The sequence below is a fragment of the Serinus canaria genome, chromosome 9, assembly GCF_022539315.1.
Source record: "Serinus canaria isolate serCan28SL12 chromosome 9, serCan2020, whole genome shotgun sequence".
NCBI classification, from domain to species: Eukaryota; Metazoa; Chordata; class Aves; order Passeriformes; family Fringillidae; genus Serinus; species Serinus canaria.
The window spans coordinates 14578569-14634116 of record NC_066323.1 but is presented as its reverse complement, the minus strand read 5'-3'; the positions used below and the strand labels follow the sequence as shown (position 1 = coordinate 14634116).

The 55548-nt window shown below is 39.3% G+C and overlaps 1 protein-coding gene across 4 annotated transcripts; it reads left to right on the top strand.

Annotated features, from left to right (window-relative positions):
* The first annotated feature begins 13899 nt into the window (after positions 1-13899).
* ZBTB38 (zinc finger and BTB domain containing 38) lies at positions 13900-52950 on the top strand. Of its 4 annotated transcripts, XM_018913013.3 has the most exons (6): positions 13900-13979; positions 26981-27116; positions 27956-28021; positions 28691-28917; positions 33077-33186; positions 47127-52950. In XM_018913013.3, the coding sequence occupies exon 6, from the start codon at positions 47127-47129 to the stop codon at positions 50700-50702; it is 3576 nt and encodes a 1191-aa protein (XP_018768558.2). In that variant the 5' UTR covers positions 13900-13979; positions 26981-27116; positions 27956-28021; positions 28691-28917; positions 33077-33186; the 3' UTR covers positions 50703-52950. The 4 variants fall into 4 exon arrangements, with proteins under 4 accessions (XP_018768558.2, XP_009087440.2, XP_030082818.1 ...); XM_009089192.4 differs by lacking the exons at positions 13900-13979; positions 26981-27116 and having other exon boundaries at positions 27884-28021; XM_030226957.2 differs by lacking the exons at positions 13900-13979; positions 26981-27116; positions 27956-28021; positions 28691-28917; positions 33077-33186 and adding exons at positions 40613-40706; positions 41414-41720.
* Positions 52951-55548: the final 2598 nt, after the last annotated feature.

The following is a 55548-nucleotide window of genomic DNA, read 5'->3' as shown; positions in this document are numbered from 1 at the left end:
AAATTCAAACATTGTATTAAGGCCTGGTTTGTGTTTCCTTGTTAAGTTTTTGTTCTTGAACCATAGAGGGCTTCCTTTGAAATCGATATGAACACAAACCAAACAGTTGTTGCCTTGTGCTTAATTTGTCCATGTCACAGTATATAAAGAAATATTTACTTTTCAAGGTCCCTTAAACTCCCAGTGCTAGATTATTGCTTTGACAGTTGACATATTAACCCCTCCTAGCCTTTCTTCTTTCTGCAGTGGGTTTTAAATGAAAGTAACATTTCAGCTTTTGGTTATGTGCCATCCATGGCTGTCCTTCAGGTAATGAGCATCCTGTGCCCACTGTTCCAAATGACCTTACAAACACATCAGAAACTTGGTCCTGCTCAGTACTCTGAGCTAGACCAAGTGTCTCATGTTTCTGTGAGCTGGGGCAGTTCCCACATGTTCTGTGGGCACACAAACACCAGCTCACAAACTGCAAACCAGCAGGACCACAAGTCCAGAGGACTGAAAGGGACAGATACTTGTGTGGATATCATGGACTGGATCATCAGGTTATTTAGGTGAAATGGAAACATTCACACTCTGAACAGTTGATGTCAAATTGTCTCTGGAGAGGTGAGACTTCTCTGAACTTCTGAGATAGAGGGTGACCTGTTGGGTGGAAGAAATCATGCTCTGATTTCAAAGGAAGCAGTGAAAACAATGCAGTACCTGTAGGAATATTCCACATCCAATACAGAATGGAAAGTACAGTATAGGTAACTTTGTTTTGTTATCAAATTAGTAACTATTACAATTTCTGTAACTTTTGCTATTTATTTCAGATGTTTTAATAATTATGTTAACATGGATGTCTAAAGAAATCAACTTGGTGTAGTATTTGTTCCAGAAAGTAACCTAGCAGCAATGAAATTTTAGATTTGAGGTCTTCAGTACGTTAGGAGTTACTTCATATTTGATAATATAATGAACTAAATTTCTCGGCGTTGTTTTTCCCCAAAACTTGACATCATTGCTTTAAATGGTGCAGAATGAAAGTGCAGAATCTGCCCAGCAACAAGAGCTGCTCTCTCTCCCTCTAGCGGAGGATAATGAAATAATTTTCTTTCCATTTTTCCGTATGTAAACGGCAAATAATGCTGTCAGAACTTGAAAGCTTTTCTGAACAAAAATATACAATAATTTGTTTTTCATTTATAACATAAATATTATATGAATAGCATTTTAATATATGTTTTCATAATAATACTTTTCTGCAAGTGCACTATTTTTAAAATTATTCTATGGATTGTAAAATATTTATGTATGTAAATATTTACATACATTTAGGCACTTTTTAAAACAACAATAAAGCAGTAAAGATTATAAATAGCTTAATCTCAGAAGTACAATACAGCATGCTTACGTTGAACAGGAGCAGCTTGCTTGTTGGCATTTGCCAGATTGATCCTCACTTTAAAAAACATGTACCTAAATTATAAACTTTTTATTTCAATCCAAATGTTTTCAGCATTTGTGGTGTTCACCTTAAAAGACAAAGGAGAGTGCCACAATACTTGGATGCGATGTGTATCCTCTTTTTCATAATTAGATGCTACAATCTACTGCTTTGTTTCAGTCTCCTAATAAACAAATTTTTAAAGAACAGCATAAACATCTTCCAAGTATTTAGTATTCATTGCAAGTACAAACTTCTTACACAAGTAAAGATTTACAGGACTAAATCCATAATTAGGATTCTAGAAAATACTTCTTATGTATTACTGATTAAATAAGATGTGCCTCTAATTATTCTGCTAATAATTTCCAAAGTATACTAAGACCATTGTTTCTTGGCTAGATTCCTGTTGCTGTTTTCAGGGGAAAGTTTGATTTCTAACTCTGCTGCTGAGCTTCTTTTTAGTGTATTTTTCTATTTTGTGGTTTTGTTATCTCACTTTCTCAATTAGTACTTTTCTTTCCCTTCATTGTTGCCATATAAAACTTCACACAGGTAGGTGGGGGAGCTGTCAGCTCAAGGAATCTGAAAGGTGATGCACATGTAGGTAACTTCAGAGTCTTCGTCTTTCAGGGAGAGGCACTTTCTCACCTGCAAGTCCCTGTCTTGCACTGTGTGTCACTGGGAGCATTCCAGTTCCATTTCATTTGAGTTTGTATATTTGTTGTTCCTACCAAGTCACCAAGGGGTAAAAAGCTACTTGACAAGAAATGTTGGATGACAGTTCTGTCTGGGTTGCCACCATCTCACTCAAATACCAGCAGAAAGTAGATCTGATAGAGAAGAGGGAGAGCTTTTCTTTTCTTGTATGGGGGAGTGACTCCAAGACTTGTGGTGTAATGAGTCACTCGAGTTGTAATTGCTTTAAGTAGCACAGAAACTTAGAGAGAGGGGGATGGAACGGTGTGCAGAGAGATGACACAGGAGAGACGGCAGAGATGTCAGTATGGACTCCTATCCATAACTCTCCTCCAGCATGAGAGGAGCCACAGGGATGTAGGGGACCTCTTCTGCTTTTGTGGCTGCTGCAGCAGCTCTGCACTTCCATCCAGATAGAAATGGGCCGACGAAAATGCATTCCAGACTCTGGAATCTGACAAACTAGCATCGGCTCAGTTTGTGTTGTTTTACGGAGAGTGACGAAGAACAAAAAGCAGAGGAGCAAAGTATGAAAGGGACATTTGTTCAGTCATTCTCTTTATTATCAAATGGAGAGAGAGAAGTAGGAGATTGCTGGACAGGATAACATCATAATGTCCTCCCACACACCAATCTGTAGATGTTGTTTTCCCAAATGCTTATTGCTTTCCTTTCAGTGCTACAAGAATGCAATAAGCATTGTTATTTGAGGGAGAGCGAGGGTGTGGGCTCCCAGGCATTCATTCGAGCCAGCTGTTCTCTTCGCCCTGGTTTCAAAATGGACTCCAGCTCCAGTGGCTGGTGCTGCCCGTGTCCCAGGCAGATTTTGGAGGTGCTGGTCCTGCTGTTGTGGCGGCTGCAACACAAAAAACAAACTAGTAAATGTTCTTTAATTTAAATCAGCTGGTCATCTGCGGAGTTGCTTTAATAGGAAATGCAAATATTATTTTAATACAACTTTATTATATGTTAAGGAAGGAAATGATTGTTAACCTCTACAAACATCATTTTAGAAGCACTTTTTGTTTGTATTCTGAAATGTTAACATGCTCCTGACACTGGGATGATGATGATTTCTGCCAACCAGGCACACTGTCCTTTAGGTTAAATATTGCAGACCCTCTTCTCAAGGTTTTATTAAACAATTGAAGGTTTATTTAGCTTACACTATTACTGGCTTGACTTTTCTGCCACTTTGTATCTTTTAATGTATTTCTTAACAGAACTGTATTGCGGCTCTAATGAGGAACAACAATTAGTTTTAATAAGGCTTCCTGCAAGGGGTAGTGATCACAACGTTTTAGTGTCCCTAATAATAATAATAATGTTCCAGGGCCTCCGGCAGGCCCTTTCCCCGCCACCCCGGTGTGAGGCCGGTGTTCCCAGCGGGGCCTCTGTGAGGCCGCTGTGGGGCCGCGTTCCCGGCCATCCCGGTGTGAGGCCGGTGTTCCCGGCCATCCCGGTGTGAGGCCGGTGTTCCCAGCGGGGCCTCTATGGGGCCGCGTTCCCCGCCATCCCGGTGTGAGGCCGGGGCTCCCAGTGGGGCCGCTGTGGGGCCGCGTTCCCGGCCATCCCGGTGTGAGGCCGGTGTTCCCAGCGGTGCCGCTGTGTGGCCGCGTTCCCCGCCATCCCGCGCTGCGGCCGGGGCTCCCTCAGGGCGCGGGGCCAGCGGGGCCGCTATAGCGGGCCTGCCACGCCAGAGGGCGCCGCGGCGCAGCAGCCGGGCCGCCTCAGGCGGGGCTGCTCCGGGAGTGCCGCGTCCCGGGAGCGCCCGGGCCGTGCGGGAACTGCAACAGGGAACGGCCTCGGCCGCAGCTCGTCCCGGCCAGGAGCAGCAGCTCCGCAGGGTACGCCAGGTGCTGATGTGACGGGACACACCGGGCAGGCCCTCCTGGCGGTGCGGGGCGGGGCGGGAATGACGCCGGTACACACCCGCGCAGTGGCAGCAGGTCCCGCTGGGGTCAGACACCTTTTGGGTTCTGAAAGTTTAATTATTTGGCAAGTATACACTGGAGTTTTTAAATATTTATTTTATATACTTAACTAAGATCCATCTGGAAATATTGCTACGTCAGATGTAGCAAATTAGATTAAAAATATTTTTAAATCCTATATTAAGTTCTCTCATGCTATTGCCAATTTATTGACGTCTTGATGGGCTATTTAAGTACGCCCACTATAATGGGGGCTTATTGCTCAACACATATCCTTGAAATTTTATAAAACTTTGCTGCACTAAATAGCAGCTGTTAATGCTTTCTGAGTATCTTTAATATGCAAGATTCACAGTACTTTGCAAATCACTAAAAACATGACATTGTTTCACAAACAATGCCACGTTCGTCTCCGAGGAGCCAAGAAACACTGGGAGCAGACTGCTGAGAAGACAGGAAATAATGAGCTCGTCCTCTGACCCCATTTTGATGCCTCTTTGACCCAAAAAGCAAGTAGTGCTTGATAGGCAGGCAAGGCTGGTAATCGGGGCCTCTAAGGAGGTTAGAAATTGCATGCAGGAAACCTTAGAATCTCTGTTTTCACATCAGGCTCAGAAAGCTATCCATGATTTCAATATTTACTGAAATACACCTGACATCTGTTAGAAAGGAGGGATCCTAGCTGTCAGCTGCACTATTCTGAGACTAGAGAATACAGTACAGCAAGTACATATAAAGTCTGACCTCTGTGTCAAATTACCCTGATCTTTCTCCCTGCAGTTCTTCTGGAGAGATGGGGAAGATTCTGAGTCTCACCACTGACCTTATCCTCACCTTTTAAGAAAAATTGTTGTGGACTAATTAGGAACACTACTAAAGGATGAGGTCTTAATTTTCTGGAGTTACAGCCTTACAGAACCAAATCTAATCTTACTCTGCCAATAGCCAATTGCAAATCGTGATTACTTTTTGCAGGGTTAGCATCAAGGCCCTTGGCCTGATTCTGCCAGAGCTCCAGGCAGTTTTAGATAACTGCTCTTACAATATCATTTGTCAGACCAAGGTTTTGGTTTACACAAGATCAGAAGGAAAAACAGTTACCAAATGCATTGCCAAGCAACGGTTCCAGTGGGAGCACACAGGGAAATAAAACTGTTACTAAATCTTTCAAATGTTACATTATTTTAAGTCATTTCACCCTCAGTGTTCTTCACAAATTACTAAAGTTAATTTATAAACAGAAGGAAAAATCATTGTACCCAGTAGTAAAAAATCGTTTTTGAAAATCTTTAATTATAGTAAGTAATTAAATAAATTGGAAAGAAGCCTGTATTCTGTAAGTGTGCACGCTTAGCATGAAAAGTGCCAGGGTGCATATATAAAGTCTCATGAAAGAGAGAGGTTTCAGTATTGCCCATTGCCCAGAACCAAGGTCATACCAAGTTAACACAGGACACTGATCCTGGTGTTAGACAAGTATGTGCTGAGGCTGTGAGCAGGGCTTTTCACAGCACAGTGCATTTGGGACGTGCAGTAATTTGGGACATCTGGGGCCAAAACCATACAGGCCATTTTTCTAGGGCTTTTTTTTCTTGTGTTTAGAGAGCTAGATTTTGCATTTAAAGTTGCTGCCTATTTTAATTTTCTTGGTTTTTAATACTTGGGTTTTTTTAGAGGTCTTATGCCCATTTGCTTTGTTCTTTCTGAACTTCTGGCCTCTTTCAGATGTTTCAAATTTGGCACTGAAGAACTGAGATGCTAATGACTTCTGATGCGGTGTGTTCTATTGTTAAATGTACCTTGATTTGTGTGTTTCTTAGTGTAGTTAATAATTTTGCTTACAGGTAGCTGGAGTGGCCTGCAGCTGTTCCCCTGAAATCTGTGGGAGTCTTTTAGCTTTGACGCCAGCATGAGCTGGCTCTAACCTAGAGGCCATGCAGCTGGCTTTTACCATACTTAGCTGGGTATGAAATCATTGTATTAGTCAGAACAATGAGGAGGCAGCAGCAAAGCTGAAATTGAAGCTTCGGGGATCTGACTCATTCCGTTTCTGGTGCAAAGAGGTGCAAATTGCACTTCCTGAATTTGCTGCACACCTACCAAACCCCAGTTACAGCACACCCCAAATGGGCCGTGCTGTGAAAGCCCTGCTCACTGCCTCAGCACAGAGCCATCACCTAATTTGCTGTTGGCTGCTGCTGTTTGTAGGATGTTAGCTGAAAGTTATCCTTGTGTTGCTGCAACTCTCCTTACCACTTCTGCAGTCTTAGCTCACTGTCTCCCAGAGAGCCTGGCTTGTTGTAACGGTACCCTGAGAATCTTCAGTTGGACAACAACGTGACAGAGCAGGGCCCTCATCCTCTCTGCTGGTCAGAAGCAGCATATTGTCTACTTGTTTTTTTTCCTGAGAACTAGCAATAACATAGCTTCTCAGATGTGTTCTATCTATCTCTAGGCATTCCATGGAACTAGAATAATTTTATTACCCTAGTTCATAAAATTATATCAAGAAAAAAAAAAAAACCACCCTAAAGCCTGCAAGCCCACTGTGGTCTTGCTGAAAGCATACTGCAGCCCCTTTTAAGTCACAAGCCCTGTCTGAGAATTGTCAACAAAATGCAGTGGGTTGTAGCTATGTCAGTCTGATTCAGCAGGCACTTGTGCATGGAGACAGCCACAAGGTACACTCAGCATGAAGAACCAGCCAAAGGAAATTCTGCCTGCTGATCTCTGGTGGTTGGAGCAAAGGAGGAGTTTTCAGGGACAAGTCAGAGAAGATGGGAGACATGTTTTTCCCTCTGCCTGTGTCATTATACAAAATGTACTGGTGCAGATACCCCTGGTTGCTGCTGTTTTCTACCCAGGATACCAGCTTGCAGATACGTATTTAGGACTATTATTGACAGCTAGTTTGGGGGAAAGGCTGTCACCATTCTGAGGGTTGGAGGGTTTTTAGTTGTTTCACCCACGTTTTCCAGGCCACTTATGTTTTGTTTCCACAGTTAAAATTCACTATATAAGTGAATTAGTAAATTAATTTACATTAGAGATTCTCAAAAGTGATGAAGAGGGTCCCAGGAATGATTTTTCATTAAAGGTGAGTTTGTTTTTCAGTTACATAGTTATTTACATAGATTTATTTCTACAGCACGTAAAAGATGCTCTCTTGACCCTCCCTGGCCTGGAAGACCATAGGACTCCATAAAAACAGCAGTGATTCAATCTCAGATGCAGAATTGATCAATAAGTAGTGAGAATGGGTAGTGCTGATGTAAAAGGAAGGATGTTCTCTCAATCACACCCTTCATCTTGCTCATCTATACTTACCTTACCAGTATTGGTCTTGTAAGAATCAATCTATTTCCCATGGGCTATTACATTCCCTATTTCTCATATTGCTTCTAATATTCCATTATTAAAGCATTTTAAAATATTTTATTTCTCAAATATTTTTAGGCATTTCTTTAAAAATTTGTAAACAATTTTGAAGTCTTGCTTTGAGCTGTTTAAGTTGGCTGAAGGGACAGCTGAAGTGCCATACACACAATTAAATAGTTTATGTAGTTCATGCCATAAGAAAAACATCAAAAGATCTTACTTTTTTTTCTTATTCTACCTGAATGGAAGAAGGATTTTTGTAATGCTTTCAGAGAGGAATGCCAGAAAACATGTTGAGAACTCAAAGAATATTGACAGTGATAAAAATATCATCCCCAATGACAACAACAATAAAAAGCCAATGACTGTATATGTTCCCTTTTCTGTGAATCAGAGCAGCTAAATTGTGCACAGTATGTCTTAGGCTATTAACAGGTATTCTCTTTACCAAAGCTAATTAATTAGGAGAATTACATTCTAAGTAAGGGGAGCTGAGATTTGTTACTTTTTCTGTTTCTGTAAAATTTTAGGCCACAGTAAATCTATGGTAGCTGTGAGGTTATTGTATTTGTTACAATATTTATATCTCTTGCTATTACTTTTTGAGTCTTTGATGGCATAAAAAACTGTGTCTCTAGAAGGACTCACATTCTAAGTATGTAATGACATTGTAGACATTTTGGTTTCCAAGTAACTTCTCTATTTTTACTTCTCTTTAATTTCTCTTGCTTCTTCTTTTACAATGAGCAATGTTTTAGCAACACAGAGAAGGAAGCATGCAAAAAGTACTCCAATTTAAACAGAGACAAAATACAAGGTAAGTTAACTTTCTTTGACGATACAGTCAAGTTACATCATATTCCTTTAATTATCAGGGTTTGATAGGCATGAGTGTACTGCTGAAATTGATGTTTTAACTGTTTTTAAAATTTATCTTTTCCAAATAGAAGTCTGGGTATTCCCTACATGAAACTCTTATCAGTAAAGGGATGAATTTAAGATGACAGTTTGTGTTACACTCAAAGAATAAAACTATACCCAGTAGCTAAACATCAAAAGAGTGGGGATACACCAGATTATTCTTCTCAGTAATAAGAAAAACTGTTTCTGGAAAATATACTTATCCATGGGCAGTGCCTGAAATAATGAAACTGATATATTGAGGGTTTATTATTTTGTTTAAATGCTAAAATGAAATAATTTTACTTCCATGTAGTGTAAATAAAAACTCCAAATTAAGTCTGTGATGCTTTTAAAATTAAGCTTTAGCTCCATGTAGAATCATTGCTGATGTTCAAACAGGCTTCACTTCCTATCAAACTCAGTGTTAACATTCTTTAAGCTTTTGTAATATTGGAAAATCTGCAAGATGAAGACTTCCATGTGTTGTGGGTAAAGACTTGAGTGAACAGGCCCCGTGACTCTGTTACAAGAACTGTAAAAGTTCATTAATTGAGATTTTACCACATGCTTTGTAGATTGATCTCAATCAGCATACAGATTTAAACTGCAGAAGAGACCCTTTAACCACTGTTATCTTTTGCCCATACATAGGAATCGACCAACTGATAGATGAATGACTAAGCAAAGCTTTCCTTATTTATGCACATATAAAATTGACTTTCTAGAGCCCCTGACAACCACAGGACTCAGTGGTTTCCTTCTACAATGTCTATTCCGAGAATTCTAACAAAAACAATAGTTTTCTGCTTATTTAATGCATGCTTTCAATGATCATCTTGCACAATAAATGGAAGACTGAGTGCCTACCATGCATATACATATACATATATATATATATATATAAAAAGTGGCTGAAGTAGCTAAATGTGCCATTTGCTAAACAGATTACAGTAGGAGACCAGAAGGCTGATTCATGACAATGCAGTGCACTTTAAAAATAGCTCCAGACACCAGTATTGACACTACTGAACTGCTCAGTGACTGCACTGTACAAACAGAAGCTGGCCTGTGTGCAACAGTTTTAAGCTTTGGAGCTGTAACTTTAAAGTGATGTGTTAGTGCTAACAAGTTGACAGGAAGTGGTGATTCAGCCCCTTGGAGGGAAGCTGCAGTCACTGGCCCCTTTTGTTTAAACAAAAGAAAAATACTAATATTTCTCTTTTTATGTAAATCTTGTACACATGCAATATCTGTCCCTGTCAATGCAATATCTGTCCTTGACACTTTCATCAAAACAAACTTCATCTGCTCTGTATTTTTCCACCGACTCTTTGCAGCCCATGCAGTAATTTTAAATGCTTATTTCTTCTCTATGTGCCCAAAGGCCACACATGTCTATGGAGATTCTATGTCACCTTCCTGAACCATGCAGAGTCAGTAAGAGTTACTGACTCTCCCCCATCCATATGCTGTTTGTATTCAGAAGTATTCTGGAAGAAGATGACTGTAGGTAACTATGGAAAATCTGCTCTTGGGTTTTGTTAAGACAGAAATTATATGTAGTACCTATGTTGTAGCTTGCTGTTACCCAACAGCCCAGCACAGGCTGGTTTTCATTGTAAAAAAAATGAGGTCACCAGGCTCTCTAAAGCAGCCTGGAAACTTTGTCAGGAGGAATCCAATGGCTAACAGCTGAGTGACAGCTGGCCATGAGCAAAGTGAAAGCTTCCACCAAGGCTGTTATATGACTTTTGAAAAAAGGACTTACACTCTGAAATTACCCAACTGCTTTGGAAGTGCTTACACTGCAGTATTTGTGTACATAAGTACTTTCTTAATTGATGGTCACACAGACAAACCTGAGACTCTATAGATTATTTACAGCACCCTCCTTGCCTCTGAAATACCTTCTTTGGTTTTGGGGGTTTTTTTTAGGTGCTTGTCTCTGTTCTCAAGTATTATATTCAGTCTTCTCAGTAATATGTACTTTAGTTAAATGCAGGGAGCATCTAAGGATGCCTGAAATCAAATAAATTTAAAAGTTACCTCAAGTAAACCCAGCATTTAAGACTGCATTTAAAAGATTCTGCATTTGTATAAAAATAAGAAAATGTTAGATGCTGGGGAGGCATTGAAATATCAGAAATACATGTTTCTGGGACAGCTAAACTTCAGTGGAGAACTGATACTCACAATAGAATAGTTCCAGAGGTTTTGTGCATGTAATATTTATACTTAGATTTTTTTATATGTGAGGTTTTTTAAGTTTATTAGTGACAACTGGCAAAGTAAATTTGTCTTTAAATGAAAAATCATATCCTGCTGACTAAAATTTTACCTCACATACTGTTCAGAACTGACATCTGTTTGGATATTTGAAAGCAAACATTCAGCACAGATTCTGTCATACTAAGTGTCAGATAGATACAATCAGGAATGTACCTTGTTTTTCTAGTAAATGTAATACTTGTGAAAGATTCTAGAGTAGTTTTGTAGGCTGAAATATTTTATACATTAGGGTTATTGTATTCCAAGTTTATTTCTCTGCACTACCTGTCTTGCCAGTTGAGGGACCATCAGAAGGGCTCAGCAAACAGCTTAAACTCTTATTTGTTTGCTCTTGCTTTGCCCCATGAAGTAGTATAAAATGAATTGAGAACTGGTAACATGGCAGATGTCATGGCAGTGATAATCAGTGGCACAGGGTCTAGTTGGAGGCCTGGCACTAGTGGTGTCCCCCAAAGTTCAATGCAGGGCCCCAGTATTGTTTAACTTATTGACAGTATTTTTTAGTTATTCATCAATGACTTGGATAGATGCCTCCTCAGCAAGTTCACTGATGACACAAAGCTGGGAGGAATGGCCAATACTTCAGAGTGTTGTGCAGCCATTCAGAAGAACCTTGACAGGTTGGAGATGAAGAGGTAGGCAGAGAAGGACCATCTGAGGTTCAGCAAGGGCAAATGCAGGATTCTGCACCTGGGGAAGAATCCCCTAGCACTGAGATAGGTGGGGATTGACCTGCTGGAAAGTGGCTCTGCATTGAAGGACTTGGGGGTCCTGGTGAACAACAAACTGTCCATGAGCTAGCAGTGAGCCCTTGTGGCCAAGATGACAGTAAGATTCTGGGGTGCACTAGGAAGAGCATTGCTAGCAAGTCAAGGGAAGTGATCCTGCCCCTTGACTCAGCCCTGGTGAGGCTGTGTCCAGTGCTGTGTCCAGTTCTGAGCTCCTCAGAGGGGACCTCACCCATGTACACAAGTCTCTGCAGGGAGGGCTCAGAGGAAGGACCAGGCTCTGCTCGGTGGTGCTGAGCAACAGAACAAGAGGCAACGGGCAGAAACTGATACCCAGGAAGTTCCACGTGAACATGAGGAAGAACTTTACTGTGCAGGAGCCCATGCACTGGAATAGATTGCCCAGAGAGGGTGTGGAGTCTCCCTCACTGGAGATATTCCAGAACTGTCCAGATGCAATTCTGTGCCATGTGCTCAGGGATGAACCTGCCAGAGCAGGGAAGTGGGACCAGATGGCCTGCTGTTGTGCCTTCCAACTGTATCCATTCTGAGACTCTGTGAATCAATTTACCTATCAAAATGCTTTGCAAACAATCCTTATTATAAGGATACTTTTCATTTCCTTACTCTCTATATTTTCCTGCCCACTAAATGGCTATCAAAAGGAGAAAGTTAAGGACATGCTTTAGAGGTTCTAGTATGATATTCTTTCAGCCATGAAAACCAATATATTACATGATACAGCAAAATCAGCTATTTGTGTGCAGGAAAGCTTGTCTTACTGTAAATATCTGCTAATCATGCTTATGGTTATGGGAAGAAATAGCATCAAGCTAACTGCACAAATTATGTTACCTTTGGGTTTTTCTTTTTTTTTACAGGACCTGGGAGCTGCCATTAAAGATCATGAACATATTTAGTAATTCATCTGAGGGGAAATGCTCAGTATCAGTGCATATAGAAAATGTACAAAAAACCATTTCTTTAAACAGATGATTACATTGTTATTATTTCACTTAGGCTGCTAATACCAGAGATAGTTTGAGAATGCTTTCACATGAAGAAATAAGTGCAGTATTTTCTCCAGTGCCATCACCTGCTCTGTTGTTCCCTCCTCCGTGACCTTAGTGCAATCTGTTAAACAGTATAAGTGCTTAATATGATAACTCCACAATTTGTAAAAGGGACAATGTTTGGAACACAAGGAGAAAGCAGCAGGAGACCTCTTACTTTGATGGCACTTCACTGGTATCTTGCTGCATACACTGATCTCTGCAGTATTTACCACTGGTGTGCTCAGTGAAACACCAAGTCATCATTTGTGCTTGGATTGTAACAAAGCTTAAAGGTATTTGCCTATTACTTACAGAAGGCAGAAAAGAAACACCTCAAGGTATACTCAAAACAGAACTTCATGGCCAACTCTGCCTGGAGCTACTTTTGTCAGAGCAGCTGGAATTGTTTTAATTGTAGTTCCTATAATCATCATTGTAATTGACTACTGCCTCTTCTGCAGAGAAGAAAAACATGATGGCCATTCAAATATCTAAAATAAAAAGCCCAGAAAAACTATCATTATTCATGGACTGCAATTGAGTTTGCACCTTCTGCTAACAGCTGTTGGAAGACACCATGAAAGCACTATTTTACAGCCCTTCTTACTTTGTTATTTGCACTATGTTTTAACCCTGTGGTTTATGGTCAGTAAAAGAAAGAGCTGCAAACCAAGCTATTCAAGAGGCAAAAACTTGGTGCAATTACTCACCACATGGCAAACATTAATGACACAGCAGCTATTTAGTTTGCTGAGTTAGGTGAGTGATCTTATTTGTAAAATTCTAACTTTCCACTTTCTAAGAAATTATGATCATCATGACTGTAAAACAAAGAAGAAAGCCTTGGATACTCCTGCACAAAGTGTTTTTATGACACTGACTGGAACTTAAGGGAAGTTGAACTGCTTCATTCCTTTAACAATTTTCATATTCTTGTTATTATGACCCTACTACTATGAAGCTGACTATGGAACAAGATCAAGCAGAAGACAGGTACGACTTGGCATATGAAAATGCTGCAGGTTTGCCAAATGAAATCTAAAACAGGATTTATTTTAAAAGAAATGAAAACCTACTTGCACTGGCAGTGAAAATTATGATTACAAAGAATATGATGAAATCTACCTGAAGGTAACTATTATTAGATAGGCAAGTAACAGCAGTAAAGTAAGTTCCACTTAACAGTCTTTCCAAATGCAAAATCAACTTGCAGAATCAAGTTTCAGAATAGTTTTTAATCTGAAAAGATGTACACTATTTTTTCTTTACTCATTACATTTCGACCAATGAAGTTTTATTACGATTTTAGTGAACTACCTTTTTTTGGTAAATTCGTCCCTTTTACTGTTGAATTCTGAAATACTTCAAAAAATAGGAGCACAAATTCTTTTGGTTTATGTACTTAAAGCATTAAGTTCTTGATCTAACAATGTTGATACATTGTTCTTGTAGGACCACTAAAATTGCTGTACTTGAGGAAAGAACATGCATATTTACACATCTGGCTTCCTTACATTCACTGTATCCTCTGGAAAGTCTAGAGGTTGCCTTTTGAAGTAAGGTAAGGCTAATTAAATCCTTGGGAATTTATTTTGAGAGAGGCTACCTAGATATAGAAATATGAAAAGCTAGAATAATTTTTAATTGAAACTTTTTCCAGCATTGTCAACTCCAGGAGATCATTCATAAGTACATGCACCAGAAAATGAATTGTCAGCTTTTAAATGATTATAAAACTAAAGGAAAGCAAATCTGGTGTTCACTTGCCTTTTAATGTTTAACTTTACAGGGTACGTTTGCCTTTAGCTTTGATATAGATCTGTGAAGCTAGAAGTTATTTTTAAATAAATGCTAATACACTTCCTATTAATAGGATCCCCAAATCCTATCCCATAATGCTGCGATTACGAAAAAAATTACATTGTACTTCAGGGTAAATTTCAGTAACTGCCGCCTTACTGTACCATTCACTACATATTGACATGGCAACTTGTGACATTTAAATTTGAAAGCAGTGACCTTGTCTATGTGGTCTTACTTTTGGAGATCTGACAAGCAGATGAAAAAGGAGTTAAAACCTGCTTATTTAGCAGTGGGTTTAGATGAGCCAATGAGATCCCTCTTTGTAACCTGAAGTACAAAAAAAAAAGAGGAAGTTTGAGCCCAACCACTTGCCAATTTCTTCTGTGGTCAGGCAGCAGATAAGCGGTTTTCAGCTTGGTCTTTATTTTAGCTTATTATCGTTGTCATAAGTACAGCACAGTTTGCACTGTGAGAGACTGAAAACTAAAGTCAGCTGATAACGAGTTCCACTTTGGAATGAGCCCTGAATTTTAGGTATGATGGGGGAAAAAGTTTCCCGCGTTGCAGTATAGCAGAGAGAATGGTATGCAGGTAATGGCTTCAGAAACAGAAGCAGCCTGAGCTCAGTGTGTGTGCTGAGCCCTGCTGCTGCCTGCAGCCGCCCAGCCCTGCCAATGCCGCCCTGCGCAGCCACTGCGGGGCCGGGGACTAGGCTGCTCGGCCAGGCCTTCCCGCCCGGCCCGGGGCCGCCTTGCTCGAGGGCTTGTTTAAACCGAGAGCTCAGTGAAGAAAACGTCACAGGATGTCAAAACAACACAGGATGTCTGATCTGTACAGTCACAACTCCTGAACAAGTCTTTTTGAAATGCATATATTTCAACATCACTGAATTGCTATGTAAAAAGATGAAAACAAGCTATATAATGTCATTTCTCCACATTAGCATTGGAACCTAAAAATTACTCCTGACAAATACTAGAAAATAAACCAACTTGGAATTATTAATATTTTTTCACCATAAGTAATTTGAAATCTTGCTGCTTTTCTTATTTTACCCTGTTATTCCCAGTGTTGAATCAGAGCAGGAGTGACTAGAAGAGTCCTGCTGCATGGAGGTGGGGGAAAAGTCCAAGCTGACAGGTGGAAAAAAGTACTGTCTGTGTGAAGACTGGAGTAACATGGCCTGTTCTGAGTATCACTTAACTGCATTGCAAGTCCAGGACCAGATTTAGAATAATCGCAAACTGAAACCTGAATAGTTTCTGTACAGAATTCTGGTAACACAAGCTGAGTGATCGATGTGGTCTCTCTTCTGAGTGTCTTGTTCACAAGCACTTGTCCTGGCAAAAAGCCCTAGGTCCTGGATATCAGGAAGCAGCTCACAGTTTTTCCTTTCTGTGGCTTCTTTGGGGTTACAGCCCCAGGAGCAGATGGTCTTAAGTTCCGTCACTATTGCAGATTTAGGGTGGCTGTTATAACAACAGTAATTTTGGTATCTTTTAAAGGCAGAGTTTGCAGTTAAAGTAAATTCCAGTTGATAAACCTTTAGATAGTACCAGATTTTTGCAATTTAATCATAGTAAGATGATTGTAGACCACAAGCTAAGGCAATCACAGATTTTCTCAAACAAATATGCTCAGCATGTTATATTTACCAAGACACTAAACATTCCAGGATCATAAAATTCTTTTCTCCAATAGAGCTCTTCCTTATAAAAGTAAGAGGTAATGTCAGTAGAATCTTTGTCAGGTAGGCAAAAGCTAATGAGGGATGTAGCTAATTTCTGACTTTCTCCTTATCCCATATAAGAGCTCTAAAAAGCTCTCTTAAGCTACTTCTGCTTTGTTGTGTTTTTATGCTTTAATTGCATAATGCAAAATACACTATTTTGTTTCTGCTCTTCCTCTGCATTTGTAAAATGGACATTGGTCTATTTTATAGTGGCAGAGAACCTCAGAGAGCAGCAGCAGCCAACCTGCTCACCCACAGTGAGTAACCACAGGCTAAAAACAGCTGAGAACTGCATGCTGTGTAGAAAAAAACCACACAGAAACCAATTGTCCTTGTGGTGGTCCTTCTCCCTTCAGTGGATTATGATGGCTAATTTGTCTACTCTCCACTGTTAATGGAGAGGATATTTTCTGATGATTTATACAGAGGATTTCAGAGGTGACAGCTGTTGGTGGTTATCATTTCAGGGAATGTAGACAGAAACACATTGGAGTGTATCTTCAAGGTTGCCTTCTCTGGTGGTGCATCCTCCCCCACTCCCTGGGCTACAGTATCATCTCAGAAACACCCCTTAAGCCTCGGCCTTGATGAGCAGTACCTGGACTAAGCTCTTCTTGAGCTTGTCAGAAACTGTCAGCTCCTGTTTTTCAAAGAATAGCATTTGAAAATTAGTTTTCAAGCCTGAATTACAACTTGAGTGACCAGCATTTTTATTATCAAACTTTTGAAGAAAGTCACTGACCCTAATTGTGGCCAGGATGGAAAATTACTATGACTAAAGCCAACTCTTCTGCAGCCCTATAAACAGTTGTCCTAAGTGTGACCCTTTGAGCTGTCCTGGACCACAGCAGGCTGTGCCCAGCCTCCCCCCCTGAGTGGGACACACTTGGAGCGAACTTCACACTTGAGGTGAACTCTCAAGTTGGCTGTACCTGGGGTACCTCTGCCAAACACTGCCAGTGTAGCAATGGACCAGTAATTTGTGACACCTTCATGAAGGATGCTCTACAGTCCTGCAGAGCTTTTCAGCCCTTTCAGGAAGGTCTCTCAGGCCATGTAGTTATGCCCACATGTAAAGACAGGTTGGGATATTTGACACATGTGGGTTGAAAGCAGTGATTGGGCCTAAATAGAGATTATACAGCAATTTAATAGGGTAGCAGATAAAGTCTTTTCCACAGGAGCTACATCTGCCAGCAGTAACTGCAATCATGTGTTTAGTTTTCCAAATTTTAATTCTTATCTGGAGAAAGCATGCTTTTACATGTATTTTTACCTTTTAGTGTTCGTACTCAGAAGTAAAGCTGGCATCAAGTATCATGAAAATTCTCTCAGTGTCTTCAACTCAAAAGGCAATAGGTTTAGATGATACATTCTGTGTATTTGCAAGCACAGTGAGTGGTCAGGTCTCTGACAGTGAAGCACTGTGCTTTTCAGTGCATTTTTCATTGATAACAAAATTCCTGGAAATCGAGTTATGGCCTTGCTTATGTCTGCTCGGCCTGGCTGCATAGACCTAGAGCCCGGGACCATACTGACTTCATGGAATTTGCAGTGATGCAACAGTTTGAAATTCAGCTTGAGAAAAAAATGAAATACATTCTCCACTGAGTAAAGAGAAGTTGGACTTCCAACTTCTCTTTATTACTTCTCTTTATTATTACTTTCCAAAACAGATTCCCTTGCAGTTAGATGTTTCCAACAGAACTGGTTTGCACATTGCTGGAAAAAGATTTTGTGATCATGTTTTTTTGGTATTGTTCTGTTTCGTCAGTGTGGTTCAGAACACAAAGGCTATTGTTTAAAAAAACCATGAATGTTAATTTGCATTCCATTGCTGGGTTATTACACAGAGTGTGGAAAGAAAAAACAAGCTCTGATTTAAAAAAAAAAAAAAAGGACATTGTTTCCTTTTCCCTTTCTTCTTCCTTGTGACTGGTTCTCCTTTATTTTAATGTTTCTGGGCCAGACTATGCTCTTAGAGACACTAACTGTCTTCTAGTATTTGTAGGCAAATATAAGTATATCCACAACTGTGTCTACAGAATACAGTATTTCAGCTGGGAAGGACCCACAACAACCATCTAGTCCAGCTGCATATAGATCACCAAGTAGAGCTATATAAATTTAAAAATTCTGTAATGATGTTTGTGAGCAGTGACACTTGCAATACACTTGCTCTTATATTAGAAGATAATTGCAATCTGAAAATTCATATCTGTACTATTCCAGAAGACTCTGAGTGTAGTTTCAAAAGTGGCAGAGACCCCAGTTGGACCATACTGCCACATCTACCACTGTCTATTGATTCTCAGCCCTGAGCCACACGTTCCAGCCAACTCCACAGCACCAGTTCTGGTGTTCACACAGAAGTGGGGAAATAACCTTACCAGGAGGACTGGTTTTCTCCTGAGCTGCTCTGACTCCACATGCAGCCTCACAAGCACTAAGCTAGAATGAGGAGGGTGGGAAAAACAGGACACAAGGAAGAGGAACGAGTAGAACTGTCAGGACCCTGATGACACTAATAAGCCTTTATTGGCCTCCCCCACAGCCCTACCCATGGGCCCAAAGGTTCTGTTTACATTCAATACCTATTTCTACCACAGCCATGCCTGTGCCTGTATCTATGCCTGTTGATCTGGGCATTGTGGACTGTCAGACCTATGGACTGACTTCCCAGCCTGACCTTGGCTCTCTCCTCTTACTGTTGTCCTGACTGGGGATCACAAGGCTGGACCACTCCTGGCTTGACCTCAGCTCTGCTCTGGCATCACAGACCTGCCTGTCAGTCACAGGGCTGTGTCTGACCCTCACTTGCAGACTGACTTCTCAGCCTGACCTTGGACCTGCCTCATGGTCATGAACTTGCTTGATGACGTGTTTTGACCCTGGCTACCACCCCTAGCCTGCCCTGCTCCCTTACTTCAGGACAGGAGGAGGGTGTTTGGTGAGCCAGCTGCTCTGCTTGCTGCCATCTATCTCCCTGTCCCTGGGGAGCAGCCAGCCTTGAGAAGGACCAGGCACTGGGAGCAGTGTGGTCTCTGCCTGGCTCCTCTCAGTTTAAACAAATTACAAAGCTGTGTTAGGAGGTGGCAGGCACAGAAGGTGGTGCCAGCTCTTCCAGGAGCTACTTCCCACAAGAGGCAGTCACGCCACTTCCCCAGACACAGGTATTTGTCCCTACCCCCTTTCCCTGGGCCAGCACAAGTGTTTGCACAGCAAGGCACTGAACCAGGACAAACAAAAGTGATAAAGTTGGTTCTTGAAGGAATGGATTTAACCCTTTACCTGGATCAAGAACAAACACCTTATGGTGAGAAGAGTGATGCAGATTCAGCCTCAAGTGTTTGTGGAAACCTGGAAGATCACCAAGATTAGGGATTTTACTGTGATTCCACCAGGTCTGGGATCCCAGGAATTTGTGTGACTGGCCTGGGTTGAAGTGAGCAATTGTGTATCTTCCTTTCTGTCACTACCCAAACTAGCTCAGGTATTAAGGTGCTGCTGCAATTACATCCTGCAACTGACAATGTAGATGGATCTGTGGTTGTTTAGACCTTTCTTATATAAGCAAAAAAAGCAACAAAAATATTTATCTAGACCCTGAGGTCCTGGGCTCAGGGTTTACTTTCAGTTCATATTGAACAAGGAGAGGATCAGAAGTGTTCTGTGCCTGACTCTGCCTGTTCAGTTGTGTGAGGCTGAGCCCCTTTAGTCCTGATTGGCTGTTTTAGGCTCTTCTACTGCTCAGCATTTTGACTCTTCTTTCCAAATGTCACCTTCTGTCAGAATCAGAATGGAAGTTATGTCATGACTAGTATATCTGAACCAGCAGTGTTCAGAAGATGTTAATTTATGGAATCCTCAAGGCACTAAGTGAAGTCTCCTGGATAAAGCTCCCACCATTGACCATACTGCTGGCAGGGAAGCTTGTGGTTAGCTGGAAATGGAGACTGCAGGTGATGCTGCAGTTGATTTGTTTATATCTGTAGTGTTCCGCTCCTATGTTACACTAATTTAATTTTTATGAAATGAGAAAGAAGGGAAACCTTTAATATAAACTGATAGAGCCAGAACTGCCCAGCAAATAAAAGACATTCAGCATAAGCAGGTAAGAAACCTTTAAGAAGATTAATGAAAAGAGAAAATGGTAATCACCAATAATTTCTTCAGTATCATGTAGAGGAAAATACCTTTCATTAATTACTAGTTACTCCCTGCTGGATATTCATAAGAGAACATTTTCTTTCTTCTGCTATTAACAATGACAAGTCTGTTAAGGACTTAATTAAAATAATTTTTTGGAGACTAACAAGACACATTTGCATAAAGGTTGTGATATTCTAGAAACTGGTAATGTTTGAAAATGTATCAAATATCATGGAAATTAGGAATCATTGAAAAGGCAGTCTAAAAGTAGTAAACCAAGCAGACACATGAAACAAACTACCAGTGTTAAATAAGTAGCAAATGATGAATGGTACAAAGGGTGGAAGAAAGGCAAAGGATTATTTTTGTCTGAAATAGAGTCTCTGATGCTTGGCAAAGATGCAACTTTGTTGTAGCTCTTATTGTGAGATACATTAAATCAGACTAAGATTAAGTGACAGATTAAGTATTTTCCAGGACAGTCAATAAGAAGAGGAAGCCAAAACAGCTTTTAAAAGTTTGGTTGTTGTTGTTTGGTTTTTTTCTTCCCAAGAGCTGAAAATATTGGAGGAAACTGGAATGGTACTTGAAGAGATATTTTAACTGTTTTGTCCTCCTTTCTATATCCAGCATGATATTTTAAAGAAAGTGGATACAGTCATGCTGTCCTCTTCTTTGAAGTCATAATTGATGTGAATAACATGGATGACTGCTTCAGGTTTTGTGACCATTATTTAAAATATTCTCCTACTTTTAGATATGTATCTGAGTAAACCAATATAACCAGTAAGAAATTCTTGGTGTTTATGAATGATCTTGCAAAGGTCCAGTGAGAGTTTCAAAGTAAATGAACAAGTGAAAGAAATTTACCTGCTGCATATCCTCAGCAACACTACTGCCTTGCTGGTGAGCACTTCCTCAGAGCAATTACATCCTGGTTTTGGGAGTGCTTTATAGTGTTTGTGTCTGACATCCCACTTGGATTAGTCTGTCAACAGTTCTTGGATGGGATAACCCCTTTGTGCACGTGGTGCTGGGTTCTATTCCTGAGTGAATCACTTAACCTCTCTGTCTTTTTCTCTTTCCATCCATAAAATTAGCATAATAATGCTAATTTATCACAGGCTATAGTTAGGTTCAATTAATGTTTGTAATGATCTCTGAGATTGTTGGATAAAACATGCTGTAAAAATGTATTATTATTGCTAATAGAGCCTTTTGTACTTCAGCACTCTAACAAAGCACTACCATTGCTCACCAGCTCCTAAAATTTCATTGAAACTCTGAAGGACTTAATGGGATACAGCTTTCTGTTAGTGTGTCCATTTATCTTCCTGACTTATTCAAACCATCAGAACAGTTTCAGTTCTGCAAATGGAAGAGCTGTGGAATTTGTGCACAGAGAAATTATATAATTTATTTTGTAAGTGATCCAGGACTGAAAGCTTTTTAAGCAGGCCCTCATTTACACTGACCTCAGTTCTGGCTGAACTAGTTCAGACTGCAGAGAGCTGTGATTTGTAGAACAACTTTTTTTAAAATGAGGTACCTGTCTGGTCAGGACAATAAATAGTCATAGCTGTGAAAATGATGGCAGTGGAAGAGAGTGGCAGTAGACAAATCTCATTCTGCTGTAGGAGGAAATCATCTGGGGTTCATTGTTACTGCTCTTGGGTCTTGGTTACACGTGCCAGGTTAAAAGGTGGAAGACAAAGGCCTAGAACTCCCCTCCCATTTGTCATGAGCAGAGAAAGAACTGAAGGAACAGCTTCACAACTGAACTAATTGGGAGAAATGGTGTGAGATATGCTGGCCTCAAAGAGCAGCCCACATTTAGCAGCATATTGGACAGCTTCAGCATGTGAGCCTGAAATGAATTTGTTGGTTGAATTGGTTCTACATTTGTAAGATTGTTTGGAGCTGTGAGGCAGTCACCTCTACACATGGGTTTTAAGCAGTGAGATTACTCTGTCCTGTTATGTGACATTTTATCAAATGTGGGACTTCAAGTATTTTCTCTTCTGCTGACATATGTCAGCTTCCTACCCCGGCTTGTTCTAGTACCTGCATTATTCACAAGCGATTTCTTACTATTTTTGATGATTTGAAAATGTAAAATGCCTGAATAGATTTTATGTTGGCTACTTTGAGAAACTTCCTTTTTTTCCAACCTAATTTTTATTGCCCTTCTTGTCTACTATCTGGTATTACCAAGGATGACTCAGATAAAATGACTGTAATCTCTTTGCAGGATTTTATGTGACTCAGTGAAGCCTCTTTCCATATCAAATCTCTGAGTCTGTTACTTTCTGAATGAAAAGTTTGCTCCTTGCAACTGGAATAAATAGGTGATGTGAACATGGATGAGCTGATCAACACAAGCAAGTTGTGCTGTTTTGTACAGAGAAAAATAAAAGTGGTAATGACTTAGTAAATTTGGTAAAAATACAATACCTACGTTCACTAATCATGTGAATTAGCCAGGAGTGATAAGAGACCGAAATTTGAAACCTTTGTCAGTGTCTGGCAGCAGTTTAGAAAGCAAGTGGGGCCCTAGATGGAGAGACCATGCTCATCAGTAATTAAAGCACTATTCAGAGACAAAACCACTCGTTATTGCTAATTACTTTGAGTGTCACATTATACAGAAATACAACCTATAAAGATGAGTGCAAATATCTGTAAAGGTATCATTTTCTTGAGATTCCATGGATGGGTCTACATTCTCTTTGCCATTTGTTTACAGCAAATTTCAGGTGTTTTATCCTTAAAAAAATTATGGTTTATAGAGTACTAGACTCTAAGTGGCTCCTAGAAGAATTTCACAAAAAAGCATCCAGCATCTCAGTGTATCTTAATGCACGACTTGTCTGGGATCCTTCAGTGTAGGAAAGCCTATGCTTTTTCCTAATGCATATTCATAACACATCGATACAATGGAGTATCTGAATACATTTCATAATATTCAGATATTTGCTATTTTTCTAGATTCTCAGTACTTGCCTTTTATAAAAGGAATTGCCTTTAAATGCTGCTTTTTTAATTCAGCTGGAAAAGTCCCCATCTAACAGGAACAGCAAGAGTCTAAACTTGCATCTTAGATCACTTAGATGTTATTTTTGAGAGCCTGTTCATATTAGTGTGACAATTAAAAGTGAAGTTGTGTACATCATTCATACGAATAACAAAGAACAACAGTTTTCTGTCCCAGCAAATCATGGAAGACTTCGTAGCCAGACAGAGACACAGAAGGAATTGTGGGAAAGTCTGGGAAAACTGTCAGCATTCAATTGAGTCCGTATCCTTGGGGCAATTTAAGCTAGATGTGTACACAAAAGAAAGTCCAGGGCATGTTGGCCAGATCAGGCATAAATGGTCTTACTTTGGCAAGGCAAACTCTGGAGCTTTTACCATCAGTCCTTTTTTTCCTCCCCCACCTTGTTTTCTACATCCCAACAACAACTAGTGAAGGTTTCAGTACTGAAGAAGGCAGCTTCTTCATGTAGAATGTAGCAGTAGGAGTTTGAATAGAAGGCATTTGAGCAGCAGGTTAATTACTATACCCAGTGTCTGGGTATATGGATGCTTTCCTGAGTGTGTTAGGTCTGAGAATTTTAGTTCATGATAAAGGGTGTGGTTTTTTGTTTTGCAAAATAACTGAATTTCAAACTGAGTGCTCATTAATAATGTGCTTTATGCAATGGCGCTAGTGGAATGAAGAGACAAACATAATTAATGCAGCTAAATTCAGAGGCAGAAGGAGTCGTCCCAAGAGCAGGTTTACTCATAGGCTGTAGCCAGTTCTGGAATGCTCTTTTAGAAACACCCACCCTGGATTCCCAGCTGTGCTTCATGTCCCCTTGTCATTGCTTCATGTCCCCTTGTCATTGCTTTGCAGGGATGATATGACCAAACAGTTGACTACAGTTTCTTGAGGGTTGGAGCTGATTCTGTCCCTTGATTGCTGTGTGCTGCTCATTTATTTGACAAACAATTTTAAAAACAAAAGAAACAAACCCATAAATACTAAGGTGGGAAAGAAGCCAAGTGTATGTATGTTTGTTCATTCACTTATTAAACATGTTCACTACTATTAAGCAGAAGTTCCACACTCCAGCTATAGAGAAGACATGCAGCATGTCTTCTGTATAGCTGGAAGCACAGTTTAGTCCCTTGGTCCAGCTTGGGCCACTGCCTAACAAAGACAGAAGTGAGCTGATCCACATCAAATTAAAAGTGTTTGTCACTTTTTTCTCAAAATCTCCAGTCTTCCTCCAGATATTTACTGCTACAAGGTTAGTGCTTGGCAGAGTTTCCAGACTATCAGACTGCCCTTAGAATTTCCTTCTTAGGAAGACAAGGTGTGGCAATACTTTGAGACAAAAATCAGTACAGTTTTAGGGACTTCAAGTGAGTCTCTCTTTCCACACTCTACCTCTTTTTGCCAAATGATCGATGTGGAGGACTAGGGCATTTCCTCTAAAAAACTATATACCATGAGGAGGATGCTCAATATAAAGGGATGTTGGAACTCTTCTTTCCTTACCAGTTTTGATAAGCTAGAGTATGTGAGGAGAGATAAGATGTTGCACTCGAGTGGTGATAAATAAAGGAAGAGGAAGTGTGTTTACAAGTAGGATGCTTGAAAGTGGGAAAAGCTGCAACACAAATAGCCTGTAAGATCCAGTGTGGATATTTGAAATAGGCTCACTTTAAGCTGATTGAATACAGAACCAACACAAGCTTATAGCATGGACAGAGGTAGTCCTGACCCCACAGACCCAGGCAATTTTGAAGTAAGGAATCAAGTGAGGCAGTGCCTTGGGACTGTAACAGTTTTGGCACAAATGTTAGACTTAAATCCAAGTTGCTGCCTGAGAAGTAACATCCAATATATATGTCAGCCTTGAAAAATTGGACTTACTTTGTGCAACATATAAGTGCAATTTTTAAAATTTATTTATTTACTATGGCATGTATTGTGCAGTTGTAGAAGGACATAAAAACTGATTTCTGAGCTGAAATGATGTTGAATCTGAAGCAAAATCATTACAATCTAAGCCTGCAAAACTATTACTAAGCACTAAAAATGACCCATTAAAGCAAGAGATCGCATAAAGATTTGGACAAGCTCACTTCCCTGTTCACTGGGATACATTCCTCTGCTGTATTCACTTCCAGCAGGTTTTTAATGTTTCCTAAATCACACAACCCAAATCACCTTGTTGTGTCTGTCCCAGAGCACTACTTATCTGGGTGAATGAGAATGCTGACTTCAAGAATGCAGGAGCAGATATATTTATTGTGAGACTCCACAAAATTGGTCTTTTCCTGGAATCATTGTCTTTAAATAAAATTACCACTTGCTTCTGAAATAATAATATTAAGAAACTGCTCCAAATAGCCCAAGTCTTCTCTTCTTGAAATCTATAGGAACTTTGCCATGGCTTTAAACTAACATGACAATATACATTTGATTAAGAGATGAACATTTAAAAACCTCAAAATTAATCCATATTTAACGCTTCTAAATTTGATATATGGTGGCATCTATAGAATCAGACAGCTCAAACTTTAAAAACCTTAGAACAAACAAAAAATCTAAATAAAGGCTTGTTAAAATCCAAACTTATTTAGTAATCATGCATTGGAATAGCAGTTGTTTTTGCTGGTCTGATCTGCCTTTCTGTTGGCTGGATTCCCTTTCTGTGACAGATGTGCTATTTATGGAAGGGGATTCTGAATATTTTAAAGCACTGACTGTTAGGAACATCTCATTCCCAGCCTTTAAAATGAAAGAGAGCAAAATGCCAAATAATTTCCCAAAGAAAAACCTCCAAATTAAAAAGATACCTATTTAATCATTAAAAAAAAATAAAAAGGCAGAAAAAAGCAAAATAAAATTTTCTATTTTTAGAAAAGAAGTGAATACATATGTACACCAGCCTAGTTTTTGCTGTGCAACATTTTCTGATTTAATACAATACTTAGTATTAGTCTTCCCTTTTAAAAAGAGGTGCTCTTTTGGAAAAAAAAAAAAAAATCATCATGTACACAGGTTCCTAGGGAAAGATTATGTGTTTGAAAATTTGGCTGCTTTCTTCCTCAGCCGTACTGGAAGGTCAAATGAAAGCTAGTGCTTCTCTGGACAAAACTGGCCTCACAAGGAGGTGTTTATTTGTGCAATTGGTCAGAAACCAACCATCTAGATTTACTTGTACATATGGTAAACAATGCTTACCTAAAGAAATCTTTCAGTGGAGTATTTATAGAGCTAACACATTAATCTTCACAGTTCTGTTCTTCTGGATATCATCTTGCGGTATTTGCAGGTAGAGAGAGATAAAGAGCTGAGAGAAGTCACCAACATAGTGGGGGGGATTTTGCTCTCTAAACAGGTATATCTTATGGTTTGTTTTACCTCACCTGATGGTTTACCCTTCTGGGAAGGTAACTCAGGTTACAGTAAACTGCAGCATGGTTCTCTTATTCTCCTTCTGGAGAACAGAGTGATAATGAAAATAGCACCAGTTTTGCTTATTAGGCTTTTTTTTTTTTTAATTGGATTGGCAGTTTTTTATTATTTTCTCTTTGCATATTTTTCATTATACATGCAAAATATTTTGCTGTATTTTTAAGTTTTCCCAATGATAACCCTTTTTTGACATTTACAAAAATCTAATTCCCACAATTACTCTTGCAGTCTCTGCAGAGGGTGATACCAATTTAACGTATGCAGCTGAACAACATACATGCTAATAATCTCAGAGGGTAATAGAAAGACATTAAGTAGGTGATGTGAAATTTTTAATTATCATCATTATTATCATTATCTTTGCAGCTATGGTTTTATATTTCAATTTTTTTTCTTCAAGACGACAGCACTTTAGTGTCTGCATTGACCTCCATGATGTCAGAATGTCATTGTGCAACCGTAGCTAAGAAAAGCCGCTGAGGAAAAAAAAACAAAGGAGCTTTGCGTCTTCCAATAACATGAGATGTGCATATACAGTACGTAGCATTTTGGAATTTATACTGTGCTAGTGAGTTGTTGCTTTCAGTTTGATTAGACAATCATTGTTTCATTTTCCTTGCTTTGACAGTGAGTATGCTTGCACGCTGCTTAAGTCTTCTTAGCGTTATCTAGGTCAGTGTACTTAGGATAGCTTTTATGTTCTGTAAGTCTGACAGATACCATGCTTGACAGAGATCAGCAGCAAATTCTGTTTTATTTGTTATATCTGAGGAGAGCAAAATATCATAAAACTAATCAGAATTGTGTACCACATAGCACCTACTGTTTCTGCATTGCAGATATATTTAGCTCTAACACTGCTTGTGGTTAACAGGGTGTAGCGTAGACACAGACAGCTGATCATGCAGTCAGACCCGGTGCTCGTGTGGTTTGTCAATACTGCTCAGGATTTTGATGGACTGTAAAAGAGAGAAAACAGAAAGGAGAGAAAAAGAAATGTTTTATTTGTCTGAACATTAAAGCTTTAGCTATATTATTTTTACTATCATTGGCTTTTAATTTTATTTTTTAATACTGGAACTTAAAAATTAAGAAAGCACAGCAAATGCATTCAGGATTTAATATGTGCGACGTGAAATCTTTCTGCATCGAGAGGATGTTGCTGTAGTGGATGCAGCGTTTCTCCAATAAGCAAGAAGACTGTTTTGTTTTCCTCGGCAGGCGACTCAGCCATTGCACAAGCAGATTTTGATAAGAGTTTGAAATGCCTACTACCATATCGTTGTAGAATTTGGAGTTTGCTAACAGTGTTAGTGACTGGAGCTCATCTTGCATCACCAGTTGATGACAATTTTCTTTGTTCCCTCCCACCCAGTTGAACCAAGACTCTGTAGCTGATACGCAATGTCACTTACAACATTAATCAGATACTGCATTTAAGGTGAGCTGTCCCCTGCCTCCTCCCTTACCAGAGCTGTGCTGCAGTATGTATCTTACTCCTGCAAGCCTAAAATGGCAGGCAGGATTAACGTTGCTTGTGCTGTGTGCATGCTGTGTATTGAATTCATTATACTGTGCCTAGTATCTCAAATGTGAGTATGTAAATGGTCTGTGTGCCATGTCGTGCAGTAGTGAAGACTGGTTTGTGCTTCATTACAGGCTTAGATATTTGAGCATCACCTTAAGAATTCTTTTTTCATTTGCAATGTGGTGAGCTGTTAGCTTGTCATCACATTCAAACTACATTATTAGCCCTTGGAAAGGAAAAAAAAAAGCAAACTGTGCTTCCAGATGGTGTCACCCTTTTTCTTCTTGCATTTACTGTAGTTTAAATAATGTATATTGTATTGTTAATTAATGTGAATATCGAATTAAAGCACTTGAAACTTACATATTTATTATGCAGGTAGGAGGCACGTCAAATCTATTTTTAACTCTTACGCAGTCCACGTTGTGCAATGGGCTTTGGTTGTCGAGTTTATATTTTCAGCTGTGATATCAATAGGTTGATTTTCAGTAAATGTGACAAGTGGCCTTTGCAGTGGTCAGCTTCAAGCTTTGAACCCTCTGAGGAGGAGAAAAAAAAAAAAAAGCCAACCTTGTTTTGCAGTTTCAGAAAACCTTGGATGAGGACTTTTTTTTTCCCACTCCTGCTTTCCCTGTTGATAAACTCAGTTCTCCTGCTCACGGTCTATTCAAGCTGCTTCCCATCTGAATTTTGACAACTGCTTCTAAAAAATTATCAAGAAGACCACGAACAGAACTTATCTCCATCGCTTTACATAAAAATGGCTGGGTGCATTGCCATGTTAACACTGCTCTAAGTGGTACATGCAGGTAGGTTGAGATTTGCATGTTTTACTGTTTTCTTGGTCAGTGTTGCAAGAACATGAAATGGGCTTTGGAATGTAGCTTTCAGTCTTAAAATGTACTAAACTGTTAATGAAACCAACCTATATTAAATTTTTGTCTTCACATGTTGACATGGCAATTACTCTTATCTGTTTTTTTTAAATCTATTGTGAAAGTGGAGCAATCATGTCTGTTAAAATAATCATAGGTACTAAGGGCGTGGCAACGCTTATGCAACAAAAGAATTTTTGAAAACCTTATTGATTCCTTTACATTTTAAAGCTGACTATAAGCATTACTAAACTTGCAGCTAAAAGGCAGAAATAAAAATTGAGGAAGATTAGAAAAAAGAAAAATATTTAAATTCTGTCATAAGCGGTTTTGTGTTTTGTGCGAAATATTAATTAAAGAATAATATGCTTTAATGCTTATATTTTCAGTATTGGCTACAAACATAAAACTGCAGTATTACTTGTTATTTAAAGGTAGGAGAACTTTAAAGAGAGAGATTGATATAGATGGCCCTGTCAGTTTAAACTGAGTATCAGTTCACTGAAATGTGTTTTACTTCACACACAAAAAATTAATAAATAAAAACTTAACAGCCTTAAGTAAAAAAACTTGAATTTGAGCATAAAGAATGACAATAATTATGAGTACTGTATTACTTACACCAACTCATATAATATATTTCTTTCAGATTAATACTGGGCCAGAACCAGTTTCCTTGGCAACCAAATCCTTTAAAAAGGTTCAATGGTAGAGATGTAGAAAGATGTTATTCTCTTTAGTAGCAATATCACAATGCAAATGGAAATGTCGCAGTTGTTTCCTCTTAGTTCTAACTCAGAATGTGATCTCACTTTGTGTTTCCATGCGGCTATCAGCTCTTAAATGATGCCATGTTTATAAAGCTGTACACACAAAAACCTGGTTTATTTCTGGTTTGCATTGGTTGTTCCCAGAAACGTACCTGGTTTCTTTTTAATTTAGCCCAGTCTTGCATGTAGGTCAAGGTTTGTACTGTGTGTATATAAAGTAATAGTTTTATTATCATCACAAGTATAAAAATATGACTAAAACATTTAGCAGCTGACACATGTAGAGAATCACAAGGTTTAAACCTTCTTTCAACTTTGCTGAATTCAGCCACAGTAATGCCAATAAACCTGTCTTTAAATAGTGAAAAACCAGTCTGAAGTTCAGGTAAAGAACTGTGTTTAAGCATACTGCAAAAGAACTCCTGTCAGACCTTAAACAAGCCTTTAGAGAATAAGCTCACTTCTGGTCTGCGGTATTTTGCAGATCTCGTAGATTTTGCAAAACTTAAATATTATAATTCTTTATTTCTATTTTTAGCTAATATTTTTTACCATGCCAGTAAAGTTAAATATTATGTACACCACAGGTAACTGCCTATACAGATGAGATGGTACTGAATGTCTCCACTGAGCTTATAACATAGTGTATCTCCTCGTCAATGCCCTTTGTACGTGACTTGAGAAATTCTCACTACTGCAATGAGACTTTTGCAGCAGGGAAGCCATTTTCCTTTCATGTCCTTGACTTTAAAATGACCGAGTATATTTTGTGTCGAAGAAGACTCAGCACAGAAAGTGAATGCAGAGGAGGTATTTAGAAGCACAGCCAATTATCAATAATAGCCCTGACAGTATGAGTAGTATTAAACTAATTCTCATTTACTTCTAAATATACCAGTTCAGTGCATTCCAAATGAGCAGAGTATAACTGTTCAAGAATATGATTTGTCATGTGTCATAATTGGCAAATCCTTAATGATGACAATAAAACCATTAGATTCATAATTATAAGAATAATTTCATGCACTCCAGTATTCCTCTGTTCCACCTAAAGAAGCAGAACTGAAAACGTAACAGACAGCATCTCTCAAGTGACGTATTAAAGCCTGCATTTTTGTAATTTGATTTATCTCCAGTAGCTTGCTTCTGCTGATTATTTTCCTGTCTAAAATGTTAATATGGAGGGCACCATTAAATGTAGTAAGAAAGTAAATTTCTTTGTTTATTTCTTGTGTGGTTATTTTTAAAGGAAATGCTGAGCAAATGATATGTCTAATCTATTTATTGCCTCTGATACTTATCTTTAGAAAACATGGGGCGCTTAGCAATAAACTGTTTTTATTATATCTTTGTGTCTAAACATATCCACTCAAGGCATTTTTAAAAATGGCTCCATTACATGAGCACATTTCCCTATGGTTGTTTTAAATCCATTTGCAGATTTGCTCTTTGTTAAGGGGTGCAAGTACTCTTGCAATGAATATGACTGAACTCAAGTGCTTTCATGAGTCCAGAAAAACTCATTGGCAGCCATGAACAGTAATTTCTTCTTGTGATAGAAACGGATTTCTTTATTTAGGAGGAGTCCAGTAATTAACAAGCTGTTTCCAGTTCTGACTGTTACATGTGGGTTGCTGTATGTATTTCAGTGGCACTTACATGCAGCTCATGCAAAGTGTCAGAATGTTGCTGACAGAAGTGCCATAAAAAATCTTCTGTAAACTTCATCCATTTTATTCTTTTGCTAGGAGGGCTAACCAGGGCATGGAGGAGCAGGTGCAGTTTTTCCCACCTCCAGCACAGCCTGCAAATGCTATTGTAAGGGAGGCCTGTTAAGGTTTTTGGGTTTATTTTGTTTGTGGGTTTGGGGGAGGGGGTGTTTAGTTTTATCACAGAAGTCTAATTGTAGATACTGAACTACCCTTTTTATAATTGGAATTTGCTCCTCTATCCATGGAAATTCCATTTCTGCCTAACAGGAAATCTAAACAAAGGATGAGTAAAAATGAACTCAAACAAAAAATTATTCACTTGGACACTGTCCTGCTTGTTTTTCAATGGTCTTTCTAATAAGAGTTACTTCTGTCTCTAAACTTCATTTTGATTTGAAACTGCTGGTCACTCAGTGGATAACTAGCTGTGTTCAGATAATATTTGTCAGACTATTAAACAGATTCTGGTAGTAATGAATACGTACCAATTAACCCTTTTGAGGTAGTGTCTGTTGTGCTTTTTCACATAAATTGCTTTACTAAGTATTAAAAGGGCTTTATTATGGATAATATTGTATTTCAATTCCAGTATTATCAAATTTGGGAATCTTTAGCTTTGGTAAGATCTTTAACTGTTGGATTCCTCCAAACATGATGTTTAAGCTTCCCATTTTTCATATTTTGGTCACTTATGAATATGCCATTATTGGAATTTGAGGTAATAGTAATGACTTACTGCATTTATTTTTCACTCTGGCCTTTGTTAAGGGCAGATGTGAGCTACAGATTTCTCATTCAAATTAACATATACTAAAAATGTACAAGGCTAAACCAACAACAACAACAAAAAATTAACTCACCTTCTTACCTTTTCAAGCCAAAGTAATGGATCCTGTATTTCCTGTACAATGTAATTGCTAAGAGCATACAGTGTATTTGCAAATGGAGGATGGAGCTGTGTATTCTTAATTGCTGCTCCATACTTGCTGCTGTATGAATGCCTATCAGCTGAGTCATAAGGCCTTATCTGCATGATTTTGCAATTTCTCTATGGAACAATTTCATTTTTTTCAGTATCTTTGGAACAAAACCCAGTTCCACGTAATTTTTATACTGTTACAGGAAAATCTTTTTTGTATGTTTGATACAAAATAATAAAATCAGGATGTTTGACAGTGATGAATAATCATTTAAGAAGAGAAATACAGGAAGTGTATTCCAGAGAACAAGAGCTGCCTAGAAATGTCATTATCATAGATCCTGTGGTGATATCTGTGACAGGAGAGATCAAAAGAAAAGTGGTGGAAGAAAAAGAGGAGAAAGGAAACGTCTTTCAAAATAATTACTTTAAACTTGAAAACATCCTTACATTTCTGTCTAGAGCATATCATTATGTCCAGTCTGCACAACACAGGTTAAACCATAATAAAACAATGCAGCAGAAGTTTGGTTAATGCTACTGGTTTATTGCTGGTGTGTTCTAAAATCCCCAGATGTAGATTTGGAGCCCTACAGCACCCCAGGGAAAATTCTGATGAATTACACAATGTATGTGGAAATGAGTACTTGTCTAATAATTCAGTCATTAAATTTGGATTTTTCCCTTTGCAGGCTGATACACTGTAGCCACACAGCTCACAAAATTACTGAGATGGTTTTGCTGAAAATACCTGTCAATACCACTTTTAAAAGACTCTAACAGAAGAACAACCTGATTTTAGGTGGGTAAGTTTATGGGGTAATTTCACATAGAAATAGAGATAAATTATTTAACACCATCACCACTACATTACCTGGGTTTATTTTCCGTTAATTTCTTGTTTATTACAGTAATTTAAGATTTGTTCTCACTATGGTATCACATTGCTCTATTTGCATGTCAATATTGAGGAATTTTCCAGTTCCTACCAGATTTCTATTTCCATAGATATTGGACAAAAAAAAAAAAATCAGACAGAATAGTTTTTGGAACAGGTTGTTACAGCCTCCGGTGATCTGCACAAACCAAACATTTTGGTATGCACGCAAACCTCCTGAACATGCCAGAATGTTAGCTCTGGATCCCAGTCATGATGTCCATTACAAACCTGTGCCACACAGGAAAGGCAGAGGAACTCTCAGTGCCACTGCCTGTTTCTGACCCTGCTGTGTTGGTTACACTAGATATGGTTCATGGAACCTCTACCTTTATACATTACTTTAATCAGGGACATAAAAAAGCCTCTTGATTCGTGAGCTGGAAAGAGCAGTTTGTAGATTCAGGTATAGTATTGTGATAAATAATCACAAAGGATATTTCAAAATAACAGCTCACATTTGGCATGGCTTTTTCAAATATAAGCAGTTTCTTTTTTTCTTATTGTGAATATCCAATAATAATCTTAGTTAGTGTAAGTATGCCTGGTATCTGTGCTTCAGATTTAAGATATATTTGTATTGAATGAACGAATCAGTGAAATTTTAACTAATTCATTAATTTTTAATGTGGTCCTTGGTACCAAAAGGTATAAGAAAGGGAGAATTCCCACTGATATCAGTGGCACTACTTGCACAAATTTTGGTAGGAGATGCTTTGTTGCATCAGAGCCGTTCTTGCTGTGGTATTTCTAAATTGAAATAAGTGATTAAGGTCTCCAGGCAGAATGTACAGTAGGGAATCAAATTTCTAAAAAACTCAAAAAAACCACCATACTACAAGTCAAAAAGCCCTCTTCAATTCCTAGAATATCTCAAAATGTTTTCTGTAATTAAATTTACTTTTAATATACAATGTTGTGTGTTCCTTTACAGAAAATGTAAAGGATTTTCAGAGGCAATAAAATGCCATTGGTGGTTTAAACTAATCAGTGAAGCATTACAATTAGATAAATTCAGGTTACCTGCATTTACAGAAGCAATGAGCTACAAAACCCAAGTTGTATCTATTTTAAGTAAATTATCTTAGAACACTTGCTCAGTACATTTTAGACAGAATACTGGGCCATAACCTGTTTCCTTGACAACCACATAGGAATTAAAGGTACATTAGCAAAGCTGCAGATGTGTGTCAGTGAATGCTTATTAAGCAGCCCAATGCATTTACATACCATGTGCTCACAATAATGCATGCATCTTGAAAATCACCATATAAAAAGATTTCTGGGCATGGCCCAGCGTGGTTTGCTAATACTCAAAGATTTTAACCAAACCCCCTCATGTTTTCAATAGAAATATCTCCTGTGATTTTTTTTTATTATTGCACTTTCAATCTGGCTTGCAATAGCCGGATAAAATTGGCATTGTAGGCTTGGCCTGCAAATGGAAACCTTCTTCTAGGATTCTGAATACTTAGAGCACTACTGTAGGTACAGATGGAAATCATGGGTAATGGTGTCTTTCAGAAATGCTCAGGCACTCTCAATTTGAATCTTGCACCAGCATTCAGAAGCGAACATGATCATATTGCTTTACACAGTGACAAAATAAAGGCACTAAATAAGAATGAAGCTGGTGTTGCTTGTAGTCTGGTTCTAACTAACGTCGTCAGGCAAAGAGATACGACCCAAGTGTCGTCTTCTGGCAGAAGAAGACAACAGGAGAAGGCAGGAGGTTGAGAAATAGTTGTGGAAGTCAAAATGACTGTTGATCCTGAACTTTTGGAATAATATCTGGATGTAGCATTTAGGTAGCACTTACACTTTTGTGCAAGTGTTCAGTCCTGGATTAAAAAGAAGCTTAGATCAGTTCTGAGAAATTTGTCTGCAGACTTCAGCAAGTATATGTACAGGTTATTTTTAGCCTTTCTTCTTAAAGTATTAATTCAGATATAAAATGAAAAGTGTATCCAACCCTTTTTGGGTTATGCCAAATTATGTATTTTAAAGAAATATGTCTAAAATCCTATTAATTAAAAAGATGGAGAAAATGGGAATCTCCAGATCCTGGGTTTAAATTCAGTGGGTGTAACCTGAGAAGTTTCTTAGGTGACAAGTAGGCTCATTAAATCTGCCTTGAAATCAGTGAAAATATTCCCTTTTTTTTTTTTTTTGGAGTGCTTAGTAAGAGAGTAGACTTCATATATAACAATCAGATTTAGGAAATGAAGATTATCCTGACAATTTTCAACATTTCCCTTGCTCTCAACAGCCAAGATGAGAATCAATACCAGAATCTAGTATTAATTTCATAAAGTTTAAACACTGCCACAGGAAACTTTTCATGATCCTGAACCATAAACAATGTGGATATGTACTATCACATGCTACTTACTGTTAAGGCCTCTGAGTGAATAAGAGTTTGGGAAATTATTATGGAGAGGCAAGCCAACTGTTGGGGTTTTAGTAGCAGCAATAGCAGCAGTAGTAGTAGTAGTAGTAGTAGTAGCAGCAGTAGTAGTAGTTGTTGTTGCTGCTGCTCTTGTCCCCCACCTGAGCTGAGCTCAGATCTGAGCAGTTCACATTGGTGGCAGAGCAAGCAGCACAAACCAGAGCTGGAGACACCACGGTTTTCTCTGTACTGCCAGTGCTATCTGCTTTTGTTACAGTTCTTCTCCACTGCATGAGCAGAGGTCTGCTTCAGCCTTTAGTCTGGAATCATGCAGTAGGATGGGAAAGGAGGAGTAGGGCTTGGGCTGGGCCCCTTTGGTCAGCACAAAATGGAGCATAAGAATATTTAAGAGCATATGAAGTTCTCGAGTGTTCACAGAACTGTCATAATATTGACCACACAGAAGTGATGACTGAGAGCAGTATACAATTCCTTGTATGTTGGTTTTGGTTTACCAAAACAATAGCAAAACCAAAAATATTTTGCAAAATTTTAAGGAATACTGGAGTATTATAAGGAATACTAGTGGTGGCAAATTAATAGCTTGAAGACCAGCTCTGCTTTCCAAAATGGCTGTGTCCAGCCACCTGGCAGATGAACTGAATGAGGTGCAGATTGAACTCTATTTCCAGTCCATTTTGATTTGCTACATCAGCTGTAGTAAAGGGCAAGAACTGATGCATTGGCCTGGCCCCCACACACCTCACCCAGAACAGCAGCCCTGAGCCTGCATTGTGGATGCTGGCTCCCATATCCAAATGATGCTTCCTCTGAAAACTGGAAAACAGAGGCTGAACTCAACTACTTTTTTTTTTAATTATCTTTCTGATAACAGAACATGCAAAAGAATACCACACAGTAATTGTTCTGAATGGACAAAACCTAAATGTTTAGTTTGCTTCTTTTGTTTCAAGCTATTCAAATATATTAATCACTACATTTGACAACAGTCATCAACAGAAGAATGTCTGTTGTTGTCACTCTGCCTGTAAACATAGCTTCATGTTTGCAACTGGTCTCTGTTAGCTAAGGACTGGTATGTCCTACAAGTGTAGGCAGCTAGAAAACAGCTTGCCAGAAGCACATTAAAAAAGAAAGACTTAAATGGAAAATAATAATAAGATTGTTCAGAGATAGCAAGATGTAAAGTCAGCTGATTCTTCGTAGCAGTACAACATAAGCTTTTGTATTTTGTGTAAGAGAAGAATTTGGATTTATGTTACTGTCGTTGCTTCATTTTCTTTTTTAGACTGGTGAAAGAGAAAAAGATGTAGTTGCACCTTTTAAAATTGCTTGTATATGGGACTCTGATTAGGCCATGGCTAAATTTCAAGAAGGCAGCATTTCTTGGAGAAAGATTTGGTTCGGTGCACATGCACAGCTCACACAGTTTGAGAGCCAAGTGAGTTGTCCCAGGTTTCTCTCCTCTCCACCAGACCTGGAAGGGCAGGGGGCTGCTGCAGGTGCTGTAACTGGGCTCCTTCTCCCTCCACTTGATGCTGAATAACAGGAAGAGGGCTGCACATGAACTCCTTCCCTTGCTCATGGGCCACAAAGGAGAGCTGAAGTCACTCTGGGTTGCTGGGTCTTTGCTGTGTCCCCCTCCTGAGTGAAGGGCTGGCCTGCCTGAGGGTACAGAGGAGCTGTTTCCTTCTCAGCAGCACCCCTGCATGCTCTCACCTCAGCAGGGAGAGCAATGAAGATGACAGTCTATCCTAGCATTTTTCTCTTGGATAGGCTGGTCTAGGCACAGAGACAGAAACCAGTAGAATCCTGGCCAAACTCCTGTTGCTTATGAGAAATTTGCAAGACTGAGTAATGCTCTATATGTTGTTTTCTGCTGTCACTTAAGAACTGACACTGCTTGTCTAGAGAGGAATATTGGCACAATTTTTTCATTAAATACTCTTACAGAAAGAATACCATATGCCACAACTTGCAGAAGTGAGATTATCAGACTTCAGCAAAGCATCCCAACACCACCATTTCAGTAACCTTGGAAATGTTTTATACATTTTAAAGAGATTTGCTGAAAATTTTCTCTAGATCTTGCAGATTTACCATATGAGAAATAATCCAATACTAAAACTCCTTGGACTTCCTTCTGAAAGGAACACAGTATTTGTGTGCTGTGATGCACAATCATTTATGTTTAACAGGAATTGGTACATATACTCCAGCAAGCTCACTGTTTCTGAAGTACATCATTAGTGTTGAGGATTACACGTTGGAATCAGGGTTGCAGAGCACATTGATCTAGTCCAGCTTCTCCCAGATATCACTGTAGTGCATTCACAGGTCCAGCTGCAGCACCAGTGCCTCCATTTTCTTTGCATGCAGTTGGTTTTCCATGAAAAATTAGAATGATTATGTAAAATCTTGGATGAGGCCAAGACAGCCTTAGAGAAAGAATTACTTTTTCTGAAGAATATTTTTTTTAACACACAATGAGCTGATGGGACTGTGAATTCCCAACAGCTCAAATTATATATATAAATATAAATTAGTACCTTCAATTACACTACTAGTCACAGAAAAGGTGATTCTTTTTTAGTGGATGAGCTAAAGTTGACTTAAGAAAACACCTTTAAAAAAAAAATAGAAAATTTGATTCCTTTTTTTTGTTCTCCACATCTATTATATTGTCTATAGACTCATATATCTATATTGTCTATAGATTTATAGACTGCCAGAGCATCCAATTTTAAGTACAAATAAATTATTGTCTCTAAGTTGGACATATCAGTTATACAAACAATGGTTATGCCTCTGATTTTCAAAACAATTTAAAATAATTTTAATTAAGATTTAGGAGGAATTAATAACCTAATCTTCTTTAAATTTGTTTCAAGATGCTTGTTCAGTAAGGCATTTATTTCCTTTAAGTGATTACAACAGGTTTAATTTAATCCATTTTATTGTAATGTTACTGATAACACATTTGTCACAAATACTTTTTATTTGTGTTTATTTATTTGGCACTTGTGTCAAAAATCTTCATTAATACATATGATTATGTATATACATATCTAAAACAGTAATAAATGAAAAAAACAGCAATAAATGAAAAAAACAGCAAATAAGCAATAGGCAGAGTCCAAGATTAAAAGTAACCTACATGTAAGTATGAAACTTTGCTTATCCATTATGTAGGTTGGAATAGAAATGAATGTCGGGAAGATGCTGGGACACACTCTGCCTTTGCCATCAAAACCACTGTGTTCTTCAATGACTTGTTTCCATTCCCACAGCTGCTGGTCATCTCATCACTCAATTTGCCATGAGATTAAAGAAATCGTTGCTCGGTGGCAGAGAGCCCTAAGCTAAAAACGTATTCATTGTTTCAGTAGGTGAACTTATAGGTAAGAATTCCAGTGATCCAGAATTACAGAAGGAATTAAACTCTTCACAGAAATGATCAGTATTTCTAAGATGAACTTTTAATGTGGACTGTATAAGTTAGTGAAAAATGTGTGTATAGATAAGTCACTGAAATTGTTACAACTTCCTAACAGGAAAAAATTTCTTTCCATAGCTTTTAACCAACTGGGAAAGCACTGATAATTCCAAGACAAAATTGGGGAAAAAAAAGAAAGACCTCCCCTCTTTATAATAGATTTTGTACATTATGTTGATATTGCAGTTTCCTGCAATGATAAGCAGCATTTATCATGAAGAGGCTCTACCAAAATTCTAACTTCCAGACCCATCAAGTGTGACAATGATTAAATAGTTCATGTTTCAGATTTTTTTTTTTGCTAAAATTAATAATTTCCTATTATTCAGTGATTTTAATGCATAGGTTTAAGATTTGAAAATAAAGGTTCTGTCCCATGAAGGCTTACACAGAATAACTTGTAAAAATCAACATAGGTTAGCCTTGGACAAAAGCAAGCTTTAAGACAAAAAACAAACTGTTCATTTACCTAACAATGTTTTTCACCTGTATCAAAGCCCAGTTTTTCTCTAAGCTTTATGATTCCAAGTTCTGAGAAAACAGACTTTGCTGGCTATTTGCAGTGAGAGGCTGAGACAGACAGTATCTGGGAGGACTGTGCCAAATGTGTTGGAGCATCTGGACAGATGAAATCAAGTTCTGTCCTTCTTTATCCAAGGGAGCATTTGTTACTGCTTATGAAGCACTAATGGTAATATTCTGCTTGTTTCCTGAGGCAGTAAAAAATACCAAGAAACCTAAATTATGAGCAAGAATACTGCTTAAAATTCCTCATGCTATTTAAGTTTCTATATATGCTTTTTAAGAAGATAATATCATCAGATAATGAAAAGGGTAAATGTTACTATTATTCACTATTTAAATGTAATTTATTTCAGGTATTTTTTTATAAGGATATGTTTGATCTGTGCTTTCTGGAGGGAAGTGGCAGAAGGTAGCACAGAGCTATCTTTGCTCAGAGACACTTTCTCTTTCTTCCTGGCCGAAAGGCTTGGAAGGAGAGTCAGGCAACGAAGTCCTGTGTCAGGTCCAAGAGGAATTCTCAGGGACGTGCACAGCACTGCACTGATGGCCGTGGAGCAGGCGCCGGGTTCTGGGAGCGCCGCGCTTCCTCATCGGTGTGAATTTACAGCGCTTGCCTACGAACAGTTTGGCGGAGAGGCGCGGACCCCCGCTGGCCGCGTTAGCTGAGCGCGGCGCGCTCGCTGCGGAGCGAGGACAGGGAACACGCGAGGCGGCGGCGGAGGGCGCGGGCCCGGCCCTGCCCGGCAGACCTCGGGCAATCCCATTGCCGGGATCGGCACAGCAAAATGGCGGCCGCGCCGTCCGGCCGCCGCCAGGCCGGGATCGCGGCCCCGGCCGCAGCCAGCGCCCGCTTGCCGCCCGCGGAGAGCCCGCGGGCCCGGTGTTAATGGTGCGGGGACGGGGCGCTACTGCCTGCGGGCTGAGGCTGCGCCGGCGGGGACGGAGCGGCGGCAGGTCAGTGGCGGCTCCCGCGGGAGGGGCCGCGCGGGCACCGCGGCACCGCCATGAGCGGGCGCGATGCGGGGCCCGCGCGGGGGGGGCCGCTCGCAGACGCACAAACAGCGCGAGGCTGCCGCGCCGCACCGGGGCACCGCACTGCGTGCGCGCAGCCGGCGCGGGACGGGGAGGCGACGGCAGCCGCCGCCCGCGGGCCCCGCGTTCCGTGGCTGCGCAGCGCGAAGCCCGCACCGCACCGCGCGGGACGGGTCGGGCCGGCACTGCGCGGGGGCAGCGCCCCCCCGCGGGCGGCGGCGGCCGGGCCGGGCCGGGGACGGGAGAGGAGCCCCCGGGGCCGGGGGGAGGCCACCCGCGGCGGGAAGGGCCGTGGTGGTGGGAACGGAGCAGCCCCGGAGCGCCCGGGCACGGACTCCTCCGACGTGTCTGAGCGAGGCGCTGCCGAGGCCGCGCGGGCTGCTCCGTGCGGTGGGAGAGGTCATGGGAAACGTAAAGCGGAGAGTGAGAGAATTGAGGTCGAGATGCTAATAGTGGGGAGGAATCCCCGCTCTGAAGGAGTGCTTCGTTGCGGGGCATCAGAGGTCTGTTAACACTGACATACTCTTAGGCTACATTCCATCGCCCCACCCCAGCCCCCCCAAGCTGTCGAATTAAAAGAGGAAAGCGCGAGCCTGAAAAAAAACATGTAAAGTAATGCTCTTCTGTAGCAACAGGAAAGGACGGATGTGAGCAGCGAGAGTCCAAAGAGAAAGTCTCTCAATGCAGTTGAAGAAGTAACGTGTAGCTCTAACGTAGAGTGAGCCCTAAGCTACACGCTCCTGCGAGCTATTGAAAGTCATTAGACATCATTAACATCATTAGACACCACGAACACGGCCCTGCATGCCCAAGGTTGCAGGGAGGCCGCAGCGCCCTGATCCAGGCAGCCCTGCTGCCGACATAAGACTGGGGAAATGATTCCATAAAAACCTGGGCAGTCACCGTAGCAGTGACGGTTGGACAGTAAGTTTCCAGGTAAGCAAGGACCAGAGCGGGGGCCATGTGTGTGTAGGGGGGAGGATGTATGTGTTTGGGGGTTTTTGTTTGTTGGTGATGCCTGCCTCCATTTCGGCTCTAGAACAAAACCTGCATCCTTAAGGAGACTTAAGATACAAGTGAATGTTCCTTCTCAGCTGGAGAAGCCAGCTGGAAACAAAACAGAGACTTCAGAGTACCTTTACAGAGTGGGGTGAAACTGAACATCAGGAAGATACGGAATTAATGTATTTCTGTCCTGTTGGTTCGTACCAGAATATATTAACACTTTAAAAACCCAGTAGAAATTCACGAAGAAAACAGGGAGAATTCTTACTACAGTTCATCTTTTATCTTGCTGGTTTTGATTTTGCCTGGGTACTAGCAACTGCCCTTAATGCTTTGGAGTTTTTTGTTATGCCACTAGCTTGTCTTTCAAATTTAGCTGACTGAAGTGGAATAGAATAATCTCATATGTAATGGGGTACACTCGGCTGGCAGTGGATTCCAAAAGATAAGCAGAAGTTAATATCCCTAGATTGTAATAGGTCTCTGTGGTAATAAAAAAATTTTATTTGGTATTCATGGGCTAGTAAAACTTACTCTGAAGTCTTTGTTGACTTCAGAGTAATGTTAATGTAAAAATTAACAGTAGCTTCTTCTCTCAGCTCTGTCCATGTAGAGCTGGCCTCTCTATTTATAATTAGCAGTGTCATCTGTGAGGTGTAAGTAGTCAAATTTGTGTTTGGATGCATCAATCTCTGATTTTGACATTAACTTTTAATACTACTTCTTTTCATTTGTGACTGCTGTTGAGGTGTTCTGTTGATGTCAGAAAAGGTACTGTTATAATTTAATAAACCTACTGATCATTACACTTAAGTTTCAGATGAATATTTAAATCTGATTTTTCCAAGTGATTCCATCACCTTTTAAGGACGGGTTAAGTCTATTACTGTTTTTGCAGAAAATCTGCAAATAGTAACCCCCAGTCAAAAATTCTGCTGTTCTGAACCTGAAGTTATTCATAGGTGTACCAAAGACCATTAGGTAATGCTACAAAGGTACTGTTCAGATTCCTAAGAAATTATTTATGTCTGGCTTGAGAGTAAAAAGTATAAAATTAACAGTTTCACAATTAAATGTGATAAAAAGAGAGGGATTAGTTGGCTGAGGAGTTTTGTTGTCCTTTAATAGGTCAAATAGTACTTATATATGTTTTGGGAAAAATTTACAAATAAAACTAAATTTTCTTCCTTAACTCTACAATAAAAATCATACAGAAGAGTAGTTGCATTCTGAATGGACTTTCCAGTGTTTTAATGAAAAATACTTAATACTAACACATCTGAAAAGTTTGATCTCTATGTATCTAGGTTCTTGGTAGTGCTCCCTTGGAAAGTGAAGAGCAGGTTCTCATTTTACAGTATGAACAGCAAATGGAATATAAAAAAAAAAATCCTAAAATATTCCATTTATATGTGTGTGCTAGGTAGGGCATTTTGATTTTATAGCATTTCAGACATGTTTTCACAAATGCAAGAAGCAAGACAGGTGAAATAGAAGGCAGTAGAGAATCATTACAGACATGAATAAATGGACTGTTTGAAGTATGTGTAGGTTGAGAAGAAGGAAAAAGCATTGGCTCTGAAAACTGATTTGCTCTGGAATTTTTCTGTATAACTTTACAATGAGATATCTAGCTTATGGTTTAGCCCACAGAAAAAAAAATTAAATGACCAAATAGCAAATGATCATTTCTACAGTGTTGACACAAGGAATCTAGTTTAGTATTTTATTGAGCATACCAAATTGTCCAGAACTGTAAAAGCTGGCAATCTATGTACATGGCAAGTAGAAATTTAAAATACTCACTTTTGTCCTGAGGAAGATAAATTTTAAGATAATTAGTTGAATAATAAGTCTTGTACTAAACCCACTTGGGTCTATATGCCTCTTAGCATGGCATTAGCAGCCTGATACACTTAGCAAACAGTCTGTCAGATGATGTGTCTTTGAACTAAAACCAGCTGTCTCCAATAAAAAAACAGAAAAAACACAGGCAAGTTCCTGTGGGGTAGTTCACTGGGAGGTAGAGTTGACATAATTTATTTCCTATACTCAGGAAATAACCCTATCAATAGCTCCTGTTGTGAAATGTTTTTGATGTCTGACAGTTGGTTTCTAATACCACATCACATGAGCAAGTCAGATGTAATCTCAGACATTGTCAATGAGAAAAAGGAATCAATTATGGAATAGTGGCTGCTTGCTGGAAGAAAAGAATTGTCAGTATGCTTTCTGTAGACTCCATACGCCAGAAACTATCTACAGTTACATCTGAGTTTTCAGATACCCAACCAAAGCAGATAACTGTAACTAACCACTGTGAATTTTAGGTTGCCATTCCAAATGAGTAAATATCACTTCTGTAAGCCAAATTAATGTCATAAACCCATCATAAACTATGATTTTAACATTTCAAGGCACAAAACATTGCATCTAGATTTACAGCTGCTGAGAATGATCAAATAATCAAAATAATATTCATGTATGTTTCTATCACCATTATATTGATGAATTCGTTTCTTGACATCCATGGCATATCATGGGAAACATCAGAGGTATTTTTTGTGAATCGCAGTTTTGTTCTGAATTCTGTGCATTGAAAATTGTCAGCCATCAAAGTCTATTAGAAATTTTGACTATTTGCATAGACAACACCTTTCCCAATAGAAGCAGTGGACATGCTGCAAGGTAGAAATTTTACTTCCAAGCTTCATCTGTAATGTACCAAATTACAGTCTTGTTCATAGTATGGTTGGTTTGTCTTTACGGTAAAGTTGTTGCTACTTTTTGTGTAATTTGATTTGCAGGGATGTAGTTTGTGGATTTGTGATAAAAGTGTCATAAGTGTAATTAGATGAGTTAGAGCAAGAGTCTATGAGTTGAATTACTTAACTTTGTGATAAAGGCCCTATTTTCCAGAACAAATTACTTCCCAGTATGATGAATGGATATGATTCGTGCTAACTAAATTTTAACTATATCAATATTTTAGAAAATAATTGTTAAAAAATAATAAAAGTATATGTGATTAGTGTTACAAAGCAGATGGGCAAATGGTACACGTGAAAAACAGGATACAGGATGTCATATTGAGATAAGCAAGATCCCAAAACAGAATCGGCCTTGGGATGAACAAAGTTGGGACGATTCCAGAAAACAGAATCAGCCTTGGGATGAGCAAAGTTGGGATGATTCCAGGTATGGAATCTAAGTAGTGGTTTTATCTATGAAATAATAAGGCTTATTTGGAACATAATGCTTACTTACATAACACAAAGCTTAGTGTGCATGTACAGCCTTTTGAGGTTGTTATAGGACAGCAAGGAAGATGGCGAGCCTTCCTCTGAAAAGACCACCAAAAAAAAATAGCCAGAAGACCCCCTAGCAACCAATGGAACATGTGCTGTGCAGTATAGTGATGTAGATTTCAAGAATCAAAAATAGGAGGAGATTTCTGGGAAATACTGATGAATATCTATTAGTGTACAGTAGAGAAGTGTAGTTTGGATTTCTTTGTTTCGTACATGAGGCAGAGTGAGGAGCCCTCCCCGTACCCCTGCCAGTTTTGCTTGTGCTTTATATGAACCTTAGTCATACATCACTGCCAAATTTTTTTTGTATATGCTTGATTATATTTAATATACTTGATTGTATTCACTTATATAAAATTGCTGTTCAATTAAAATTGCTACTAAATTAAATTTTGTTGATTTTTAAATTCGACATATAGAACTTCATTCATAACACCAGTATTTTGGGTGAATGAGCCAATGTGTTCTAAATGGCCATTGCTGTTTGCTTAGTGAATATGGGTCAAACCTTTATTTTGACACATGGATCAAACCCATCTTACATATTGGTATTCTTAACATAAAATATTTGAGAGTAAAGGTCGTAGTAAAATTTTTAAAGCTGAACATTAAAGTTTGGAGCAGCAGATGGAGTGTTTAGAAGGTAAATCCTGACTTAGAGTGTTGTAATATTTTAGCCTGTCTTACAAAATTTCTGTCAGTAATATTCTTTAAGGTGCATTTTACTTCCACAAGTTTAAACACAAGGGTCTTTAAGAGGTGTGATTTTTTTTTTACTGTAGTGATTGGTAAGTTCCACTAGCACAACTATTTCTTCATGATTTGAAGTCAGAAATGGACAGTAGTAGTTCAAAATACTACTCCAGACATCGAGAAGAAGAGGAGTAAACTTCATTATGTGGTACAGATCTGAATTTTGGAAAACCCATCTGGTGAAAACACAAAATTCAGTCGGCAAAAATTGTCAAAATTCAAATTCAACTGACAAATTATTCCATTTTTTCCAGAATATTTTTCATTCATATTTTGCATTTTTTTCTCAATGGAATGAACCAGTATATTCATATAGTAAACAGCCTGGCTAATCAAAATAGTTTTTGTCAGCATTAAACCTAATTATTATATATTAGCAGTTATTTAATGGTACTTATTATTGAAATTAGATCTTACTATTTGAAAGAAATTAAGAACACCCTATCTAATTATAAAGTGTGAACACTAAGTATGAACTATAACTGAAGAAAAAAACCTCTTATTTTCTACTTGTTATTCCATTATTTTCTACTTGTTTTACTCAGAACTTTTCAGTCATTTTAAAGTAGTGTAAATTATTGAGTGAATTTAATCACTAATCAAAAAAAAAAAAAAATCTGGTCGCATAAACAGTGTTACAGGTACTTCACTGTTGTCTATCAAATCGTGTTCCTTGTGCACTCATTTGCTTATAAAGCCTTACCCTGAAACTGAGACTCTCTTGCTGTGATTTAAGTATGAGCTTAGTAAGGACGTCAGATGCAGCTGTGCTGTGAAGTCGGAGTCTGACAAACAACCCAGAAAGCAAAGTCCTCCTCTGCACAGAACCTCGGCAGCACAGCCTTTCCCTTCGGTTGTGCCAGGTCCCCCTGTGGCACGCTGGAGAATTCCATCCAGGCTTCAGAGAGTCCTTGGGGGTGACCCTGAGCAGCTGCACCCGCTGGCATAGCAAAAGCCATTGGCTGCATTCTCAGTGAAAGGTGCGGGATGGACAGCAGGTTCAAGCCAGGAGGGAGTGAGAGGAATCCTCTGCCTTCTGCTGAGGAGCTACTGATGCTCCTGCCTCCTTGATCTGGACAGACATTTCCTGCAGTAGTGTTGATACCAGAGAACATATGATTTAAACCTGAAATATTAGGACAAAATTTTACTCATTCTTAAACTTTAAAAGTTAATAAACTAAAAATATATAAAAATAATATAGGCTATAAACTTAATGTGTAACTGAAATGGATGAAAAATGCCTTCTAATTTACTTTTTTTTCTCTTGTAGATGACAGTCATGTCCCATTCAAAGGACCTCAAAGACGACTTCCACAGTGACACTGTACTTTCCATTTTAAATGAACAGCGCATTCGGGGTATTTTATGCGATGTCACCATAATCGTGGAAGACACCAAATTTAAAGCCCATAGTAATGTACTGGCAGCTTCAAGCCTTTACTTCAAAAACATTTTTTGGAGTCGTACTATCTGTATTTCAGGTCATGTACTGGAGTTAGATGATCTCAAAGCTGAAGTGTTTACAGAGATACTGAATTACATCTACAGTTCCACAGTAGTTGTTAAGAGGCAGGAAACTGTAACGGACCTTGCAGCTGCAGGGAAAAAACTGGGAATATCATTTCTAGAAGATCTTACAGATGTAAATTTTTCAAGTTCCCCCTGTCCCTATTCATATTGTGTTAATGAAAAGGGGACTGTCAAAGAAGAAAAACATGAAAAGCGACATGAAGATTCTGCTGTGACAAATGGACCACGAATTACAAATGCATTCTCAATTTTTGAAACAGAAAACAATTTGTTTTCTCCCCTTGATTTGAGGGCCAGCTTTAAAAAGGTATCTGACACAATACAAGCCCCCAGCATTGGCCTCGAGAGAAGCGATGTGTGCAAAGATGCTGAGCCAGCCAGTACCTTGGCTGAACACTCCTATGCAGTTTCTTCTGGGGGAGATACTTCACAAGGAACACCTTTTGTTGACCAGGACAGCAGCCCTTCATACCAGGTGGGTGAGGACCGCTATGAAAATCACCAAGCCACCCCAGTCATTCAGCAGGGAAAACAAGCAGGTAGTACTCCTAAGTCAGCCTTTAAGCCCCAGGGTACTGATTTGGCTGTAGCAAAAGTACCAGCCTCCACTCTAACCGCTGCAGAAACCCAGCACGAAGCAGTTAGTGATCAGACAATTACTTCCTTTCCAAAATCTCAAAATAAAACAGGAGATTTACATGTATCCAGAGAAGAGGGAAACACTTCTGCTAATGTCTCTGCATCTGGGGCAACAGTCACTCCACCTGTTTACAGTTGTAACTATTGTGCAAAATCATTCAATGACCGGGTGTTACTCACTGCTCACCTTCAGCTCCACTCAGAGCATCAGGACACTTTCATATGCAAATACTGCAGCAAACAATTTGCAAATCTAAATATACTGGAAAGTCATGAACAAGTCTGCATGAGATCAAGTAACTTATCAGCTCACAATGGAAATGAACAAAATTTTGCAGATAACTGTACTGCTACAGAGGGACGGAATGGAAGCTCCTGTGCGAACACAGAGCCTCCTTTGCCTGAAAACAGCATCACTGATTGTTCTAATGCAAACTGCACTTTACCAGAAACTGATCATTTGGTGAAAGTTGTCGATGGGCAGATATTATACACTTGCGTTGTTTGCAAGCGTAGTTACGTCACATTGTCCAGCCTTCGAAGACATGCAAATGTGCATTCCTGGAGGAGAACGTACCCTTGTCACTACTGCAATAAAGTCTTTGCATTAGCTGAGTACCGCACCCGCCATGAGATCTGGCACACTGGAGAGAGGCGCTACCAGTGCATCTTCTGTCTGGAGACCTTCATGACTTACTATATACTGAAAAATCACCAGAAGTCTTTCCATGCAATTGACCATCGCCTGTCAGTAAATAAAAAGACGGCCAATGGGGGTTTAAAACCAAATATGTACCCATACAAACTGTATCGACTCTTACCCATGAAATGCAGGCGACTGCCTTATAAATCCTATCGAAATTCTTCCTATGAAAATGTTCCAACGAGTACCCAGGCTAATGAAACTGCTTCTAACTGTTTCATTCCAAGCTCTCTTAGCTCTGATCTACCACCGCTGAATTTTCAACGTAGTATAATATCGAACAACAGAACTCTGGCCTTGGATACGTCTTCAGGTAATAATACAGCATCTTCCACCAATACTCAGAATCCTTCATCTGGAGGAGTAGGTATCTTAAATTCTGACCTGCAGAGGGACTTTTTCCCAGCTGAAAAAAGAGTTTCCACTGCTGCGAATGACTCAGGTTTACAGGAGTGTGATTCCTCAGTTGTGTCTTTAGCTAATGTGAATGAAAATTCAACCTCTGTCATCAGTTACAGCAGTTCTGCACCCTCTGTTATAATGCACAGTAGCAGAGTTTCATCAGTAATAATGCACAGTAAAACAGTCACTTCCATAGAAAACAGTAAGACAGAATCTTCAAATAACCTACCCAGTCAATCAGTAAGTGATGACTGTAAGTTTGGGTCGGATAATTATGGGAAGTGCATTACAAAATCAAAAACTATTAAGGATAAAAAGAAAACACTGCTGTACAACAGAGCAGAAGCAACTGAGGATACACAGCACATGACAGGATCTGAAGGTTCATGTAGCAAAACTACAAATACTGTCCAAGAGTCCAGTAAAACTGAAACATACATTGCAAAGCCTGCCTTACCTGGAACATCTGCTGACAGCAATGTCGCACCTCTTTGTCAGATAACAGTAAAAATCGGTAATGAAGCCATTGTAAAAAGACATATATTAGGATCTAAGCTGTTTTGTAAAAGGGGCCGAAAATCCAAACTCGAGTCCAAACAGGACAATCTCACTGAAGAACCAGAAATGGAGGTGAAAGAAAAAAGCCCGTCTAGACTCTACAGCTCAGAATGCCTGGAACTGACAGAAATGTGTGATGATGTTAGTGACCAGGACTCCAGTGATAAACCCTGGAGACCTTATTATAACTATAAACCAAAAAAGAAATCCAAACAGCTAAGAAAAATGAAAAAGACCAAGTGGAGGAAAAAGCATGGAAGCAAGAACACTGGTATGGACAGCCACAACACGTGCAGTCGAGAGTATGCGCTCAGGAATGCTCCCGAGGAAAAGGTGGTCAGCCAGGAAGAGAACACAGAAATGCCTAATCTTCACTGTGAGCTCTGTGAAAGAGACCAGTCTTCCACAGCAGAAGCTCAAGAACATGTACACTGGCATGTAGCTGCTTCAAAGCCTTACATTTGTGAGTTATGCCAAAAACAATTTCAAAGTCCATCCACTTTAAAAATGCATATGAGATGTCACACTGGGGAAAAGCCCTACACTTGCAAAACCTGCGGTAAATGTTTCTCTGTTCCTGGTAATCTACAGAAACACGAACGTATTCACCTGGGTGTCAAAGATTTTGTCTGCCAATACTGTAATAAGGCATTCACTTTAAATGAAACACTCAAAATACATGAAAGAATTCATACTGGAGAAAAACGCTACCACTGTCAGTTTTGCTTTCAGAGTTTCTTGTATCTTTCTACCAAAAGGAACCATGAGCAAAGGCACGTACGTGAACATAATGGGAAAGGATACGCTTGCTTTCAGTGCCCCAAAATTTGCAAGACTGCAGCTGCTCTGGGAATGCACCAGAAGAAACATCTATTCAAAAGTCCAGGCACACAAGATAGAAAAGAACAGTTTTGCAATGAAAGCACTAAACTTTTGGAAAATCCACATTTCCTTGGCTCAGAAGGAAGCAAAGTGAAAAATACACAAAGTGTAACTCCAGAAGTTATACTCTGACTGACAATTGTGCAAAAGAGAAGAAAAATATATATTGGAGAAGATAAAGATGTATTGAATGGGGAAATGTATCAGTAAGGTCAAATTTCTTCATCTAAATGTGTGTCAATATATGCAAAAGAAAAAATAACACAGAAAAACTAGTATTTGCAATAATACAAATTTAATTTGAAACACCCAAAATACTTTTGCCACAACAGACTCTAGCATAGAGAGAAAGAAAAATGGCCAACTACTTAAAAAAGGCCCTTCTACTTAATATTACAAGAAAGTAGTCACTGAACTATTTTACAGTCCTGGTTTTGAATCAGAATTGTTGAAGCAAAAGTAATAAGTAGGTTCATGGTGTATTCTGTAGAAGGAATTTTTGCTGCAGAAACCATACATTGCATTTTTTTTTCAAAATAGTGTGTTTATAAAGGAAATAATTGTAATCTTGTGTATTCTAAAGTGAAGGTGGGAAGTGTTTCATGGGCTTGGGTGTGCCGAAGTACATTTGAGTTCTGCCATGCTTTTCTGTAACTCAGCCTTTACGAACATATTCAGGAGTTTAAACTACTCTTTTCCTTTCCATATTCAGTTTTGTAGTTACCTTAATAACTGTTAATTCTAAGTGGAGGTGTGAGAAGTATTCCAGATTTATATATCTCTGAGACATTTAATAAAAGTTCAGTGGAACTTGCTATAGCCAGTCTTCCAAACTGCATAAATCCCCATGTCAGTGGCCTGGTGAGCTCTTCAGGTGCATTGGTCTAAAGAAAATTGTTCTCATGAAACAGAAATCCTGTGTAGAAATGTCCACCTCCTGGTGGGTCTGCAACTCTTGTCTTTTAGAAATATAGTTCTTCTCAACAGAAGGACATATAGACAGTTTCCCTCCTCATCCTGGAATAATGCCTGGACACAAACAATAGATCAACTCCCCATAAATACTTTGAGTTTGAGAGGAGTAGATACATAAGACTCTTGCTTCCATATATATCCCTGAGGCTATCCCTGTGTATAAACAAGTATAGGGCCAGTTTGTTGGGTTCCCTGTCATCTCCATGCCTTAAATGCAACATTTAACCTTCAGAGGTCCCTTCTCAGTGATCCCACCAACCATTCCAGCAGTGTGCCATGGCCGAGCGGGCTGCTGGAAGAAGGAGTGTCAGCTTTCCTGCCTCCCTCATCCTGCCACACGAAAGGTTGTGGTAAGCCTGCAGCTGCACAGGTCACTAAGAACTGGGAGAATGGGCTTCTGAAAGACAGCACCAAAATGTTCCAGTTAATACTGTTTTGTGGAAGTGTGATTCATTTTAACTGAGATGCTTAAAAAAGTCCAAGCAGGTGTATGTCTGCAAGTTGCATTTTATATGATAGGGCTCTGTTGTACCGTATCTGCATTTCTGGTAGTCATGTTCATCCCTGTGAAGTGTTAAAAAATTAGGTCATGACAAGGGTTAGTGATTCTTGACTTCATTCTCTGTGATGGTTCACAATTTGTTACTTAACTTTGTCTTCTTGAATATTTTAAAAGAAACTATAGCTTGGGTACAATAAAACTACAGTTGAAATGATAATACAGTATTGATTGAAGTAATAATACAGTCCACTTATTCTGTCACTGGTGAATGCTATGAATCCTCTGAGAAATTCTGGTTTCATGGCAGCTTTGGTTCCATTTAAATAAGGATACTAGAATCATAAACACAGGAAAGTGAAAGATGTATCAAAGAAAGTACACAAAGATATCTTCTAAGTGGACTTGTATGGTGATAAATATAGACCAAAGCAAATAAGGTAGAATATTTATAAATACAAAGATAATTTTACAAATATTTTATATAACTGTATAGTTAATAAGAAAAATATTGTTAGCTTGTGTTAGGTTTGGGAGGGGTTTGTATATTTTGATAAAAACACAACAACTTTGTAACTCTGTATATTCTCTACAGTTTATAGCAAAGCAGTTTTAAGATGGCAAAGTCATGTTTATAGTTCAATTGTGGCACTTTTACTACAAGTAACCTGTTGCAGTAATGAATCAAGTATTAATGACCAAATTAGAATTAAAGTAAGTGTAAGAGAACGTAAATACTATACGTTGTCAAAGACTGTAATTTGCTACATAATCACATCTGTATTTTTGTTTAGAAGAAAATATTAAATGCAGATGTTAAGGATTGATAAAGAGTCTAATTTTATTTTTAGAAAGAGTGATTATAACTCTGTTTTTGCTTAATTAAAATAACATATTCCTATTTTCTGTAAGTCTCTCAATTTTTTAAATTGTTTTAATACTTATATAATCTATATGATCCACAGATACATATCTTCTAATAGTTATTTCACTGGAAGATTAAGCAACACAGTTACCAAGTAGTCCCTTCATTAAGGTCAGAACACTGAATTGAGAACATGCCAGAGCTCAAGGGGAAGTGATGGTATCTCCTGGCATCATACAGGGTGAATGCAATACAGAACAGAATCTACCTGCTCAGTGTTTCAGAGGGCTGGAAACACAGGTGAACTGTGTTTAATACTTTGCAGTATCTTAAACGTGTTTATGAGGACCTGAAACTTGGAAAATTATTTTCAATTCTGCTAGTAACCTTGTAGGATAGATTGTGTATTTTACACACTCTACTTTTTTGGGCTTCTGTCAAGAAATATAGTTCAAAATGCAAATATCTAATTGCATATGAAAATATGAAGATACATACAAAATAGAAGAACATGCATATTCAGAGTACTTCCCCCTTCAGCTAGGTGTCACTCGTCTGTAACCTGCATTAAAAAACAAACATAAGCTAAATTATTGGGATGGTTGTCAGGAGAGATATATAACTAAAAAAAAGTTAGAAGTTTGCTAAATGTAGTAAGTTCTTTTTTCTCTCTCTCTATTTGAAATGCTAACTAAAAAGACAAGTGGATAATCATGAAGTTTGTTCATATAAACAAAATGTTCCTTGTTTATGATACACCCAAAGTTAGAACAAATGTAACTGATATTGCTGTCTTCTGAGGAATGAAATTGCATGACAGCTAAATGACAGGCAGAAGCATTTTGAAGTAAGCCACTGTGCACTGTCATTACTATTATTCATTCTAAACTTTCTAAACACTGCAGCTATCGCTGACGGTTCAGCACCTTGGCTGTGAGGTTCTCTCACAAGAAGCAAAGATCCCCCATGGTACATCCTCATTGTTAAATGAAGAAATCTTTCCCCTAAGTTTGCAACTCAGCACAGCAGTGTTTGTTTTAACCATGTCCTTAGCTAGGCAGACCTACCTGTCATACAGATATTCCTAAAATGTAGAGGTCAAAAATTAATATTATGCAATTGAAACAGTATTCTGAATATTATTATGTTAGACTAAAGCAAAACTTTTTTTAAAATAAAACTCTGTCAGGAATCAGACAGTGGCAAAACTTGACTTGATAATGCAGGTCAGTGCTCTAAAGGAAGCTGATGCTAAGTTAAAACAGTAAACCCCAACTGTAGTCATAACATTTGAGAGAATATGGAGGCAGTAGAGTCACTCTGCCTCCCAAAGTGTGGCAATGCACAGTTCCAGCACACATCTCCATTCACAGGGTGCTGCCCTGCTGCTTTTCCAGATCAAAGCTCTGACTCAGCCCAGGTGAGCCTCAGTTCACCAGCCACCAGCCAGACAGGGGAGCCAGCCTAGACAGCCAACAGATAATCAAATCCCCAATTTCTACTGTAGAGGAACCTCTCATTTCCAACAGGTTAAAATTCAGCTTATGCAAACTCACGTCTTTGTCAGGTTTATGTTTTGCATTCACACAAATCCACCTGTATTCACCACCACTACCCTGCTTGCCTTGAAACACACATCTGTCCTTCCCCAGCCACAACGTTGAGTGTGGGGATGAGGAAGGAATGTCACCTCTGCTGAAGAAGCAGTGGGGGAGAAGTTGGATGCAGGAAAAGCCATCAAGAAATGATGACAGATTATATGGCTCCATACCATATCATAGTGATAACAGCAAGATTTGTGAGGAAAAATAAAAAATGACCAGAGCACCACAGCAGGGGACTTCAGTTAGAGGCAATGACAGCAGGACAGACTGAAGAAGGCCTTTCTGTGTAGAGTGAAGAACCCATGTCCTGTACTGCTTCCTGAAACTGCTTTAGCCAGCTGAACTACCTGTGTTTTAGGACCAGACTCTGTCTACAGGATCTGGGAACAGATGTACCCTCAGTTTGACCCAGAGTGACACCAAAGCGGACATGTCACCTGCAGCCAATGGCTGGGTGGATTGTGAGGGCCCAAGGTAGACACCCAGCACCAGTGCAGGACAGGGGTGAAGTCCAGGTGTGAGCCACATCCCAGAGTTTCACTTTAGGATTGGTGTCTTCAAGAATCCATGGTAGAAAACATGATGCAAAGGCCCTTTAGATCTTGATGAAGGTGGGCTGCTGCAGCCTGCAAACACCTCCGGGCACTGTGTGACTCCTGAGGGAAGCGTTGCCTGTGGCATTCCGCAGGCAGCGACATCTGCTCCTGGGGCAGTGCTGGCAGCTGAGCCATTTCCTACTTGATTCATGGCATTCCTCACACGGCCGACAGCTGAACGTGAACTAGTGACAGCAGAGGAGATCCAATGGAGCCCGTGCCGTGCTTTGCATAGGGACAGGCGCTTGGTACACCACAGGCCAAAATGGCCGGACCTGCCGCTCCATTTAATGTGACCACCTGCCATTTAATGTGACCAATCTCGGCATAGAGAACCTTCTGTGGTGGGAGGCACAGACCACAGACCGATTAGGTTGGAAAAGACCTCTGAGATCATCGAGTCCAACCTATGACCCAACACCACCTCGTCAACCAGATC

Bases quoted from the DNA above. Each gene is read 5' to 3' on its own strand.
- ZBTB38 (XM_018913013.3), top strand. From the start codon at position 47,127: ATGACAGTCATGTCCCATTCAAAGGACCTCAAAGACGACTTCCACAGT.